Below are 72,089 nucleotides of genomic sequence, written 5' to 3' on the forward strand. Positions count from 1 at the left end.
CACGGCAAGCGGGTCTGTACACAGCTCTTCTCTGCCCTTCACCAACATGAAGAGCTTGAGCCAATCAGAGGAGGCCATGAAGATGATCAGGAGGTGGAGCATCTCCCATATGAGGACAGGCTGAGAGAGTTGGTTTTGTTTAGCTTAGAGAAGAGAAGGCTCCAAGGAGATCTTAGAACACCTTCCAGTGTTTAATGGGGTTTACAGGAAAGATGGGGAAGGACTTTTTCTCAGGAAGTGTAATGACAGGACAAGAGGTAATGTCTTCAAACTGAGAGTAGGTTTATATTAGGAAGTTCTCCCCTGTGAGGGTGGTGAGGCCCTGGCACAGGTTGCCCAGAGAAGCTGTGGATGCCCCATCCCTGGAAGTGTCCAAGGTGAGGTTGGATGGGGCTTGGAGCAACCTGGGATAGTTGAAGGTGTCCCTGCCCATGGCAGGGGGGTTGGAATGAGATGAACTTTAAGATCCCTTTAACCCAAACCATTCTATGATTCTATGAATGTGATTATTTTCACTGAAGTATCTATGGAACAGGAAATTACCCAAAAAGAGAAAAATAAAATCAGATTATCTAGTCGCTGATTCCAATATTTATATTTTGATTGTGAATAGGAAGGCAGCACACATGTGCCAAGAGACATTATGTAATCAGGTAGTGCAGGAAACTCAGCTCTCAAATAAATACTTCTCTTGAGTATCTCCATACTCCAAAGAAGTGTCAGATCAGGAAAACTGTTCAGAGAATTCATTCTCTGTTTTAGTCAATATAGTGCCCTATATAAAAAAATTACCTGCTTTTGTTTCTTCATTTTTAACTGTTTCCAGTCTTTGCCCAATTTCATTTTTTTTTCTCCTCCCACCAGCTCACATTGCTGGAGGCAAAGGTTGCTGAGAGAGTCCTGTAGGAAATGATACCACAACACTCCAGCAGCAGTGTAATTTAATGGGATACTTCACACAAAGAAGGATTAATTTGCATAAAACACAACTAATTTCACTCTCTCACACTCATGAGCACTAAGAGGCTTTTATTTTAAACAGCCTGCCCATCATTCAGGTATTAAGGGTTTCCAGGGAGTCTGTCCAGGGTTTTTTGCAGTGAGTGGAGGACAACGAAATCAACTTTTGAGACTCTCGCCACATTTCATGGCTTCTTAAGTGTGTGCTATCAGTTTGGCATGTGTCTTGTTATGCCAGCAAGGAGCTGACGGTGATTAATTTCTTCATCGTGACCCACCTCTGTGAATCATTGGGATTTAGGCACTGTCTCTGCTCCAGAGCTGCTTGTCAGAAGAAATTGCGGGAAGTTGTGTGCTGGGATCTAGACGACCTGCTGCCGTAGGTGTTAGCAGCAAACGCCATTTGGCACCTCTTCTTCTTCTGGTGTTTTGTTCCTGTACCTTCACATTCAGCCTTGATTCATATCAGTATAAACATATCTTTTTCTACAATTTGTCACAGCTGTAGAACTTTCCTGGGCCTCTGTTTTCTAGTACATCATAGGCATGTTGGTATATGCTGACAAGAAGAGGTGATAGCTACCTCTTATAATGCATAATTTTTCACCTCCCAAATCTCACAAGCTCTTGGTATTGCCCCAGGTATTTCAGCAATATATTACAGTAAACTTTCCTCCTTCCTGGCTCAGGATTACAAAGGTATATTACAGTTTACTTCCTTCCACATAATGATTTTTCCTATAAATGTTAATCTGGTCCAATCTTCATATTTTCTCTATTCTATTGGATTCTGATGAGGGTTATGATGTGTCTTGTTACTTTCCCATCCTCCTTTATTCAATTTATATAATTCCTGTTTATCCAAGACAAACCAAAAAAAGTTTAGAAAGAAAAGGAAAAAGGTAGGACAGACAAAAAGAAATCTTTTGAATAATGGAAAAAACAAGTACTGAGTTCACTTTAAAGTATTATTCTAAGTACTCTATTTGCATATTCCAGTGTGTCCCTTCCCCCCATTTTGGTGCCTGATAGACCTAATTAACTTCCCCATCCCAAACACCTTGGGGCTTATTGAGAAGCCTTCTGAAGTCAAGGACCCCAAACCTCCATTTGACTGTTATTATTTTCCATTCCCTTTAACATTCAATTAGCCATTTCTGTATTTCTTGTTAAAGAATATTTTAGTCATTACTTACATACCCTTAAATGTCTATATATACACTCAGTTTATATATATTCATAATGTATATTTATACACTGTATACACATATATAAATATAAATGTATGTAAAGTGAATCTATGTGTAATATCACACATATTTGTACTCTCTGTATTTATATATAGAAAGAGAAATCTGCATATCGTGAAATATGTACATATTTTTATCTATGAACACTCCTGGGTCCAAAGGAAATGGGCAGCCAAACAGCTCTTAGATCATGCGGGCTCCTGGTATGTATTTTCTTGGATAAAAGCTATCCTTAAATGACTAATATTGAAAAAAAGGGGGAAATTTAGAAGGGACTATTGTGACTTTAAGCACAACCCTTGACAGTAAAGCAGATGTTTCTGCCAGAGATCTCAAAGGTGTGAATACAAATTGCAAAAGTTCAATTAGAGGGCACTAAAAAAGTGCAACCATGACACTGAGATAGAGGAATTTTAAGGTTTACATGAATTTTTACAGAATAACAACCACTCATGATGGACAGCAAGGACATCTGTAAATTGCGTATAAGAGCATAAAAACATTAACTTGTTGATCAGGCTCCTCTCTTCAAATATCTGCTGAATTGGTCTCTTTTATGTCTTTTACTGCTACAAATGCAAGCAGTTCTTCCAGATTATGAAAAGAAAATATACCTGGAGGAAGGAGTGAATGAACGCATGGAATGCCTGTGGAATGCAGGGACACATTGGGGGCCAGAGCATAATTCATCCCACCTTGGCCTATGCACAGTGATTTCATGCAGATGGAAACCAGGATCTGTGTGTGGATGGGGACACAGAACAACATAAGCTCCTACAAATGCCAAAGAGTCTCTCTCTGTCCATGGGGAGTTTTAGTTATTATCACAATTTCCAGAATCTTTTCCAGGAAGTGAGGTGGGACCTGTCATCTGGCCCATAGTAGGTATCACAGATCTCTGTACACGTCTTTCTACACAGCTTCAATAGAGCTCAGGAAATGCTGGGCATGAGATCGAAATTGTCTACAGGATTTAGCATCTTCCTTTTTTTCCGTGTGATTTTTGTTTTTTTTTTAGCAGGGTTAGTAGAAAAAAAATAGAGGAATGAGGCCAATGGAAAAGAACAATGCAGGAAATTTATAAGGAGGGTAATGCGTCCAATTATAATTTGAATCCTAAGCAGTGTGCGGTTAAATGTAACTGCAGTCTGGCACTACTTTTAATTCATTTTGTTGGGCCTATCGAGGAAAGCAGGCTAAAGCACACAATCTATTTTTTCACTTGGCATTTCTGTATCCATCAAACCATTTCACGTAGCCTGAGAGTAATTTCACATCATGACCATTTCCCTTTAAGTTAGGCCAACTCAAGTGTGGAGAATTAAAATTAATTATTCAACAACAACAAAGGCTGAAATGTGATCAGATTTGGCTGGTTTGTTGGTTTGTTTGTTTTTCTCCTCTCCAGGCACTTCAATTCCCCAGGCTCTGTCCTCCTCTTGTGTATGACATTTTGAAAGGCAGTGACAGATTGTAAATGCAGCCCAAGGTTGCTGAGCCATTCAGCAGAGTCAAGGGAGGCCTGATGAATTCCTTTTATGTGTCCTGCATAAGTGTGTATTATACACTCGTTAACAATGTGGTGGTCTGAAGTTTGTTGCAGTTTTGGTACTATAAATCATCGTTCCTCTGTTGATTTGGAAAATCTCTGTGCCTCCTGTGAGCTGCTAAAATGCCACTGTGCATAATTGAGTATCCTTGAGGTGGGGCAAAGCCTGACTGTATGTTTCACCTTCAGCAATGTGGGATGTGAATAAGGGTGTCCAGGGCTGCTTGAGATGCTGCGGGGTGTCCAGGACAGCCACGTGTGGCAGTGAGATGTGCCCTGGGCTTGTAATACATCAGCGCCAATGGTGTGGCCACTGCAGGTTATTTCATCCTGTGACAGATCTTTTATTATCCCTGGCACTCTGGCATTTCCTTAAAACAGTTGCTTTAAAGCACCAGAAATTGGAGTAGGAAAACTTCAGATAACCTCTGCAGAGATGCTGAGGAGTGCAGGCTTTGTGCAAGGTTTTTTTCTGAATTTGGGTCCTTCAGTTCTGGCAGAAAGGTGAGATCCAGTCTCTTCCTAGGGGGTTTATACAGAGTCAGTGTGCACAGAAACCTCTAGACCTGAAGTTTAACACCTGCTTCCTTTCAAAAAGCTTGTCCTTGTCCTTTTAGTGTGTTTTCATTGAAGAAGAAAAAAAGGGACCTGGTTAAATCTGTTCTCCGTATGTTTGTTTAGAACAAGGAGAGTTTTAGGAAGAAAACTGGCTACTCGGCACTTTACCAGAAGTTGTGCTTCAATGTTTAAATTTCTTCCTCAGACTGGAGAAATGAGGGCTTCAGGGAGAACATACAGCACCTTCCAGGGCCTAAAGAGGACTTACTGGAAGGCTGGAGAGGGGACTTCTCACAAAAATATGGAGAGACAGGACAAGGGGAAAGGATTTAAACAGATAGAGGGCAGGTTTAGATCAGATATTAGGAAGAAATTCTTCACTGTGAGGGTGGTGAGGCTTGGGAATCGTTGTCCCATCCCTGGAATTGTCCAAGGCCAGGTTGAATGGGGCTTGGAGCAGCCTAGTGGAAGGTGTCCCTGCCCATGGCAGGGGCTTGGAACTGGATGATCTTTTAAGGAGCCAAATCATTCTACAATTCTGTGATTTTCAGAGGACTTAGAAGGTGAACTGGCTGTTCCAGAGGTCAAAGCACACCCTGAAATAAGACATGGACATGTCCCTGAAGAGCACATAGATGTGGGAGTGTTGGTCCCTTGAGTCACCAAGGGCACCAGGGTGGGACAGGAAACACACCTGCACCAGTGAGTTAAACATTGCCAGGACACATTTTTAGTCCATTTGCCAAGTTTACAGGGGTACGGGAATCCAGTTTGGTCTATAATAACTCTGTATTCGGCACATTGCTGAAGTTTGGGGAAAATGAGGCACAAACCCAACAGGCCTGGACAGATGACAAAACCGTTGTTGTCAGAGTAGTTTTTTTAAATTGGTATTTGCAAGGAGACACATCTGGAATAATTGGTGAGCTTTTCTGGAGTGGTCTGTGGTTTAAATGCCAGCTAAGGAAGAATGCAATAACACTGCAAATATCTGTAAATAGTTAAGTCAGGGAAGAAACAAGTCAAGGGATCATAATGAATAACCATTAGGACTAAAGCAGAGGACAATGTAGGCTCTGTATCAGGAGGTTTCTGTGGGAAGTGTTGGACTTCTTCTGATGGGAATATTTAATGATTGGACAGCTTATGCTGTGGAGACTGAAGAGCAGTACTGGAAGAAACACTTCGTTACTAGTTATGCCTGACATGACATGCTAGTGGGGAAGATTATTATTCCAAGTAGGTTTTTCTTTTCTTTTTTTGTTTTCTTCTTTTTAACTTACCTCTTGTGCATGTTCATTATTTGCTAAAAGGCAGAATGGCTTTGGAATCATTCAGGCTATCTGAAAGCTTCCCACAGAGATTAAACATCTCCCGGGTGGAGTTTGCCTTGTCCACACCGCCAGAACGTCAATCTTCCTTCACCTGGAACCACAGTAGAGTATTTTAACTGGATGTCTTTATCAGATCTGTGCTGACAGCCTGTCAAAGCGTTCCTGGGGAATGACTCATTTGCAAATAGCTTTCCTACCTTTCCCTTCTCCCTTCAGTCCCTGTCTCCTTAAATCGAATGCTATAAATAGTGCTTGAAGAAGCAGAGTTTGAGAAGCAGTGCCTTTCATATAAATCAAGGGTAGGATGTTGCCAGGGCTGGAATTTCCTGCAGAAAAAGGTGGATCCAAGATGATTTTTGTACAGTTCTGAGTATGGCTGTCATAGTCCATCAAATCAGTGACCTGTCCTGGCTGCTGCCGCACTTATGGTGCTGGCTGGTTATCTCACTGATCATTTTCCATGTCATTCCTAGGAGGAAATTTTCTTTCCAATACTGAATATTTATCATTAAGCCATTTAGAAGCTGTAGTACATGAAGATTGATCTTATGAATTTTTATCTTACATAGTGTGGAAATCACACTGTTAATCAGTACTAGGAAACTTATTTCTTGCTGGCTGTTAATAATGGCCTGATATGATTTCTGAGATCATGACAGGTTGAAGATTAAATTCCCATGCCAAGGAAAAGTCTCCTAAACTTTCTTTGCATTTTGATGCTTCTGGTTTCAAGTTTAAAGCCTGTGAAGAATTGGTTTCTATTGAAATTTCCCCTCTGCATCAGAGATCAAGAACAGGCCAGTTTGCATTAAACACGTTTCCAGATGATGTGAATTCTGTATCAGTGGAGGAGGGATGTTCAGCAAGGGGCTTCCCCTATTCCCCTCTGACTTCTTTTGTGTTCCTCCCTAATCTTTGGCTCATCTCCTTGCACCACCTTGGAGGAACCCTAACACACAGGTATTTCAAAACTGAGACAAATCATCCCCCAACATGCAGCTCTCTCAGATCTTTCGTGCTACTAATGGTGCAAGATTGGACTAATCTTTTCTCTCTCACACATCCATGCTCTGCAAATTGAGTTCAAATGATTTGGAGGAGCATAAACTAGTCTGGCACTGCTCTCATGAATATCTGATCAGCCTAAAACACTTTGAACCCTTTGCAGAAGCAGAGACTTGCTTTTAGTGTTTCTGAATTTGCTATATGGAAGTTATCAGAAAGAACAATGCAAAGAACCAAGAAATAACCAGTATCTGTTATCTCCATACAGCAGCAAGAATTTTGCCAGTGACGGAGCTCCCTGTATATACAGGCTATGAGAGCAGCTAATTGAGGTGGCCAGAGATGAATTAAAAATATATTAACTTATCCCTATTCTGGCTTTTTTGCTTTATAACCAGTTTTACTTGGCAAAGGTTAGCTTTAGCCTTAGGAGGTGAGTTTTCCTCTGTAGTCCGCGGAGGTGGAAAGGGCAATTTGGAACAAAAGGCTGACTGAGGTGCTGATAAATCAGCCTGAAGCTGTTTAAAAAGAAAGAGGGGATGAAAGCTGATAAACACAGAACCAACACATGGTTTGGCTTTATGACTGGATTTCTTGTAAAAATGTCATGCCTCTAGTGAGAATTTAAGCCTTTACAGGGCAGAGATTTTTTTTTTTCTGTTCTGTCTCTGTGCTCAGCATCTACTGCCAGAACTGTGTCCCAGAAAATAGTAGAAGTGACATTAAAAGGCTGCAGGACCACAGCAAGCTGTGCTCATTCCACTGCCCAAAAATATTATGTTGAAGTTATGTCTGCTTGTGTTCTGTGATCAGACAACTGACCACTACAAGAGGATATGCTGTTAGCAAGGATGATTTCATGTTCTCAATTACCTGGCTGTAACTCTGGTGCCTAAATATAGATGTCATTGCCCTTGGAGATGCTGTGTAGCAACCCAGCAGGGTTCTATGCCAGAGAAGCTGTGGCTACCTCAGCCCTGGAAATGTTCAAAGCCAGGTTGGACAGCACTTGGAGCAACCTGGGATAGTGGAAGGTGTCTTTGCCCATGGCATGGAGGACTGGAATGAGATGGCTTTTAAAATCCCTTCCAACCAAAACCATTCTGATTCTATGAACAAGTGAGAAAACACTTTTAGTCATATGAGTGAATTTTCTAAAGTTCAATGAAGGCATTCCTTACCTCCCTGCCTTACAAACATCTTGCTTGAAAATACAATTTCTGGTTGTGTCTTCTGTCGGGAAACCAGCCCATCACATAAGCAGAAGCAGCCACTATTATTTTTCTTCATCTTTGCTGGAAGAATGATGATCTAATTTCATGTTGAACAAAATTTAAGTTCCATTGATGCCTTAGATTTTAACTTTCATATTTTTGAAATCCTGTACTGCCTATGCGTAACTCTGAAGTTTCTTGTAGCCCGTTGACTTCTGCTCTCTCATGCTAGGTAGACATAATAAAGCCTCTCCAGGCCTGCTCTGCAAGGGCACTCAGACCCAAAATGTGTAAAGCAAAGCCTCTAAAAGGGGGGCAAGCTTGGGGAAACGGCATCATTAACTGAAGGTTTAATTGGAGAATGAACCCTGATATGCAAATGAACCGGACTTAGAAAAGTGTGAAGAACTCGTGACCTGTTGTCCATCTTGGGGTCCATTTTTGGCAGCAGCCTCTGGGCTCCCCAGGGTGTACCTTTGAAGGCCTTTCAAAGAAATGCCTACTTTATTCCCTTTCTCCTGTCTAATCTCTATTTCTAATAGGCCTCTCAAGGCATCATCGTCCATGTTTGGGGGCAAGGGTATTTTCAGATTCAAGTGTGTAGACTTGGTGAGAAATCTCAAAAATCCAGCTTGAGAAAGGAGAGGATCTGGCCCTTGCACAGGGACAATTTAGCTGAGGGAACATTGCTGCTGCCACCGGTAAATAAAGACCAGCATGTAGGCATGACCTTCACTGAACAAAAAAGCACCATGAATAAAATCTAGAAAGGTAAAGAGTGAGGGAGGTGAGAACACTTGTTTGCTTACTAAGCAGGGAAAGCAGATTGAAAATGAATGGTAAATTTTAGAAACTGCTGAAGCCAAATCTGGAGGCACAAATAGCTCTAAAAACTTAGTGCGGGCTCCTTTGAGCAAACATAGTCACAAATGAAAGAGGGAGGTGAAAGTGTTCAAAAGAGGCTGTATTTCACTAAGTGCTTATTCAACCACAAATTAAGATAAATGTGAACGGGATATTGTTGAAAGGATATCATTGCGTAACAAGTGGTGGAAGGAAGGGATTTTTAATCTGAATTTTTAGAAGTCTGATGAGTCACAAGAATGATGTTATATGCAGGCATTTACATTGTAGGTAGAGAATGTAAACAGTCCCATAAATGACTTGGAGATAATTTCAAGAAATTCTTCTCTGTGATGGTGGTGAGGCCCTGGCACAGTTTGCCCAGAGAAGGGATGCCCCACCCCTGGAAGTGTTCAAGGCTGGATTGGATAGGGCTTGGAGCAACCTGGGATAGTGGAAGGTGTGTCTGCCCATGGCAGGGATTTGGAACTCAGTGATCTGCAAGGTCTATGTCAACCCAAAATGTTCTATGGTTCTGTGATTATTTGTTTGATTTAACAAGGAGTTAATTTTTTTAGAGGGTTTTGCAGGCTGGAGTGCAGCTCATTCATTTCTATGGTGTCCACATTCTTTTTGTTATACAGAGGACAATTCACCAGCCAGAGTAACTGAACTGTTCCTGGTAGGATTCAGCCCACGTGACTTTGCACATCATTGGAGAATGTGTTTGACTTCATCTGTCACCAACAGAGATAAGAGAGTGTGGCACTTGCAGGTAGCATGGACATCAGGGACAGCAGAGGTGGCTGTTTCCTCTCCCCTGCCAAGACTTTCCTCTGTATTCCTCTTATTCCCCTGACAGATGTATAATTCTGCTGACACTTCCTGTACGGAAATCCTTTTCTTTTTGCTTTTTGCTGACAGCATCATGTCAAGGCAAATCAGAACAGATCATGCTTTGTGGCAGAAAGATAAAAAGAGAAAAGGCTTTAATTAATGTTAAGATATTTCAGGGAAAAGAAAAAGTGTGAGACTCAATATGAAAGCTCAATATGTCAGTCATGGTGTGGTTTATGCCTTGGTTCCATAATCCTTCTCTGATTCGGGATTTTGAGTCAGTTAGGAGGTCATAGATTTCTCTGATGAGGATGATTTTTAATTGTCACTCTGGATCAGATTGAGGATCTAGTAAGAGTATTGTTTGTCTCCAGTTAACCTGACTGCAAAGGAGGTGTACAAATCCATGTTGGATGTTGATACAAGATTCCTGTGCTCAGGCACAGAGTTTTCTCTCAGTAGCTAGAGTCTAGTTTAAGACTTGAAGCCTGAAGGCTTTTATTTAGGCTAAAGTTCTTTTTCAGAATTTTGGTTTTCATCTCAAAACGTTGGCTATTTTCCTTGTCCGTGAAAAATGAATTTCAATGGGGTTTGCATCTCAGTAGTTCTTATTTTAGTGGTGCCTTGTGACAGTCTGTTCCACTGTGGCAAGTGGTTCATTGTCTGAGAAAGCTTTTATTTCCTCTTACATTTTATCTTCCCTTTGCCTACATCAGATTTCCTTTTACTTAATTTTGTTATGCAGAGGTCAGCAGAAGAACTCCCTGTCACCTCCATATCCCAGTTGGTTTTGACTAGGAATACTTCAGTGCTAAAATGTGGAGGAACAGAGAACTCAACCCCTTCTATAGCCAACCCTGAACACTCTTTCAAGCTGAACTACATCTTGTGCTTCTTGAAAATCATCCTGCTTTCTGCTAATTGTGTCTAGTTCCCTCCAGCTGGGATGGAAGCTCAATAATTTTGTTTTCTACAGTTTCTCCACCATCTGGTGCATTTGTACCATGCATTTACTGGTCTGACTGAAAAAACTTTGGGAAATTTTTTCAACACTGCACTTACCTTGAATAAGCTCAATTTAAGCCATTTTTTAATATGTTTACAGGTACATGCAGCTCCCTCTCCTTGTCAACCTGAATGTTTTGCACATCAAAGCAAGAGGCTGTGCTGTTTTGAACTATTAGCACATCTTTAAGGACATGTATCTTCAAAAAGCTACATAGTCATACACTTACAGCTACTCCTGAAGTTCTCAGAGATTCACTTCACATTTTCACCCCAGAAAGATTCTGGAATCAAAACTAACTATAAAACTCAATGTCATTTGATTCAAAACTCACAGAATCACTGATCTCTGCAGTTGTGAGAGATTCATTTTAGATGGCAAAGCCCAAAAAGAAAAGATTTTGGGATCACATTTCCTCTGTGTGGTCTGTGCTGTCTGCTCACCCAGGTAACTTCTGTGTCTGTATCACAGTTGATGGAATGACTGAGGTCTGAAAGATATTAATCCCCTGTTATTTTTATTAATATAGGTGGAAGAATAGAGATGTTACTGAGCTTTTAGACGGAGCAGAGAGATTCCATGACTGTCCCTCCTAAAGCTGAGTCTATCAGAAGAGCCCAGCCCTCACAACTCGTAATCAGACCTGCATAAGCAATGCTCTGCTGGTTCCTCTGTGCACACAACACACCATGAAACTTCTGATTTAGAGAGTTGCTCACAAGCAGCCCAAACCCTACATAGGTAAAAATTTCAGACATGAGATGGTAAACAAGAATCAACCCCCAGAAATCCACTGTGGGGATTACCATTCATTTAAAGTCTCATGTTAAGCCAAACCTGTGATAGGAGCTGAATTCTGATGATCCATGTGGGTTTCTTCCAACTCAGGATATTCTAGGATTCTCTGATTTTGTGGGGAGGATGGGAAAAACTGATAGCTGGATGTTGAATTCTGGGAATCTGTGTTACTGACTTGCTCTAATTTAACATGGAAATGCAATGCTACATTACTGTACTTTATGGCTGAGGCAGCCCAAAAATAGGATGTGTTGAGGAGAACAGTGAAGCTGACAAACATGGAAGACATTTCTGAAAGAAGGAAAAAAAAATAATGTAATACTACCAGGGCTATCCAGGGGCTCTTCAAATTCATCTGACAAATAATCCTACATAAGGACAGGATGTTATTGCCACACTGTGTAACATAAAGTCTCTTGCTAAGATTTGCACAATTCACTGCCTGATCCTGGCAAAATGCTCTCCTATGTGCCAGAAAATCAACACGTATTCAGCAGTGACTACCAACAATATCTGATTTGGAATTTTTATATATTTTTTCTTTCCCCAGCAGCACAATTAGAGGTTCATTATATTCTTTCCACTCCTCTAATGAAGCAAAGAGTTTGATCTAGTTACAAAAGGGCAGTCACATAAGCAGATAAGTTAGGCAAAGTCCAATTCAGACTAAATTTCCGATTTATTAATTTGACTTCAGAGCTCCCCCATGAGACATTTTTATGCCAAGAGTTCATCTCTTGGTATGACAGATGCTAGTCCATGCTGTTTTTTATATCCTTAGGATTTTGGTCTGTAAACTCGTGTTTTCAGTGGAAGTTAAACATTTGAAGAGAATGCTGTGGGGAATAGGTTTTGGCTATTCTTCCACATCTGCCCTATGGAGGAGGGGAAATATTTGCAAGGTTAACTTCAGTAAAGATTGGGAAGCATTCAGATGGTGTAGGGATGGGAAATAGATAAATAAACTGTATAGAGAGATGCACAAATTTCATTTAACAGCTGAGCCAATGAATCAGCGTTGTTAGAATGCATTTGATTTTCTGTGTGCACAGCAATTAAAGGAAATAGCTTGCAGGTGAATATAGAGGGGATAGATTCAGGTCTCTGCACAACAATGATGGCTGATATAATGAAGATCTAATGAGAACAAAATTGAGATTCAGAGTTACAGATGGTGTTCCTTTCCATCACTATCTGGGACATTATTTTCTTCAAGGATCTGCGGTATCATTTTTCTGTGGTGCTTTAGAGCAGACCCAGCTGTCAGCAGGACTAGATATATTAAATGGCTGGGGAGTGTGTTAGGTGATTATAACATCCAATTTTAGCTGCCTAAAAGCTAAGAGCCTTTTCTGAGTCAGCTGTCCCTATAGATTTGGTGGAAATAAAGACACCTCGAGAAGACAACTAATTTCATCTACTCTTAGCACCCAACTCAAAGTTTTGGATTCTGAATACCCTGCAGAATTTCTGCTTAACTTTGGGGACTTTAAATTATCAAGACATCTTTAAATTATCAAGACTTTTTTTCTGTTTCATTTCTGAAAATGAGCGTGTGGATAATTTCTACTCCACATCTAAAAACAGGACAGGACAAGAGGAAATGGCCTCAAGTTGCACCAGAGGAGATTTAGGTTGGATACAATGAAAAATTTCTTCCCAGAAAGAGTTGTCAAGCACTGGAACAGGCTGCCCAGGGAAGCAGTGGAGTCACCATCCCTGGAAGCGTGCAAAAACTGTGTATATGGGGGACTTGAGGACACAGGTCAAGGGGGTACGTGGTGGGGTGCTGGGTTGACAGTTGGACTTGATGATGATCTCAGAGGTATTTTCCAATCTTAAAAATTCTATGTATTGTTCATGAAGATGAAGAAGGTGGGGATTCTTTTTGCTATCCTCTTTGTGGTCATTTATCTCAGAACATACCCAAGCAAAGCTCAGTGACCACAAAGTTTGAATAATTATTTTCTAACTCAGGGCAATGGTTGGAGTATTTCCATGAGATCTCAGAGATAGGTTAAAAATTTATATTTTTATAAAAATGTTGTTATCCTGTTATTATTTCCAGAAATCACACACCTTCTTCCACTCTGATCAACAACAGAACTAAGCAAATACAAACTCTGCATGGCTGTTTGTGTGTTTGCTACAAAGATAAATTCTTCCTTGGCCAAGCACCTCTTCATCACAACAGGTCTCCTTCTAGTCTGGTGTTGAGAAAGAACCAGCTTTCACTTTTATGAGCAGCTGCTGCTGTCTGAAAATCTGTGGAGATGCTGAACTCAACAGCTGTTTTGTGGCAGTTGTCTTCACCTTCTTGTGGCTGCTGCTCCCTGCTTTTCCTTGGGTCTTTTGGGCTCTGACAGGCTGCTAAAGAGTTCAGAGATGCAAAGAGCAGGGTCTTCAGCATCTCTGTGTTCTTCAATTACCAGCTGGAGCTTCACTTTGGCTCCTTCTGGCCAATGGGAGGCTTTTGGTCTCAACCATGTGCTGTGCACCATCTGAATGGTGTCTCTGTATTGGCTCTTGTTGGCTCAGCTGGTGGGGAGACCATGTTTGGATCAGGCTGAAAAGATGCTGTTGTTTCCTTTCTGGGATTGCAGAAAGTTTCTGACATTTTTTAATTCCTTACAGTGATGTCTCAGTGGATGCCAAAGGAAGCACTGCCACATCTGCAGCCTTTTCTGCCTCTCTCCTCATCTGTGTAGGTTCTCACTGTGGTGTTTTGGGTTCCTCCCAGAGCTCTGCCTCCCCCTCCTCCCCTTTAGAGCTGTGAAAACGTTTTTGCAGCTCAAGCCATAGCAGCAGATGGTTCTTTCCTTTCATCATTATTGTTGCAGTGTGGTCTCTTTCCCAGATTCTGGAACTGTCAATTTCACACATTTTGTCCTCAGCATCTGTTAGGATGCAAAAGCAGTGGCAAGTCTGAAAACTGTTTATGTCTTACCCATGCAGAGCTCACTGCCAAGCTCAGTGCAAACCCTGGTAGAGGACTTCTCCTGAATTTTCATGTGTGCTCCAAAAATATCTCCAAAACCTGTGAGGTTCAACCTTTTAATCATCAGTGTTTGGGAAAATGATGCAGACTCCAATTGCATTTTCTTTTTTACATGATCATCTCATAGCACAGGGATACCAATACTTATTTTTTCCTGTTTTTCATTTCTTTCTGCTCTGCCTCCAGCCTGACCTTGTGCACAGCCACTAATGATTCAAGGTCTCCGTGATGGAGGATGGACTTAGCCTGGGGCCTCAAACCCTTCAGATAGACACCTGCAGCACAGACATAGCCACAGCCACGTCGAGATTTACCTGCTCTGGCTGGACTGATTCATGGCCACAGACATTTCAGGGTGTTCTGCTCCCCTGTGGACTCATCCACAGGTCACTGCCCCTTCAACTCAAGTTTGTGCTGGAGTTCCAGAATGTCCAGTAAAGCAGCACAGAGACAGCAGTGGCTCCCTGACCATCTGCCAGGGCAGGCACATCCCTGATGGTGTTATCAGAGCATTCCCAGCACAGTCAGATGAGGAGCAGAGCAGCATCACAGTGAGCAGTGGAAGAAAAGAGCAGCCACTAACAAACACTGGACTCGAATAGACAGTCAGGCAAACGAGTCCCATGACAAGCACATGAGCTGTCAATTAACAGCTAAACAGCAATAACAGCTCGATCCAGCATATGCCAATCAGGTCTGTTGCTATCTGGAGCCCTCCAAGTCCCATTCTGGGTGCCAAAAAGGGCTGCTGTAGATTAACCCCAGGCAGCAACGCAGCCCCACACAGCTACTCGCTCATTCCCTGCTGGAGGGATGGGGAAAAGAATTGGATAAATAAAAGTGAGAAAACTCATGGGTTGACACAAAGGCAGTCTAATAGGTAAAGCAAAAGCAAATGCAAGCAAAGAAAAACAAGGAATTAATTCACTGCTTCCTGTGGGCGGGCAGGTGCTCAGCCATCCCCAGCAAAGCTGGGCTCCATCACATGTAATAGCGACTTTGTAAGACAAATGCTGTCATTCCAAACATGACTCCCTTCCTTCCTCTCTCCCAGATTTATAGCCAAGCATGGTGCAGTGTGGTCTGGAATAACCCTTGGGTCAGTCAGGGTCACCTGTCCTGGCTGTGTCCCCTCCCAACTCCTTGTGCACCCCCAGTCCACTCACTGGTGGGGTGAGGAGCAGAAAAGGCCTTGACTCTGTAAGCTCTGCTCAATAACAAAAACACCTCTGTCTTATCAGCACTGTCCTCGTTAAAAATCCATAACACAGCTCTGTACTATCTACTGTGAAAAAAATTAACCCTACCCCAGCCCAAACCAGCACAGCTGCTCAGGGTCTGAGCTTCCCACAGCAGAACTGTCCTTCCTGAGGAGCTGGGCACCGGACAGGCAGGAGACAAACTCAGCTGCACTCCACTAATTGCAGGATGATTAATGGTCTGTGAACATGAACTATGCAGCGATTTAACAACCGGTTAAAAGCTTGTATAGCTCAGGGGACCCACCTCAAGAGTTTAAGATGCTGCCATAACATTTCTTTCCCAGGGAGGGATTTTTACTCTCCCTTGTCCCATTCAGTGATCCTTTATTTCTGGTTCTGGGCTCCAACCCATCACGTGAAGGGGGTTGGCATCACCGGTATCTTCCCCCCGGAAAGGCTTTCCCCTCTGCAGTTCCTTAGTACCAATTATAGCTGCATCAAGGCTGATTTAGCTTTCAGCCTCGCTGTTCTGCTTCTTTTGGGGCAATGAGCATTGCAATCTGTGAGCAAATAGCTGCCGTATGGAGAAGTATCATTTATTTAGAATAAAGACCCTTCAGATAAAGCAGATGCTTAAGAGCCTCAGTGAAGTGAACTGTTAAGCAGAGCTACCTTCCTTGGCAGGTTTATCAATCCCTGGTGATGAGAAAACCCACCTCCCTCAGACTGACCCACATTGTTGCTTTTCTCCTTTAACAACCTCCTCTTTAAAATAGATTTTCAGCTCTATATGTGACTTTTTTATTCCTTTGCTTGCTGCTAATTTCGGGTGCTCAGGAGGGGTAACTACCAGGAATTCAACTTCTCATATAATTTTAAAAATTATTTTTCATAGTGTGCTGTTTCCTTCCTGGTGCTGAAGGGATCATGGTCTTATTTCAGTACTTTCTGTTTAAAAATACATCCAAACTTTAGATTTAGAAAACACCCAGGCCAAAATCACTCAGATTTTTCTAGAATACATATGTGCTTTTTAAGGGGGGCAGAACTAAACCCAACCCTGCTAAAACTGAATATTTTTTACCTGTCTTAAATACCAACTTGTTCCTTATTTCCCTGTGTAAAGAGAGAGGGTTTGCTTTTTGTCTGATGTTTTCTGTAGCCGGAGAGTCTGGTAATAATGCTATCCTGAAAAAAACAAATTTACTCCTGATTTGCACCAAGGTATCAGAGACCAGAATTAACCTCCAAGTCTCCAGTGCTGGGGGAAAAAAAGCTGAAAAATGAGCTTTGCATGTAAAAATAAGTGTTTAAGGGTTTAACCCACAAGCTCAGCAAAAAGCAGGGCGTGGAAATGTTGAATGAGGTGAGCTCCCTGCAGACCATTTCCAACACTGGGAGACCCTCTGGAGGAGGAACAAGCTGTCATACAATTATTTACTCTGCTATTTATGAAACAAACCACACACATTTTCCTGCCATAGCAACTGGTGAAGCCCTTGGTGTTTGCAATGTGTACCCAAATTCTATGAATCATCATTAAAATAATCATCTTTGTGACCAGTGGACTCTAGCAAGTGACTCATTAAGAGAACCACTGGAAAATAATTAGCACACCAGCTTGTTTATATGACTACATCTCCACAGAGGTCTCGTTCTTGTTGAGGTTTGGTTTAACTCCAGGGGAATTTTGCTTTCAGTGTAAATACACTTGTTTCAATCAAGGCAATTACCTGAGCAGTACAGCAGTACAGTTTTGTGTACAATGTTTCCATTAAAACATCCTATTTATCATGGGAGTAAATGAAACAGTTAGAGTTGGGATTAGAGCAGCTCTTGGCAGTGGTCCAGACCAGTTTTTTTTTTTTTTTTAAATGTCTATGTTGTTTTCAGCTTGAGCATCTAAAACTGTATCTCTGTAGAAACCTCATCACCAAATGCTTCAGATGTAGAACTTGCTGCCTCAGGTGCTCAGCGGGTTCTTTGAGGACATAGCCATCTGTGACTTACTATGGAATTCTTTTGGAAAGGAGCCCCTGACTGTTCCTGTGTCTTGGTGCAGCTGACATACATGGGAATGGATCAAAGTGCTGCTTGTTTGTGTGTACAATTGCCAATTTGGCAAATGTTGGGGTTTTTTTGCCACATCTACTGGTAACATCTGAGCCTGGTGTTTTCCAGCATTTGCTTAAGAAATATTTGTTGTTTCTAGCAGAGATTTATTTTGAGGAATTGGAAAAATCTTTGTATCTTCTGTGCAATGTAAAATCAAAGCCAGGAGCAGGCTTCAATTGTTGAAATATAAGTGTTTAGTGCTGTTTGGGCCATTGAAAGGTACTCTCCAGAGAAGTCTGACTTGCTCTTTGTCCAATGTTTTGACTTCCAGCCCCAAATCAATGTGGTGTCCCCTGTCCATGTGCAACTGGGGCAGCTCCACATCTCCACTAACTCCACTAACTATAACTCCACTAACTATAAAGAGAGTTCAGATGGCAAATGTAGGACTCAGTTACTCCCGTGGGCATCTAGTGCCAGTTGAGTTGCCTTTATTATCCCCTTTTTGGCCACTGGATGCTCCAGGAGGGCTTCTGTCTCTTGCGTGGCCTGTGAGATGTCTGCCAGCACAAAACTGGTGTTTTGACTACTTTATTACAACTCAAATAGAATCACACTCACAGAACGGTTTGGATTAAAAGGCACTTTCAAGATCATCTCATTCCAACTCCCTGCCATGGGCAGGGACACCTTCCACTATCCCAGGTTGCTCCAAGCACTGTCCAACCTGGCCTTGAACACTTCCAGGGGTGGGCAGTCCACAGCTTCTCTGGGCAGCCTGTGCCAGGGCCTCACCATGCTTATAGCAAAATTTTTTTTCTAATATCTAATTGAAATCTACCCTCTGTCAGCTTAAGGTCATTCCCCCTTGTCCTATCAGCACTTACCCTTAGAAAAAGTCTCTCTCCAGCTCTCTTGTAGGCACTGGAAGGGGCTCTAAGCTCTCCCTGGAGCCTTCTCCAGGCTGAACAACCCAAGCTCTCCCAGCCTCTGTCCATATCAGAGGTGCTCCAGCCCCCAAAGAGTCTTCATAACCTCCTCTGGACTTGTTCCCACAGGGCAATGTCCTTCTTGTGTTGGGAGCCCCAGAGCTGGACACAGAGCTCCAGCTGGACATGATGACTCCAGATTCCTGCATTTAGGCAGTGGATCACAACCATACAGGTACCTTCCTTTAGACACCTGAAGTTAGGTGCCTCCTTCCCTCCTGTGGGGTTTCTCCCTGGCTCTCTCTGTTACTGGACTGAGTGTTCCATTTGTCATTTCATGTAATTTTCATGATACAGTGCTGAGTTCCTCAAGGATGAATACTTTCTATGTGTTGAGGAGCAGTTCCTGTTGTGCAGCCTGAGCAGCTCACCTTCAAAGCATTTCTGGGGAGAGAATTCAGATGCTGTGATCTGCACACAAAATTCCTTTCATTTAAGATAAAAAAATATGCCTGTTATCTGCACTGAATTTATGCAGGCTCAAAACCATCTAGTTGCACTCATTCTATTTGATACTGGTCAAAGAAGTGACATGAATGCCTGGAAAATACAAATTTTTATATCAGCTGTACTTCTAGAATACTGGGGAGCTGCAGAATGTCACTTATAAGATGCTAATTATTAAACTAATGAGCTAGATGGTCTCATCCTTTTGAAACCCTCGTGGGATGCCCACTTTTGAAGGGATTTACAGACTAGGAAATGTCCAACTGTTCTACTTAGAGACCTGTTCCAGGAACTGACCGCATTTGTTGGTAATGGCTGGAACTGAGTGTGTTGATGAAATAATGAATCAGTTAAGTACTTAATACAGACATGATGTAAGATAATAACTCAAGGAAGAGCAAATGATGAACAAATGATCAATTTTTCTCAGATTTAAGCTGTCATTAATTAAAACCCATTAATTTGGATCTCAAATTGCTCCATTCAGGCATCTCTGCACAGTGGTACTTCTCTAATCTACCAAATTGCCTTGAAAGAATTTTCTGACTGATAAATCTGGTGTTCAATCAAGCCACCCAAGTGGTTGAAGGAGTTCTCTCTTGGTGAAAGATCTGGAGTATCTGTGGACAAAATATGTATTCTAGAGATTTAAAAAATACTCTACAAAAAAGGAGTTGATATTAACAAGAGACCAGGTCCATCCCGTGCACCAGTAGTGGGCTGAGGTTCTCCTAGTGCTGAGATTTCTTATGGTGACCACTGGAAGAATGTGAAGGGGAGAGCAGATGAAAATTGTTTGGACAATTATTTCCTTTTTTGTTATGTACAATAAAAAAAACGTTGTTACCATGATCCTCCGAGTCTATCAGTGTTTTTTTGTTCTTACCCAATCTAATGATGTCTTAAGTCCTGGGAAAGTTGACCAAATTGTGTTTCCAGACAAAATTTGAAATGGTTTAGTTTTTGTCATTTTCCATTTATTGTCACTTCTGTAAATTACCTTACTGCTAAACTTATCCTTTTGGGCCATCCTAAAAGTGCATTTACTGGCAGATAATATTTTCAACCAGAAGCATTCCCTCATTCTGATTACAGCATTAAAGCTCAAGGAGAAGAGTCATCTCACAAATGAACAATAAATAGTGGTATCAGTCACTACAGAAATCAAACTTTGTGTTTTGTGAAATACAGACCTATTACAGTGATGCAGGAGATAACCTGAGACATAGTAATGTGAGTGATATCAGGACTAGAACAGGCTGAAAGACTGTCTAAAAACATAAACTTTCAGGAGCTGATGTCTTTCCCAAATCGTGTCCTGAAGGAGACACTGGATTTTATGTCTCAGAATATGTCCAAACGGAACAATTCTGTGCAGCAGAGATAAAAACATAGTTTCTCAATACAGGAAGCTTATCCCTGAGGAGCCCAAAACTAACACAAGTATTGGTAACTGGTTGTTTCTAAGCTGCACCTTATTGTGGAGGATGCAAATAAATATTTGTAGTGGCACTTTTATTTGGAAGAGGTGATAAAATTTACTATTTACTGCAGTTGAAAAATGCTGTTAACCAGCAGCCTGAGACTGAAAAAACCAATCTTCAATTATGGGTTTAAATTTCAAATGGTCAGCAGATATTGGAATGATGATGCACAAGAAGTCAGTGGCCAAATATTATGTTTCTGTTTGTAAGCAAGAGACAAATCAAACTAGTGAGCTTGGTATGTCAAAATTGAAACTCAGTAGTAGATTACTCTATCCAATAGTGAAAGATTGTGTTGACCTTAAAGAGTGAAAGATTGTGTTGACCTTAAAATTAGTAATTTCTTTTGGTTAACCCAACATCAGTTCCAAGACAAGCATTTTTAGTCACAAATAATCCCACATAACCATAACTTGAACTAAATGTAATTCGTTCTGGGGTCAGGGGATCCAGTTACTTTACAGGCAGCCAGGTTCTGTTCCTGGAAAATTATACTTAGAAAAAAAAAGAAAATAAGTTAGAGCGTCAATTCACCTTTTTATTCTGTTTTTTATACTTGTCATTTCTGCTGTTTAAAGCATAAGCTGAGTGAAACCCACAACTTATTTCAAGCAGCAAAGCACCAACATTTTGTTTCATAATGTTTATGTTCTGATTTATGCTGGTGCCATAATGTTACACTCAGTTGCATATCCAATTCCACTCTTTATGTTGCTTCTACGATTTACAATGTTGGCATCTGAAGATGTAAATATTGGACTCCTGCTCATCTATCCTGTGGTAGATTCTGCTCATGATAAAGCAGCCTCTATATGGAAACATTTTTGGAGGTTTTCATCAAAGCCGATGAATGAAATGTTACGAGATTACCAGCTGGAAGTTGTTGATGGAGAACTAAACAGCTATAACGAAGAAAATATTGCTTTTGGGACAGCAGAATCATTTATTAGATCACTGTCCTCATTAGTATTTTGTCCTGTTACTTGAAGAAGCCAAAATCATAGAATCACAGAATAGTTTGGGTTGGATGGGACATTAAGGATCATCTACTTTCAAACATGAACATCAAAACCATGAACACCTATACTCAAATGTATACCTGCTATAATTTAGCTTTGAAGAAATTGTGAGTTTCTGTCTAAGTTCTTTGTCTGTGATCTCATTTTGGTCAACAAAAAGTGAAATGTACTTCCACAGCCAGACCCATCCATGTGCATTAGGCACATGAGGGAAGGATTCATTTCCCAGATTAAATAACTGCAGTTTAGTTTCCACGTGCAAGTGATAACAAACAAAGTGTCTGAATTCTCAGTATAAACAATGGGCATAGTGTTAATGCAGTTAATGAAATAGGAAAAGCCGTTCTACTGACCAGGAAATTGGTGAGTTATTCAGTTCCCTAAACATGGACATCTGGTGCCATTCAGGTGACCTATGGTGACACATGGGCTGGCAAACACGACACAGAGGAGATCACACACTTCTGAAGGCTGTGTGGGATGTCCTGTGTTGCCTAGAACACCAGTAAGTTCCCATGGCTGGGGAAATAAATGTGTGACAGATCTCTCTAGTGAGAAATCAGAGGTTTGTAACCCAATGCACATGAAAACATCTCCGTTTAGGCCTTTTCCCCGAGGGGATTCTCATCCCAGTTTACGATTGCATGAAGTGTGCTCTGAAGATGCTCCATTCCTTGCATCAGCTAAGACATAGATGACTATCTTAAATTACATGCCTAATTTTTAGATAGCTGAAATTAGGTGAAATAAATTTCTCCTTCCCTTTAGGGCTTAAGGGAAAACTTTACTTTCAATGTTGGAAAGACTGTAGAGCTATTACATTTTACAAGCCAGGCACTAGCAAGGAAATGTGATGTACCCTTAATAGCAGTTTATATTTGTGTGTTTAAAAGCCTGAAAAGCCTGGTTGTAGTTTCACAACTTTTTGTGTGACCGGTGCACAAACAGGCAGAGGAATGAAATAATATTATGTGATTTTCATGCTGAGGGAAGGAGACAGCAGTTCAGTATGTCTTGAAATAAAGTGGTTTTGTGAAACGTGACTTGGATAGCAATTGTGACATTCATAATACACAAAGTGATAGAAAGGTTAGAGCTGATCCTGCTGAAATTTCAACTCCAGCTCCATCCCTGTGCTGAAGACCTTCTCTGTATTCATAGAAACACAGAATAATTTGGGTTGGATGGGATCTTAAAGATCATCCAGTTCTAACCCCCTGCCATGGGCAGGGACACCTTCCACTAGACCAGGTGGCTTCAAGCTCCATCCAGCCTGGCCTTGAAACACTTCCAGGGATGGGGAATCCACAACCTCTCTGGGCAACCTGTGCCAGCACCTCCCCACCCTCACAGTAAAGATATTTTTCATAATCTCTGATTTTATCATGCTGAAGACTCAGATCCTTTCTAGATCTGCTGGTTACAACCCATCTATGCCCTGCAATAGCTTTATTTTGACTTGGTGATTATGTCTTTAATTCAAAATTCACTTCAGTCTTTCCATCAAACACCTAGGAGCATGGAATAAGTGCAGGGTACTCAGTCCCATCATACATGCTACTTTGGTGCTCTTTCCATGGCTTCTGGTGGTTTTTTCCAAGTTAAAAATCTTCCAAGAATTACCTTAGTAAGTGAAAATGATGGTGGCAGAGACCCTCAAGGTTCTTCAGGCATTTTCATTAAGGGTGGGAATATCCATTTGCATAACTGAAGGCATCAAGCTCCATTTGACTTTGGGAGCAATGGAGTTGTCTGTGATTGGGCCGCAGAGATTTACATTAAATTTCTTATGGTTCCTCGTCTGGCTCAGTATCCAACTGCAGCCCCCTGTAAATGTGCTTGTTTGTTCTTTTTATTGCAGCCATCTCCTGCAGACACGAAAATGGCTGTTATCAAACACCCCATTGTATTCTTGCTGGCCAGATGGCTAAAGGGGCATTACTGCTCTCTCCCCATAAACTGTATGCTTTGCTGCAGGCATTAACAAGGCAATATATTTTTTAGGAACCATTAAATACTTGAGATTTAAGTAGTAGCAGGTACTGCAGTTGAGGGCTTAAAGATGCTTTTAAAGTCCTCTGCTTTGTCCTTAAAACTCAGCTCAAATGAGGCTCAAATTTGCCTCAGGAGACAAATTAAAATAAAAATAACTCTCCAAACGCAAGGTTTGGTGGTACTCCTGAGATTAGCTCCTGTTAGGCATGGAATCATGGAAGTTGTGGAATGCCTTTGAGGTTTCCTTGTGAGATACAGAACAGGAGTTCCATGGGCACAGTAATGATGGCTCCTTTGAAATTGTTATCCTGCTTCCTCTACCCCTGTGTCTGTTCCTGACGCCTCAGAAGGCAACACTCAGAGCCCAGAAAATCCAATTATTGAAACAAAGCAAACAAACCAGTGACCCTGTCATATTTCTTGTGAGAGAGGCCAGGCTGCCAAATCTTAAGTGAACATTTACTCCATCACACACTCTGTGCTGGGTAATAACAGAAGAGGACCCTGTGCTTGTAAAACTAAACTGTTCTGTAGTTAGAAAGCCATTTATAGCTACACCTTCCAGCCCTTTTCACTCGTACTATCAGCTCCAAAGTCTTTCTCCCTTTCCCTCCTCCCCTATTTGCATTTGTCCTTCCAAATGGTGCTGTGTTTCTCCAGAAGTTTTTTCTGTGAGTTGTAAGGTCACCACCTTCCAGTGTCTACCTGCAAAGAGGCTACCTGATTTAATATGTGGAAGAGACTAGATTTCCAAGTAAAATGCTGCAAAATATGAAGATTTCATAGAATAATAAAATCATTAATGTCGGAAAAGGCAACCAAGATCATTTAGTCCAACCTTTGACTGAACACCACCGTGCCCACTAGTCCACGTCACAAAGTCCCACGTCTCCTCATATTTTGAACACTTCCAGGAATGGTGACTCCACTGCTTCCCTGAGGAGCCTGTTCTAATGCTTAACCACTCTTTAAGAGAAGGGGTTTTTTTCCTAATAGCCATCTTCTGGTTGGTTAAGTCTGTGTTTCCCACTCACAGCATCTCTCTGAGGAAAATAACATTATCCCCATAGGACCAGCGAGACACTGGAGCAATTAAATCATTATCTCTATGACATCTAGTGTTTTCTAGTACCTGTGAATGAGCCTTGGGTTTGTTTCCAAAACCTGTAGGGACTGTTCCAAACCCATCGGGCCTCAGTGCTATTGGGAAACTTCTTCTTTCCTTCCATCCATGTGGTCAGTGCTGCTTGTACTGACTTATTTTTAGGTTCCTCGAAGGCAGCTTTATATCTTTTCCCAAATGTGTCACCCTTGGAAAGAGCTACCTTGCTCTTCATCTCTAATCCCTTTTGATTCACAATTGGATGATGGCAGTTAGGCTACTGATGAGTGAATTTGGACAAGTCAGGAATACTCCTTCTTCACCTCCATGGATATTAGGAAAAAATTCTTCCCTGTGAGGGTGGGGAGGCACTGGAAGAGGTTGCCAGAGAAGCCCCATCCCTGGAAGTGTTCGAGGCTAGGTTGGACGGGGCTTTGAGCAGCCTGGTTTAGTGGGAGGTGTCCCTGCTCATGGCAGGAGGTTGGAATGAGATGATCTTGACGGTCCTTTCCAACCCAAATCACTGCATGATTCTATGATCCTGCTGCACCCACCTTTTGTGGGTTGTATGTTAACCAGCTTGGGGAAGGGCTTGCACATTTCCTTGGTTTGGGTTTCTACAGCTGGTGAGTCTGCAGGAATAGGGACCATGATTAGTGATGGGGTTTTGACAAGGGAAGGGAATAAAAATATCAGTCACAATGAATTTCTAATGCTGTGACTCCATCATATCCCCCCTGCTCAGCTACCCTTTGCAGACCATTGGTACTCTTACATTCTCTTACACATTCTCTTACATACTCTTACATTCTCTTACATACTCTTACTGCCTGAATGGAGATGACATCTGGTATTTTCCAACTGGAGAAGAATAAAGTGAGTCCAGGGCTCAGTTCATTAACAGACTTCTTGAGCATTCCTTGCACACCTCATCTCTGCAGGCTCTGTTGGGATGTTTGCACTGCCTTGCATTGGAGTAATGAGGGGAAAGAGCAAAGATTTCGGGGAACATTAATCAGAAAGCCAGAAACTGCTTTTACCCGCTTTGAGTGCCTGTTGCCTCCTTTGTGCTACTGACATGTCCAGTCCATAATCTGCTGTCCCCTGATTATGGTTTTCCTACCTTCCTCACCTAATTTTCAACAGTTTCAGTGCTGTTTCTTTGCTCATATGAAGGTGCTATCAGCAAGCAACCAAAAAACCCCTGAACTGTTCTTCACATCCTCCTTAAGATCCTCTTTTTCACTTAGATCTACAGAAAATATCCAGCAGTCAGACAGCTTATTAGGGTCATCTCTTACTATGTTTGTGACTTCATTTTTACTCTTCTTGTATTTGGAGTAGGCACTAAGGCAGTTTTTTCTTCTTCTGCCACCTGGACAGCACACCAAGCAGAGAGAAGTTTCCATATTTACTTTTTGATATAATAAATCAATCGCAGGAATTATATTACATAGAGATATCAATACCTGCTGTGCCTACCCTGGCCCATCTCACATTTTGTGAGTGTCCATTTAGACAGGAAATATTTGCAAAGCAAACTTGAAAGCTTCACAGTCATCATAAGCACTGCCACAGAATGTGTCTTGACCAAATGCACAACGAAATAAGTAAATTTACAAACTTCAAGGTCATTTCTGGTTTCTGAGAAGTCTGCCAGAAACTATTAGTCCATGTTTGCATCAAATCACTTTGAGTCACAAAGAAATTTGAAAAAATCAAAAGCTGCTAAATGCAGTTGGCACATATGAAGAAGTTAAATCCTTTTAATAAGTTACCCAAGGAATAGTTTGCTTGGCCTTTTACCACAATTGTAACAATAGGAACAGGAAAATTTGCAGGCAAATTTAATCAATTTTTCTAAGCAATACTCATTCTCATTCAAGATTATGCAAATTCAAAATTATTTTTCTTTTCTAAACCAAACTAGTATGTGAATTTTGATAGCTTCTATTGTCTTTGCTTCTCAGCATGCCATTGATTTCACCTTCTTTCATTGATATGAATATTTTCTGTTCACTCAGGCAACTCAATCTAAATTTGGATTTTGGTCTTGGACTTACTTTGAGCCTGACAACAGCAAGAAGGTCAAGTCAGGGCATTAGAGAAGAGTGATAATAATTGTCTGTAATGTTAAGAGTTCATTTTTATCCAGAGGATCTGTTTTCACACTGCTTAATGATTTCTCAATTCCATTATTTATTTCATCTAGTGTTTGTTGTTACAGTGGTGATATTGCTTTGGGCTGATGATGTTTTAATATCATTTTTTCTTTCAAACTGTTGCTAATTTCCAGACTTTTGCATCTCTTTAGTCCAAACCTTAATGAGTCAATATATTCATACTCCTATAAATTTGTCTGTCTGCTCTCAGAAATGTTTCAGTCTGCAAAGCTGGCATTGACTGAAGGTGGCTTCGAGCCTCATGCACAAGAAAACATTTTTGTGAATTCCAATGCTGTGAGCCTTCATCCCTCATGGGAATACCTTGTTCATCCTCTTTCTTGGAGACAGTTACTCTGAGTGGTTCAGCTTCACCCCTTTGTTTTTCCTGACCAACAGAAATGGTGACTCCGAGGCTTCGGCTGCACTGCTGATGTAATTCTGGGCTTTGCCTGTCCTAGGTTATCTTTAGAGAAAAAGTAGTTTTCATAATGCAAAAAAATACCTGTATTTTGTTATCTCACTCCACTGGAAGTTTTTCTAGGGCAGAGTGGAAAAGGAACAGAGAAAAAGAGGGCTCAAGGAAATTATCTAACTTGGCCATGGACCTGAGCATCCACCTCTAGTCCTGATCTCCCTGAGCCAGCTCAGTCCTTGCTAACTGTGAGGAGCTGCACTGAATGAGAGACATAAACCTTCTCCACCTCTGATATCTCCCACAGAAATACTTTAGACCTCAAAAAACTCACTTCATCAGTGTTGGCAATAGTGCAGCTATATTTCAATCTAAGTCTTTCCCCTGAAGAACCTGGGCTTAGCCAGACTCCACTGTGAACATTTCAGCCAGATATCATTTTTGTATCAATCTCCATCCAACAATTTGCATCAAAAGTAATTGTGATGTGAGAAGAAGAGAGTAATTTCAAGCACGGCTGAAAAACTGATGTTTTCTGATTGTTTTTTGCAGAATGAGTTTGTTTTTCAAAGGTGGCAGGTCTAGGAGGATGTAATAAACGGTTTCAACACAGGAAAATGCTGTGAACTCACAAAATACAGTTAATCCTTGAAAACAGGTATTCCCTATTAAAACAGAGGATTTTTTTTTTCCAACTAAATGAATTTACCTTGCCTTTTTCTGTGCTATAGTGACAACAGAGTGCAGACAGAAAGCAATGCTAGAAAAGGTGTTCATAATTAATTTCAAACATTTGTCTCCCTATTAAGAAACCTTGCTGGAACTGACACTTTCCTTAATTCTCAGATATTTTTGAAATAAATGAAGCTGTTCCGCATGAAAAATCACAGAATCATAGAATGGCTTGGGTTGGAAGGGACCTTAAAGATCATCCAGTTCCACGCTGCTGCCATGGGCAAGGACAACTTCCACTAGAGCTAAAGGTCAAAGACTTGCCTTAAACACCTTTGACTATGACAACCAGATCTCCTTGGGTTATAAAAGCTCCACACAGAGGTCTCCTGAAATGTCCACACTGTAGACAGCACTGGATGCTGTGCTGGTGCAACCAAAGTAAGCCTTGGTGTGGGATTTGCAATTGAAACAACCTGACTGAGGACACTCCACATCCCACTCTATGATACTCCTCTCTTTGCCACAGCTGAATCAGTTTAAAATCAGCCTGACTGCCAGAGGTGTGAGATCCACGTCCAAAGCACCCCTTGAAGGATGACTCTGTAGAAGAATAGGCCAATATTTTTTCTCTCAGTTCCCAGAGAAATTTTTAAATGGCTGCTGGAGCAATTTCTGAAACCTAATATTCCATAAATACTTTTAGTGACAGGGGCTCATGATTTACCATTCAGTTTAACAGGAGAAAGTTGCAAATAGGTTCAGGTCAAATCAAATAGGTTAGAAATATTTTGTTTCAATTTAATGAATAAAAACCTAAGCAAAATGTTTATACTAGAGAGTGGAGATTTTTCTTATAAAAAAAGAATAATCAAATGAGAAATTATGAATTGCACTTTTTCATTATTTCAGTTTTTAAACAAGTATTTCTTGTGCTCTAAGTCCCACACTGAGGCGGGAAAAACCATAAAAAATGTTCAGTACTGCAGAAATCTCTTTTTTTTATCCCTTCTAGTTATAAATCGTACTATCCACAGATCGTTTCATAGTATATAAACGTTTTTCTCACTCTTGGACTACTTGCCTGTCTTCAGTGGGTTATTTACTTACAGTCAAGTTGAATAACTCAGTCTGTAAAAAAAAAAGCTAGAAAATAATGGATAAAACCTTAATTTTTTTTCCCACGTGTGGTTGCCAACAGCTTTGTCAAAAGATAACATTTTTTGTTGTGAGGTGCCTGGAATGACGCATGAGGTGGCCATTAGTGGTAATTATGACCTGGCATCTGTTTAGTGAGCTGTTATTTTTCTAATCTTCCACGGAAGCTCCTTCAGTCAAGGTCAAATTCCTTCAGTGTTTTCATCTTCAAGGAGCATGGACAATGGGCCTCCTCTCCCCCCTGACAACTGATATTGTCACTTTTCTGTGCAACCTCCTGCAATGTGTGCGTGAGGTGGAAGGAAACAACCACAAAGAAAAGAACTTTAACGTTCAGAGAAGAACAACATGTCAAAATTCCTTAAACCATGATAAATGTACCAAAATCATCCAGCTCTTTCCAAACAGGGGTGACTGATGGTGATTTATGACTGTGGAGATTTTTCTTAAGCTGGTAGTTTTTGCAGAAGAAAGAAAGGTCACTGTGAGATAAGGTGTGCATAGTTTATCTTGTTCTCTGCAGTCTGCTGTTCCCTTTGAAGGAGGCTGTACCAGATTAGAGTCCTGCTCTGGGGGAGCACCATTAATAATCTTCATTATTGTCCTAACCAAAAGAAAAGGGACACATACACACACACAAATCTTAACAAGCTCGGTGTTTGTGAACCTTTTGACATTACCACATAAATAAAGCCAGTAATTCATACATGTGAAAAGCAAACCCCAACAGGAGAAAGAATAGCTGATCCCTAAACTGAGCAAGAAAATAAACAAATCCAAGAAGCTGAATGGAAAAAAAAATCAGCAGTTTGCATTGTGTCAACGAAACTGGGCAAGTTTTTATGGGTAACAGCAGTGAAAGCCCAAAAAAAAAGAAGAAAAAAAGATGACAGAAACTATTGCATGAGTAGGAAAATGGGAAAAATTGCTATCCAGCAATTACTGTCTGTAGTGGTTTGGTCCAAAATACTCATTACTTACTTATTTACCTTCTGTTAGGTAAGAATTAGGAGAAAGCAAAGCAGGCACAAAACCTAAAAGAATATAAAGAAGTTTATTAACAGACCTAAAAGAAAGGAAAAGAAAATCAGACCAAACCTTCAGAACACTTCTCTTCCCCCCACCTTTCTCCCTTCTCCCACTGACAATGTAAAAAGACAACCCTTGAGATTTTCAATCAGTTTACCATCTCTATAATAACCTTGTTCAGTTCACTTAGGGAGAGGAGTCTCTCCTGCTCATGCTATGGAGACATCTCCACAAGAAGTTCTCTCATGGCTTCAGTATCACAACGAGACACCCGCCCGGGTTGGTTCTCCGCTTGCATGTGAGAGTCCCTTCCCCCGACTTACAGCTTTCCCCACAACTGCTTTCGAGGGTCCAATCCTGAGCTACTGGGGCACCATTTTAAGGTTGAGCCATTCAGAAACAAAGGTTCTCTTCACCCATCTCTGGGAGCATTTTCATCTCTAGGAATAGAGGCCCTCCCCCTTCCCTGGGATAAAAAGGGTCCTCATCATCTTCATCTCTAGGACTATCTCTGGGAGCATCTCTAGGAACAGAGGTCTTATTATTTGGAACAAGAGTCCTCATCACTTCCATCTCTCCCTGTTCAAACTTCTCATCAAATCACAGCTGCTTCAGCATTTGCTTATTTCAGCACAGGTGCTTTTGCTCACAAGTACAGTTTGAACGCTCCACCCCCCATGCTTTCACGAAATTACAACGGGTACTCTGATATATCATCGTCCATCACCACCATAGCTTTACAACAGAATTTCAGCTTTTAAGCATCTCCTCTTTCTCCTCCCCCAGTGTTTCAGCTCTTCCTTCTTTACTGACTTTGGAGAACTAAAAGGGTTAATCTCACCCGGACCTTGCAGCTGGAATTCGCTTATCGCTGTTGGTCACATGATCTTTTCCAGGCAGTGGGCAGCTTCAGCTGAATCTTGCACTGGGCAGGGGGGAGGACAGGGGGGTGTAGAGCCGAGCTGTGCTGTCTGCACGTAACAGGGCTGTGGGGGTGCCGTGGGTGGAACAGGGCCCATCAGCTCCAGGATGGCTTTGGCCCGGGCCGAGCAGGGCCCAGCACGGCCCCACTGGGCCCTGTACGGGCCCACCCCCCCCAGTTACCTGTTCCAAGGCCGGAAGCAAGAGAGAGCTTTCCCAGGGTTTGTCCATTCTTAAATGCGAACCACAGAGGCGTGTCGAAATTTTTAAGTGGCTTAAAAAATTGTCAGTGTTCAAACTAGCCAGTTGATAGGCTCTGTTATGTCATAGAGGGAGCCGTAAGCACCTCTTTGCAAAAGAATCACTTCTGTAGCTATGCTAACCCCTGACACTGTCTCTTTCCTATAGGAAATAGCACAGCAAGCTTTGCTTTTCCACTGCTCACCTTAGAGAATTCTTATCTGCACCAAGCAGTGGGGAAAAACCTTGGGTGAGGTCTGTGACAGACTTTGTTCCACAAAGAACACCAGTAGAACACACCACAGAAAGCCTTACCATCCTCAGATGGTGCAGATGTTAAATACAAAGACAATCAAACACCATGGGTCTGTCCAGCCCCTTGTTCTGCCTTTGATAGGTCAGTAGCAAGAATAGTTAAATGACCAGAAAAGTGGTTTTCCAGAGAAAGCTCACATTCCAGTAATTTCCAAATTCCTAAGCAAGAGGTAATCTCATATGGAGACCTCAATGAGAATTTAGTGCAATTTCCTTTGCTGCCATCCTACTGACAAATGGAAGGAGAGTCCTGGCTCAAAGAGAGGTAGAAGGAGAGCATGGCCAAGGAGAGATTTAACAGATGTCTTTAGGAAGGCTGGGAGGGGTGGGTGGTAGCGATCTACAAACCTCTGGCTAAGACCTGAGTACATAAATCTTGTTAACTTTAAAGGTAAGTGAATGGCCAGAGCTTTGAGGTTATTCAGAAAAAAAATCAGTGTGAACTTGAAGTCACACAAACAAGCAAATAACTACCAAGAAATTATAAATACTTTCTAGATTCAGAATTAAATAAACTAGAAACACTTAGTACATTATCTGTTGGCCCAAGCTTTGTTACTGCCTTTTAGCTCACATACAAACCTAATGATGATATTGCACAGAATGAACCCAAAGCTTACTTAAGGATTTTGGGTATAAATTAAGTTTCTTTGCCTGCGGATGTGTGTCTTGTGGAAGATTGGCTTTGGCTTTAAGCAAGATTTAAACTATGACTGAAGATTTTCTTGTGCTTGGGGCACTTGTAAAAGGCTCTCTCCCATGTGGATTTTCCCGTCTATGCCAAGATATATGCTCATTTATCTTCCTGCAGTGGCAGTGCCTGTAAGATCTGTCTTCTGCCTTCATGAAATGTAATTATCTAGGAGGCTTCAGGCTTTTCTATCATTTTGTTTAATGAGGTCAGAAGTTATTGGCAGTGCTCATACAGAAACACATGGGGGGAGTGAGACCACCTAGGCCTCATTTCCATGGGAAACCAGGGTAATAATACAACAGTTAACCAGAAAACAGATAGAGGGATCCTCTACTCTGAGAAAAGCCAGGAGGTTGGTTAGAAGAGGTTGGTTTAAAAGGCTGTTTTCAAAGAGAAAGAGAGAACTGGGGGGCACAGGTCAAGGCAAAGTATTTCCTACTCTTCAGTCGGTGCAAAGCAGGGGATGATACACAAAATAAAGAGTGAAAACGGGGGTGAGGGACAGGGTACGCAAAGCTTGTGGGGTCAGTGAAAGATCCATCGAGCATCCATCTGCTCCAGGAGACAGATCTGCTGTGGGGACACCTTTTCTGCAACATAATGTGTGAGAGATGAGCTGGGCTGTCCCCGCATCCCAGCATGGTGGCTTTGGATCAGCAGGTGGATGAGCAGAGAGCACAGATAGGGACCCATCCCATTTTCCATCCTTAAGTAGTAGAACTGACTGATGTTTCCACATATTTTCCCATGAAAGTTGGTATGATGCTTTATTATTCTCTTTTCAAATCTGTGGAGACAATAAGAAAGGGGAAGGAAAGGGAAGGGGAGGGGGAAGGGGAAGGGGAGGGGGAAGGGGAAGGGGAAGGGGAAGGGGAAGGGGAAGGGGAAGGGGAAGGGGAGGGGGAAGGGGAAGGGGAAGGGGAAGGGGAAGGGGAAGGGGAAGGGGAAGGGGAAGGGGAAGGGGAAGGGGAAGGGGAAGGGGAAGGGGAGGGGGAAGGGGAGGGAAGGGGAGGGAAGGGGAGGGGAGGGAAGGGGAGGGGAGGGGAGGGAAGGGGAGGGGAGGGGAGGGGAGGGGAGGGGAGGGGAGGGAAGGGAAGGGAAGGGAAGGGAAGGGAAGGGAAGGGAAGGGAAGGGAAGGGAAGGGAAGGGAAGGGAAGGGAAGGGAAGGGAAGGGAAGGGAAGGGAAGGGAAGGGAAGGGAAGGGAAGGGAAGGGAAGGGAAGGGAAGGGAAGGGAAGGGAAGGGAAGGGAAGGGAAGGGAAGGGAAGGGAAGGGAAGGGAAGGGAAGGGAAGGGAAGGGAAGGGAAGGGAAGGGAAGGGAAGGGAAGGGAAGGGAAGGGAAGGGAAGGAAGGAAGGAAGGAAGGAAGGAAGGAAGGAAGGAAGGAAGGAAGGAAGGAAGCATGGAAACCTCCAGTTCCAATACACTGGAGGATCTAATGTAACGAAACAACTTTCCCTTTTCTCCGCTAGGAACAATTCTCACCAAATCAAATTTACGGAAGCATAAACAATGCCATGGACATCTCTCCAAACTCACTCAGCTTTTGTACACTTTGTTCATGGGAATTCTGGCCACACAAGTATAAATAAACTTATAAATTGGGATCAGAACTCCTAAGTCTCATGAGGAGAGGGCAATGCATATAGGATCAGAGAATGTTTGGGGTGGAAGAGACCTTAAAGATCCTCTAGTTCCAACCCTCTGCCATGGGCAGGGACACCTTCCACTAGACTAGGTTGCTTCAAGTCCCATCCAAGCTGGCCTTGAACATGTCCAGAATGGGACATCCACAGCTACTTTGGACAACTAGTGCCAGAGCCTCACCACCATCACAGGGAAGAATTTCTTCCTAATATCCAATCTAAACCTACTCTCATTTTAAAGCCATTTCCCCCACAGTATCCAGACACAATTGAGACTACAAAAAGAATTTCCTCACCTCCACAAATTCATGCTCTTAATCAGCTTGGTGTAGGGATAGGATCAATAAAAGCACTGTCCATGCCTAGAAGTGTTTTTAATAGAAAAGAATGAGATAAAGTCAGTATTATTTCAAGACTGTGATTTTCAGAGCAGTCTGCAGATGCTATGAATGCAGAGGAATCAGTCAGTCTGCATTTAAATAGCAATTATAGATACTAATGTCCACTTAGCTGCATTAGGAAAATAAATGTAATGGCTTTTGCTGCCAGGAGGATGCTTCACATGATGGATCACTTTGCTGATGTGACTAAATACCTTTCTGATATTGATTGACAAAGAGAAGGAGAAAAACATAAGAAAACTCTTCTGGCTGCTATAAAACATCCAGAGAGGGAGTTCTGGGATGTGGCAACATAGAACAGAATTTGTACCTTCAGAACTGACACAAAGAGCACTTCTGAAACGGCCAAGTGTTGTCAGCAAGAGCTGACAGGCAAACAAAAGGTGTTGTTTCTTTAACTTGCAGGTGTCTGCAGGTCCACCTGTCCTTCTGGGACAGACAGGTGATTCTTGGCATGCTGAGGCCAAGGACAGACCTGCTTTAATATTTGGGTCTTGGGATATTTGGGATATAATATTTGGGAGCAGCAGCTGCTCCTCACCTGGACACTTTTGCTAGGAAATGCTCCAGTCTATATTCACAGAGGAGGAGGTTCCAGCCTGGATACTTTTGCTCACACACCACACCTGCATCCCAGGTAAATCTGCTCTCGGATCTGTTTGCTGATCTGTTGGCAGGTGGGATGCGGGAGTGGGATAAATTTGGTTACATTGGTTTCTGCAATATAGTGGATTTTATAGTGGATGTGTTTCATCTCACTCTCAAATAGATGGGGATATATTTTTGTTCTAAGATCCTCAGCCTTACTAACTTCATCTTAATTACTTCCAAGGAAGCCCAGGGTGATTTACTGAGAAGTTTACCCTAAAGTTATCTAAAGCTGGATAAGGTGACTCCTGCCATAGACTTCAAATGCATTTAGTGTTTCAGCACAGGTTTATCATCCTTGGTCACTCACTGGCCATGGACTGACAGTGCAAAATTGATTTGCAGGAGAACCAGAGTGGGAGTTCCTAGGGCACTGCTGTTGGGTTTTTTGTTTTGTTTTGTGGGGGTTTATTAACTACATGACACTGTTTCTGGTCCTGATTATGTCACTGCTTGACAACATGCTCTCATGCTGGTTTCTTTACATCTTTATACCTCAGACTGCCCTCTCCACCATCTTTACACTATTTGCACTGTAAATCTGTCAAGCTAAGAATATTTTGTCTTCACTTGTCTTCTGATACTTTATTAACAAGCTTATTTTATATATCCTTATTGCATCCTTCTAGTGACTGGCTCTGCAGGTGATTTTTTTTTGGTGACTAGTTGTGATGCCCTTAGAGCAAATTGTGCCCTGGGTGGTGGAATCAAGGAAGCCCTGATTTGATTATCTGCTTGGAGAATGGGGGTGGGAGCTCCTGTTTTTGCATTCTCAGATGTTTAACATGAAGTTACAACTTCTGAAGCTTTAGGAACATTTATAATCTCTCTTCTTGTGGAGGTTCCATGTGTCTGAGAGGTGATGAGCTCATCTTGCAGATCCTGGTTTCCATTAAATTCTGACAACTTGATATCTTTGACACCTCTCCCTCTGTATCAAATTGCATGGATTCTGTCCAAAAAGGGGAAAGATCAGCAGAGAGAGACACACACACAGAGCACGTCAACATAAACTTTGCTTCTTAAAGAAACCATGCAAAAACTGTCAGTCCTTTTCAGAGACACTTTTGGCCAGTGCCCACCCCAGTAATTTTCTCTTTTTTACTTTTTCTGGTTTAAACCAGCAAATCCTTATGAAATTACACTGAAGAGGTCTAGAAAACTCTGCTACCCTGGGCAAAAGAAGTTGCTATAATTTATAATCCTCTCAGGATCATAATTCCAGTCTTTCAGATGCACAGAAGAAGGTGCCTTGCCTCTCAGGTGGAGAATACATTAACTGTTATCATCCCTCTGGCTTTAGAACAGGCAGACTTCAATTAAATCCAGTGCAGGATATAGAAATTAGCATTTCCTTTTTAGCTTGTTTTAGCTTCTATCAGGCAAAGCTCTTGGATGCTGTGAGAATATTTGCCAAGATGTCTCTTGGGGACCAATTTGCAAATCAATGGGGATGCTGGTGGCATACACCTGTATGCTTCTATTATCCAGCCCCTACAGCACAGGTCTGCTTGGCAGAATGTAATTTGAGTGCCACAGGTCTGCTATGAATCAACAGGATAAAATGAATTGTTATGCACTAATTCTTCAGGTGCCAATTATCTGACCCTAGTGCTCTGAAAAAATAGAGAAAAAAGAAGACTGAGACAGAGACATGGAAGGAGATGTAGGGGGGAATAAATGAATATGCACAGAAGTGTGGTTTTATAAAAGGCCAGAGTATGAAATTAGGCAGTTGTAGTGGTAGGATTTGGAAGGTGGGAGCTCTGTTACCATTAAGAGGATGATGATAATGTATCTTTCATCCACATAATGATTCAGTCAGCTGCCCATCTTCTGAGATCCTGATTTCAAGATTCAATTTATATTTTATCCTATAGAAGATCTAGGGAAAAGGCTGGCTAAAAATTACATGGAAGTCAAATCTTGAATTCTCCTATTCTCTGTGAGTAGTAAGGAAGCTTTGCTTCCCCACCTGCCCTAGTCTCCCTAAATTTTTCTATTACCTGTGAAAACCCATATTCAGAAGGAATAAACATGACTAAAGTTTTACTGAGATAGCTGAACAGTGGAAATGTCACACAAGATTATTGATATTGTCCTTTTTCACCCAGGTTCACTATCCTGTGTCACTGAACACCTTTTAAAAATGTTGTTGGATTTCAACCAAATTTGAATCAGGTATAGACATTCAGAGGTAATTAAATTCCTACATGATTCCTAAGAGCCCATTAGAGATGCCTAAACTGATGTTTTCCCTGGAAGTCTGGCAGAACTCAGTGGTGCATCATGTCCAGCCAGGACAAATGGTCAGCACATATGTTAAGAAGACAGAATTCCTTATTTTCACTTCTCTCCTCACAGGTTGCTCATGCTGATGGTGGTGGTGCTGCACAGTGGCCTCACCCTGGAGCAGTCAGGAGGGTGCAGTTAATGTGGGTAATTAAGGATATTTTTTTCTCACAAAAAAAAAAACCCTACATGGAATCCATCTGACTTTCTGTTCACCACAACAATTATTGTTCATAGTGTTGTTTTTATGGATGTGCTTTAATTTGGGACCCAACTATTCTGGGCAGTGTTTCAACACAAAACTCAGACAGACTCCAAACTCCTCCCCTCAGTGGCTCTGTCCATATCCTTCAAAGCTGATGGGCACCCTCTTAACATTCTTCCAAGATTGTGTTTCTTATCCCTTTTGCAAAGATAATGGTTGAGTGACCATGGTTTGCTTAGGAGGATTAAAGAAAATTTTATATATGCACCTGAAACTCTCTCTCCTGACATATCTGATTGTCACCACTCAGAGACCAGCCATCCACAAAGATAGTTTTGGAGTGACTGAGAAATATTTTAGCTTTATAAAGAAGAGCTGATTTTTGTTGCTTACTTTATATTTCTTTTGATCATAAAATGTCTGTGGCCAGAGCTTGTTAAAAATATTCAGAAGTCTGCATTCACAGACACCAAGCCTAGTATTCATATTTTTAAGTCTCTGAATTATCTTTCCATGAAGTGTAGATACAGAGACTAAGGTTTTTTTTGTTTCCATTCAAACACTGGAACCACTGTGGTTCTAGGGAGATTTTAATTCCTTTTATGTTCTCGGATAAATAATCCACTCTAAATCAATGTGTTTGCTCTAAACCAGAAACCAGTGAGAGAGAGTCTCTTTCTGTGAGACAGCCTCAGCTGTGCAGGGTGGCAGCCAAATGCCATTAGACATGCTCTGCGTACCCTCTCCCATTAAACAGAAGTCAACAGAATGGGAATTATCTCCTCAGCTAATGGTTAAAACCTACTGTTGGGTGAAGATACCAGTGACTCAAGAGCTCTTGGACACTTTTTTCCCCCAGCCCTTCCAGAGGAATGTAGTGATACCTCAGTCACAAGGCTATGGAAGCAGAGGATATGGATGTACAGACAGGACAGCAATTAACAGCCTAAATCCAGGGTTCTGTTATAACTTGAGGCCCTTTGGAGGATCTGCTCTAATCTTAAACTCTCTATATTACATAAACTCAGCTATTTAAGACAGGCCTGACAGATATGCCACAGGACATGAGAGATGTGTTTTTCTGGAGTGGCAGGTGGAAAGAGGAATGAATCCCTTACTGCATCTACAATGACACCACGCATCTGTGTAAGGCCACTGAATTCCACCCATTGGATCTGGGCAGGTCACTCTGGATCTGGATTCAAAACCAAACTCCTCCAATGTGTGGCAGCTGTTTAAGGTCAACTTTGCTGAAGATTTTCACCAGTCTGTTGTTTGAAGACCTCAGCAGGTGAAATGTGTCTCCCTGCAGGGATGCCAGGAAAGTCTCACCTGACCCTGGCATAAATTTTTAACTCCCTAAGCTCCTTAAAGATGATTTTTATTAAAAGGTTACAAAGATTTCTATTTTCTTTGAAGACTCATCCCTAATGGATGATATAATAACAATATGATGGACAGGCCTGATCTTATGCAACACAGACCATTCCAAGATAATGGCAGATGACAACAGAAATTAAAGACCACTGATAGAAGCCCATCTTGTGCTTAGAAAAGCAGACTGAGACTAAAAAATTTGCCAACAAAAATTGTGTAAAATGCAACTGAAATCTCAATGTGTCAGGAATTCAGATACCAGTGTGATAAGCACAGTGTAAAAATGGAACCAGAGAACAACAAAGTGTAGTTTTGCATGAATCACTGAAGTCTCCTATTAGACTTGCAAGCAAAACACAAATTAAAATGCATTGTGAAAGTATCATTTGTAATAAAAAGTACCAGATGAATTTGGCTGTTAGTTGTTGTAGACGCACGACGTTGTACCATTTTCCCTTATTTTTTGAAAATAAAGAACTTTTGACTCTTCTGGCATTTTATTTTTGTATCCTGCCAGATGTGTTATTTATTCATTCATTTTTACCCCGCACCATCAACACCAACACATGACCATGACCTTCTCAGATGAGAGCTGTATATATATTTTTTTCTGCTGTAGAAGGATTTTTCTTGTTTTCCTTCCATGAAGTTTGTAGTTATAGCTTAGTCCTTTCATGCTAGTGCTGGCACTTCTAATATGTGTCCCCTGAATTTATGTGGATCTAAATGAACAACTGCACTGAAGCATCTCATAAGCTTCTATATTTTCATTTTAGATTTACTACTGGTAATTACATGCTGTGCATGTAACAGAGGATCTAAAATCAATTGTGCGCTTTATATTTTACTGGGTACTTATTAATTTCAATATCTATCTCAATTTAATCAACATTTCCTGCATAAATAAATGTAGCTTTTTTTCCAGGATACAGCAATAATTAGTGACATTTATGAATATTTTTTAAATGACTAGTGATGCCATGAAGTGAAAAAGTATGGAAATATGGGATGATTGATGAGGCACTCATTGCTTTGAGAACTGACCTGTCCCCTAAATTTCTTACTTCCACTATTTTTGCACTATGAGTCCCAGAACAACATGTTCTTGAACTGCAGAAATGGTGTTATTAGTGTGGGTAGTCCCCCCCTTTACATTCCTTTTGCCATGTCTGAAGAGTTTTGCTTGATGCTACAATGGAACTGCTGAAAGTCCTGATAAATCAGGAGGAGGATGTGTTTCACCGCATTACCCGGTGCTTTCTGTGGCAGTGTAAGGGACATCTGGGGATGTCCCACACTGCTGACCACCGTCCTGCACAGGACACCCCAACAATCCCACCATGTGCCTGAGAGCATTGTCCAAACACTCCTTGAGCTCTGCCAGGCTTAGTGCTGAGACTACTTCCCTGGGAAACTGTTCCAGTGCCCATCCACTCTCTGGGTGAAAAAGCTTTTCCTAATATCCAACCTAAACCTCCTCGACAGAACTTCAGGCCATTCCCTAGGGTTCTGTCACTGGTCACTGCAGAGAAGAGATCAGTGTCTGCCCCTCCTCTTCCCGTCACAAGGAAGTTGTAACTACACCAAGGTCTCCCCTCAGTCTCCTCCAGGCAGAACAAAACAAGTTATTTCAGCTGCTCCTTGTATGGCTTCCTCTCTAAACCCATCTCTGAGTCTGCTCAAAGTTTAACACAGTGCCAATATCAGCTTCCAGCAGTAGATGGGAGAGACATTCTTCATTTCATTGTTGAGATATGTGCCTGTTTGCTGTCTTGGGGGGATGGATGGATCTATTTGAGCATAGGTTTGGATTTGTGAATAATTGACATTGAGGACATAAACATGTGATTCTTGAAGCCCCAATTAAAAGAGAAGCGTGTAGTAGGAATTGTAAATCATTAATATTAATTAATTAATTAAAATTAATAACTCCAAGCACCCCTGAGGGAAGTTTGCATTTCTTCCTGGGCACATTTTTTTTCACAGCTTCATAGAATCACAGAATGGTTTGGGTTCAAAGGAACCTTCAAGATCATCCTGTTCCACCCCCTCCCATGGGCAGAGACACCTTCTACTAGACCAGGTTCCTCAGATCCCCATCTAACCTGGCCTTAAACATTTCCAGGGATGTGGAGTCCACAGCCTCTCTTGGCAATCTCTTCCAGTGCCTCACCATGCTTATAGTAAAGATTTTTTTCCTAATATCTAATCTAAATCTCTCATCTGTTAGTTTAAAACCATTCCCCCTTATTCTATCACTATCTGTCCATATAAAAAATTGTTCATATTTTTCCTAGGAACTCTTCAGCTATGACCAAGGGTTGCTATTACTCTTCTTGCCAAGGTCTTCCCCCATGTCTCTCCTGTTTTTCACAGACCACCACACCAAGGAAGCACAGGCAATGTCCAGGCATGTGGCACCTGAGAGTTGTCTCATGGGAAACCATGGTGGGCTTGTCACACTGGATGACCAATTGTCTCTTCTCTTCCAGTGGGCACATGTAGGACCAGGGGACTTGGTTCATCTGCTTTAACATGGATACAGAGTGAAAATGGGTGTCATCTCCCTTCCTAATCACTGGTGAGGAAAAGACTCTCCAAGGTACTATTCACGTGGTCCATTTTAGACATCCACTTCTGATAAAAAGCTGAGTGATGCTGTTGACACCTGAAGGACAAGATGCCATCCAGAGGGACCTGGACAAGCTCAAGAAAGGGGCCAATGGGAATCTCATGAGGTTTAAGAGGACCAAGTGCTGGTGCTGTACTTGGGTTGGGCAACCCCTGCTGTCAATCCAGGCTGGGGGATGAACAGATCAAGAACAGCTCTGCCAAGAAGGAATTGGGGGTGCTGGTGGATGAGAGGCTGGACAACTCAACAACTGTAAACTTGCAGTCCAGAAAGCCAAACCTCTCCTGTGCTGGATCCAAAGTGGGGTGGGCAGCAGGTGATGGGGGGATTCTGCCCCTCTGCTCTGCTCTGGTGAGACCCCAACTCTAGAACTGCACCCAGTTCTGGAGTCCCAGCACAGGAAGGACATGGAGCTGTTGGAGTGAGTCCAGAGGAGGCACCAAGTTGATCAGAGGGATGGATTCCATGAAAAAGCATTTCACACTGTGCTACTCGCTGGGAATTAGCTCCCTGATTCTTGTCTGCAAAGAGAGTCAGTGCAGATAAGTCAGGTGTAGATATCTATATTTATCAGATATATCCTGGTCTAAATGATGGAAGCAAGGACACCCCTAAATCCGTGACAGAGTCAGAAACTGAAAGAATTTGTTTCAATCTCTAGATCTGGAAAATTACAAAAGTAACTAATTTATGTTTTATTCCCATGCCAGTAATTAAGAGATACACCAAATATGTGAATAATACATGCATTTCTAGTTAAGCTGTCACAGGTGACCTTAACTCTACCCTCTCTGCTCTCACACAAGCTCAGTGATATGAGCTTTAACTACTCTTTTCCAAGATTATAGCTGCTCAGACCTTCACCTGCTGTCACCAGGAGCAAGGGATAGAACCTGTGAATTTTGTGGTGGATGAAAATTCAAGACCTCGGATTCTGCAGAGGTAATTCTCAGCCAGTTATAACTTAGGGCTCTTATTTCTTGTTTATTTATTTTCATTTTTTGAACCTTTGAACTCAGTTGCTCTAATGGCTGTGGAACACTTGCCACATGCATTCTGAGGTCTGGTCTCCCAAAAGAAAATTCAGAAATGGCTGGCAATCCAAGCAAGTTCAGATGAGGAATTATTAAGTTACATCTCAATTAGTCATTCATTAACAAGCTGTCCTTGCCTCTCACTTAGCAGAATTAACTGAAGTCATTAGTTTCTTTCAGCTGTGACCATATTTCCCAACATATGTGGATGATACGCAATTGATTTGAAAGAGAACCCAGCAATATGGAAGTCAAGAGAAGGACAGTATTTCCTGCAAAATGGGGCAGCATCACACACCAGACACGTCACATTTCCACTGTTAGCAGAGAGGAGACTGAGAGAAACGTGAAACCTGTGGGTGTCAACCCTTGTCTGAAAATTCCCCCTTCCCCTGTCCTGTTTGACCTCTCTTCCCAGCCAAAGTTTGGGAAATCTTCACTCAGGAGGCTGAGAGGTGGAGAGCAGCAGCATTTCAAACACAGGAAGGATGAAGCCAGTGCCTCTTTCAGCTGCTGCCACTGATTTGTGGGGGTACCCCTGCATGGGGCAGAGGGGTGGCAGGACGTGTGTGAACCTCAAGGCCAGGTACAGGTAGCAGGTTACTGCCACATCTGCTTCCCGGAATGGGGAAAAACCACAGGGAATGCTGCATCCTGAAAATCGTCACTGCCTGGGCCACATGGAATGCACATGAGGGAATCTCAGGCACTTCAGCAATTTGTCTGTGCAAAGTTCAGGAACCCAACTTGGAGCTCAATATGGGCAATGAAGGGCAGGTGTTTGAGGCATTATGGTCCCCTAGACAAAGCTTCAGATGTTTTTTTTGGAGAGGAGGATTAAGCTCTCAAATCTGTATGATGCTTTAGACAACTCTTTAAAAGTGCTCCAACATCACATTCTCTGTCTGTCTGTCTGTTGGCCTCCCAGGCCTTAATTTCAGATGAAACAGCTCAATATTATGGTCAAAGAAACCATAATCAAGAATGTTTCACTCCAAACCAAGATGTTAAAACCTGATCATTCATAGGTAGTGTCCAGACGGTACCAGTGAGCTTCTTGGAGTACGACAAATACCACTGTGACACCAGGAGCTGAGATCTCATTTATTTCAATTTACTGCCTGGCTCCCAAAGATCAGACACTGCTTGACTCTCCTCACTTTGTCAGAAAGCTTCTCTACTTGACGCTGTCCAGTGGGACAGCCATAGGTTATCCAAAAGGCACTCTCTTGAGGCTTTCATTGTAATCTTCATTTAGACAGAGAGACAGAGGATTGTCTGTGACCCACTTTGCTGACTGAAGAGAGCTGGAGATACCCTTCACTGTGGAGGAAAGTGCAAAGGGAATTGGAGACATACAGAATGGTTTCAAATTGAAACAGAGCAGGGTTAGATTCGATATTAGGAGGAAGTTCTTTCCTGTGAGAGTGGTGAGGCCCTGGCACAGGTTGCTCAGACAAGCTGTGGCTCCCCATCCCTGGAAGTGTTCAAGGCTGAATAGGGCTTGGAGCATCCTGGTCTAGAAAAGGTGTCCCTGCCCATGACAGGGGAGTGGAACAAGATGATCCTGAAGGTGCCTTCCAACCCAAACCATTCTGTGATTCTGTGATATAGATCTACACACAAATATGTTTATCTTGATATATAGCTCTACCCATGTATTGTTCTGCTGCAGGCCTGAAAAGTGAATGACACTGGTTTAAAGTTGTCACTGTTGTGACTCAGAGCTGTCACTGATCAAGAAATAGTTTTCCACTCAGAGAGAGTAGAGCGATTTTTTAGTGGAAAAACAGAGCACCAAAATGAGGCCTTTCCCTGTGTATGAGTTTTGTGTGTCTGTAAAGCAGATTGCTACTTCTACCCTCCTGCTTGATCTGGAAGCCAACAGTATTGCCAGGCATTGGACTCAGTGATCCTTGTGTGCCCCTTCCAACTCTGAATATTCTATTCTCTGATTAAATGATTTCTTTTGGAGGACTGACAAATGGAACATCACAAAAACGGAAGCAAAGATACACAGCCAAGGGTCAGAGACCAGAACACAAGATATTTGCTGCTCTCTGGAAGCACAACACAGAGAAAAACATCCCAAGTCATTGAGGGAGGGACTTTGTCATGGCTTGAGAGGTTGAACTGGGAGGTTTCTCCATTTCAAGCTTCTGGAGCTGTGCAAGAAGATGTCACAATTGGCAATGGACATAACATTTGCAAAAAGAGTGTAGAAATCACAGTGGAACTTTCCCTGGTACCATTTCTGTTGGTGGGCCACCCTACTTGACCCTTTAGGACTTGCCACCAGTTTTCACCTTTCTATTTCCCTCCAGGGGCACAACCCCAAACCTTGGCTGTCACCAGATCCAGTTTTGTTTATGCTGCTGAGGAACTTTGATCTGTGTCTGCTGCCTACTGTGAGCAGCTCAGTTTGGGGAGAAAGCAAGCACAGCTGTGGTGCCAGCAGCCAAATGTCAGTCAAGGAACATGGCAGGTGCTGGTGAAAGATCCCAAGAGCTGGACAGTGGAGGCAAGGCTGTGGAGGGAAGCAGTGGCTCTGAGCAGGTCAGCACTGCGGGACTAACAAATCTTTGGGAATATGCTTACTCACAGGCTTGTAGTTTTACACTGTCTTTTGGTTGCTCTCATCAGTCTCACTTCCAAGAGATTAATGGATTTTTTCCCACAAGCTTTCAGTGAAGGTTGTGATGTGTGCTACTACCCTTATTCAGCAGGTGCAACAAGAGAGGCATTTCATCGAGGAGAGATTTAACTGAGGTCACAAAATTCATTGAAGCCAAGCCCTGAGATAGAAGCTGACCTTTTCACATCTCATTGAAATGGCTCCTTACAGCTGACCCTGTAAAATCATATCTCAAGGTTGTAAGATTATATATTTAAGCCTTGTACTGAAATGTCCCTTTAAAAAGAGAATTGTCACCAATAGCTAAAGCATCTTTCACATCAAGACATGCAGGGCTGAAGACATGGAGGAAATGCAAACATCAGGTGCCCAGATTTTTTACAAATATACATACTACTTTAATAAACACTCTGAAAAATATGTTCTCATTATGACCCTAGGACACTAATTTTAAAGTTCAAGAATACAAAATATTTATTTTTTGGCCAAACTGAAGAAATATTATGGACAAAAAACCCTCCCTTTTTCAAGGCAGAGACTGGTACAGTTAGAAGCAGGAAAAAATGGCCTGATGGCAGACACAGTGGGCAAGGAGAACATTTTCATTTGGAAATATTCCTGTTTCTGTCATGCTTCCTACTGTTTCAGTGATTTGCAGAAAAATTAGGAGGGGTACTTACCTATTGGCACCCCAGTTCCATTCTTAAAGACTAAAAAACAAAGAGCTCTGTTTAAAATATGTATTGTGAAAAATAGATATTCACTTCTGTCTTATTTTTAATCCATCTAATTCAGAAACTGTCTGAAATCTCAGAGGAAAAAAGCAGTCTTATGTGAATCCTATCCTAAAAATAAAAACAAAAAGAAAAAAAAAGTGGGGAATAGTGCACTTATTTCACTAGAAAAACATTATTTTTAAAAAAAATTGGTGCTTTTTTTTTTTTGGTACCAACTTGAAGATGAGAAATGGATAAATTTTTCCTCTTTCTTCTGTTGGGTGGTATGGGAAACTCAACTCAGCAAGACTGAGCATTGTGGTACTGTATTTCCCACTGACTCATTTACTAAGTGCCTTTCATATTGTTCTCCCCGCTCTCCCTGCTGTCCCTTGCTCCAGCCCTGGCCACTTCCTCGGGCTCTCCCTATTGGTTCCTGTGCCCAACTCCGCCCAGGTACCGCCCCTGAGATCCAACAAAACCCCCCTGCAGCCGGATCACGAGGTCTCTCTGCCTCTGGAGGTCCCTGGGACGGGGTGTAACTATTAAAAGATCCTCTTAAACCCTTATGGAGAGACCCTTCTTGCCTCCTTCGCTATCACTGGTTGTAAGGCTGATAGCTGCCGGAGCAAAGCCATGGAGCCATCCGAAATGGACTGCGGGAGGGCGATAATGGCCGCACTGCCCTAAGCAGCTCCTCTGAGCTCTCAAGGAAAGCTGCAGCTTGCTAATCTAAACCTAGCATTACAGCAGGGCATAGTTCTCAGCTTTGTTTATATTTTGCCTTATCCCTTAGCACTTCCAGGTGCCTTTTCCCCTTCTACAGATTTAAAAAAAGCCCACCACCCTTCTCTCCTGGATGTATTTTATCTGTAAGCTCCTCTGGGCAGGGATTTTTCTTACTTCTGTTGTTCTGTAAGTAGGAAATGGATGGACTGGGTTCCCCAAGCAGACATTTATAACCAAGAGATTTTACCTTAATCCATTATATAATTATTTGATGATATAATTCAAATGTAACTCAATGGGAAGAAAAGTTGTAGTGGGTGAACCAGGTTGTAGGTAAAATTTGTGGATATATTTACCAGTCTGTCCCAATATGGCAGTACCAGATTTCTCCCAGTCCAAGATGCCAGGCATGAAATGGGCATTAAATTTGAAGATGAAAAGCAGACAAAGCAAAACAGCCACAAGTGTGGAACGAATATGAAGCAGCCTGGTTACACTCTGGACTGAAACAAGATTTCATCTGCTTTTCAATGAATTATAGAGTTAAGCCATTCCAGTAGCAGTCGGGAGTGACAAAGAGAGAGCATCTCATATTTGTCCAGAAATACTGCATTTTATGGCCACATTTTCCTAATGCAAAATGAATGTTTTTCCATAGTGCTGATGGGACCCAGCCACCCTCCAGAGGTGCTGGGGGTACACAAAAGGTTCTGAACACAACCCTTCCCTGCTGACACACCGTTTGCCTCTTGCTGCTCAGTGACTTATGCAGGGACTTGCACTCATCAGTCCTGGTTCGTTTCACATCCATCTCTGGATGGGAGAGGGAGGGATTCCTCTGACATGTTGGTTTTGAATTGCTTCCACAGCCTGGGCTGACACCCAGTTTCTGAGGTGATTTATACAGTAGCTCAGTGGAAGCTGGTTTATAATGCAATGTGGTCTAAAATGATTTTGCTTGCATCTTAAAGTGAGCATCCATCCATCCATCCATCCACTCAGAGTCACTCTGCTGGCCCCTGAAAGTGCTCCTGGCAGGTGGCTTTGCTATGAGGCTTCTCTATCCTGTTCACACACATTTTTAAAACTATTGAGATAGAATTAGTTAAAATGCCAAGTTTTCAGCTGAAAAAGCTCATCACGAAGGGCCTCAGCCTCTAAATCCTTCTGGAATTGCATGTCATCTGCTGGGAAAATCACTGGAATTATACTCTTGGAAGTGTTTTAGGGTATCAAGGTGCCTCATCTTTGTACTAGTTTCTCAGATGTGCTCACATGGAGAGCCAGGTACACAGAGTGATAGTGAGCAGGGACCTGGCTCTCAGAAGTATTAAAACTTCTGTAAAGCCCCAAGAATGTTAAATATTTGAGTCTATATTACGTCTGAATGCATTTTTACAGACTTTTTTTCTCTCTTTCTTCTTTCAAAGAAAGATAAAAATGAAATCAATACATCTGAGCATGAGGATTGTAAGGTTACTTAAAAATCAACCAATTTAGAGTGTGGTTGTTCTGCAAAGATTACTGCCTGATGGCGTTCTTGTTTGCCATTGCTTTCAACTAATTTGTGAGCATTTTCAAGCTGAGTGATTTCTAGGAAGGAATTTTCATGACAGAACATTGTCCTTGAACTGAATGACTTAAAGTTTAAAAAAAAAAAAAGTGAGGAAAGGAGATGGATAAAAAAATAAATACTCTCACTGTAGGAGTGTCCTGTTGGAGCAAGTCCTGAGGAGACCATGAAGATGATTAGAGGGATGGAACACCTCTCCTATGAAGAAAGACTCAGAGAGTTGGTATTGTTCAGCCTGGAAAAGAGAAGGCTCTGTAGAGACCTTAGAGAACCTTCCAGTTCCTAAAGGGGGTCCAGGAGAGCTGGAGAGAGACTTTGGACAAGGGATGGAGTGACATGACAAGGGAAAATGGCTTTAAACTGACAGAGGACAGGTTTGGAATAAATATTAGGAAGAAATTCTTCCCTGTGAGGGTGGTGAGGTCCTGTCACAGGTTGCCCAGAGAAGCTGTGGGTGCCTCATCTCTGGAAGTGTCCAAGGCGAGGTTGGACAGGGCTTGGAGCATCCTGGTCCAGTGGAAGGTGTCGCTGTCCATGGCAGGGGATTGGAAGTGGATGATTTTGAAGGTCCCTTCCAACCCAAACCATTCTGTGATTCTGTGATTTCCATAGGACATCTGCCCTGCAAATGCTCATCTCAGCTGGGATGGGATGCAATGGAATCTCTCTTTCTATCACCAAGATCTATGCATGGCTCCAAGCACAAATGTCACAAACTCCTGTAATCCTCATTGGATTTCTCATGCCCACAGAAGACTCTCCTGATTCTTTGGGTTCAAAATGCTACTTCAGACTTAGCACTGAGCACACTGCAACTCCACACTTTAACTTACTCCTTCAGTTAAAAATGTGATGGTGAAAAGGAGAGAGGGAGCCTGGATAGTGTGAGATGAGTAGGAAAAAAATGTTCAGTATCTCAGTTTACCAAGAATTGTGGATGGGAGAAAATATGGATTAAAGCAAATTTTTTTCCATGGCACTTGTGAAATGTTGAAGCCCTGTGTTGAGGTAGGAACTAATTTGCTGTGACAGGCTCTAGTTAGGGCAGAATTACATCCTCTGACTGTGTGGAGAAGAAAGTCACTTTTTATGCTCATGCATCAAGGGTTTCAGACTTCTGTGAGTAAGCGCAGGAGCTTTACCTCTCTCAGAGAGCTCATTTTGCACACAGAGCTCCCCGGCTGGTGCACTGTACCTCCCTCCATTTTTACCTCAATGGGAAAAGTCAGGGAAATATCCTTGTTCAGTTTTGTAGAGACTTTCACCAGATTGTAAGAAAACCCTTCTCAGACCCTTTCTGAGCATTGTGGCTGTTCAGAGGATTGATGATTCTTCCTGAGAGATACTGCTCAGTTTGTTTTGAAGATGAGGGGCATTTTATCTTTTATTTTTTACAGTATTAGGAAGAACAAGTTGCCCATTCACTCCTACAGAAAGTAGTTTAATCAGCTGTTATTGGCTGGGTAGGTAAAGCTAACCAGGGTGTCTGGATGTCTTTCCACAAATAAACAGATCCAGTGGAGGATGTGGCACAGTCACATTTTTCTCACTTCAGTGTTTCTGAATATAAGGTCACTAACCCCTTGAATTGATCTGTATTCTCCAAGGTGGGTAACCCCAGGGAGCTGTTTTTACTTCCCACAGACTGAACACAGAACTGGAAATAGAAAAGACAGAAAAAAGGGAAAAAGCATCTCCCCACCAACACAGTGAGACAGTCAGGAAAAGTCAGGAACTCAAGTTCATGTGGCTAAAGCTCAGACTCAGGACCATGTGTGGGAACACACAAAATACTCAACTGCCTTGAGAAAACACTGCCAGAATTGCAGTGAAAATTAAATCTCTCCCTTTTTCTCCCTTGTGGGTGTCTGAAAGGGCTATTTCTGCAGCAGATGTCTTTTCAGGCTCCATAACTCATCCTGTCCCTGGTCCCTGTGTGGACACAGCTGGGAGGAAGCTGAGCTCAGTCCAGTTCCAGGGTAGAAAGGGCAGTTGTCATGGGGGATGATGCCTGCAATTATCCCTACCTCCATAGCTCTGCTTGTTCATGAAGAACTTGCTTGAAAATAATTTGTAATTATTCTTCTCCTGGCTGCTTGTGCTGTAATTATTAATCAATCTTCATTTTTATGTGATCTGTACTTGCTTCCTGGTTAATATTTTAAATTGATATTGTGCTGTTTTTGTAATTATTAATAACGATATTGTTATTTGAGCATGATGATTGTGATTAGAGGTAAATGCAATTTCCCAATGGAATATTATTAAGCTAAAAATACCACCTTCATCAATTTCTTTAATTTATGGTGGCATCTTTGCAATTAATTTAGAAAGCAATACTTCAGATTAAAATACAGGATTTATGTTCCAGCATTTTGCCAAGCGCAAACCTCCCATTAATTATATTTATAAAATCTGGAGGAATGGTTAAATGCACTGTTTTCAGATCAGTTTATTGGTCATACTTTGGCTCACTGTTGCTAACTGATGTGCCTAATCATGTTTCTTCTTGAACAAAGTTTCTAAAGGAAGTGTCAGAAAAGAGAGCAGAAAACTTCGGTCCACACAGCTCAGGCTCCACCTTTCAATTTTTTTACCACACTCTGGACCATCTGCGTAGTACTCTGCATCATGCAGTGACATCTCGTGTCTAGAACACGTACTGCAAACAAACCTCTGACAAATGTCTGCCCAGGACATGAGGCAAAGACCAGAATAATCACAGAATGGTTTGGGTTGGAAGGGATTCCCTCAACATCATCTCATTCCACCCCCTGCCATGGGCAAGGACACCTTCCACTATCCCAGGTTGCTCCAAGATGTTGTAGTGAAGGTCGAAGAACCAGAGAGCTCTGCTGAGACCGCTCGCTGGTGGGTTAGCGAAGTATAAATAACTCACCAGCCTCAAGATACAAGGAAAACGACCTCTCCCATCTGCCTGTGCTGCTGCATGCTTGGCCTGGCCCCTTGCTCCAGCCTTCCCTTCTCCCCATAGGTGGATGTTCTATCACCCCACCTTTGTACCGTTAGGCTCCAGTACAAAATGCTGGATCCCGCATTGTTTGGCCTCTCTCGTCTCTGCTCTCCCTTCGTGGCAAGACTGAAATAAACCTCGTCTGTGGAAATGCCATGCGGGAGAGCCCTCCTCTCTGTGCCTCTGGTCATGCTGAGCTGTCTGGCTTGTGTGTGAGATCTGCGCCTGAACAGCTGCGTGGGGGAAGGAGGAGCTTGCTAGCGTGCTGTAGGGCTCCACCTAAGTGATCCCTTGCCCGGGATGCTTCAGGGAAAGCGCAGTGAACTCCCCTTCACAAACTTAAGCACTGCATTACCAAGCCCCATCCAAACAGGCTTTGGACACTTCCAGGTATGGAGCAGCCACAGCTCTTCTGGCAACCTGTGCCAGGGCCTCAGCACTCTCACAGGAAAGAATTTCTTTCCACTGCCTAATTTAGCCCACTCTAACTTAAATGCCATTCCCCCTTATCCTTGCAGTTTGCAACAAACTTGCCATAAAAAAGGAGAAAAGCTCAGAGCTCAATGCTCTAAATTAATGTTGCCTCCTAATACTTTAAGATTTTGTGAAAAATATCTCCTAACCATGGCAGACACTGTTTCAGGCTCTGTGATTTACTCTGCTCTGAGTCTCGGACACGAAATGTGTTTCATATTTTTTGGGTCGAAGTACCTGAAGCTTTGGACAGCCCACACTTGGATGAGTATTTAAAAGTTGTTTTGAAGATCCTTTCTGTGTTGCTTGGGAAAATGTGGCTTAAAAGGCAGAAGAGATGCCATATCATAGAATCATGGAATCATAGAATAATTAAAATTGAAAAAGACCTCCAAGATCATCAAGTCCAACCTTTGACTGAACACCACCATGCCTACTAAACCATATTGTGAAATGCCACATCTACTCATTTTTTGAATACTTCTAGGATTGGTAACTCCACCACTTCCCTGTGCAGCCTGTTCCAATGTTTACACACTCTTGCAGTGAAGAAAATGTTCCTAATATCCAACATGAACCTCTCTTGAAATATCTACACTTGTGAATATAATTTAAATATTTTGAAACCAGCAAAGACATCTGGCTGTTCTTTATATTGTGGAGTAGTTCTGCTGCAGTATGAAACAAAGATGAGGACCCACTTGGTGCCTCTTGCAGAGACAGCTACATGAGCATGGTGAGCAGTTTTAGACCTGCTCAGAGCAGTTTGGAATCAAAATGGTGAGGCTTAATTGGTAGGCAAAGAGAAATCAACAGCAGACCATGGTGCATAGAATAAATTATGTGCCACAGATAGGACAGATTTATTTTATCATTTGTGTGTAAGGATTAAAGTGATGTTTACTAGCAATCAGATGTAGAAAGTTCTTATATATTCCAGATTTGTAATGTCTTTCATAACTCCCAGGCTCTGAATTTTTATCCTGGCCTGCTCCAGAGATCTGTTTCACTTGAAGATAATCCTTGTTCTCTTCTCCTTCTACTTCCATATTTCTGTTTAATTTTTTATAACAATTGACTGTGAGCAAGTTTAATATTTCTCCCTGCCACCAGCAGAATATATTAAGTTTTCATTAAATGTGTCAATTAGCCCATTCTTTGTTTCATCAATATGCATTTGTTACCAGGGGTGTTCACTAAGCCAGGCCGAAACACAGCAAGGACACCAAATATCTGGAGAGTCTTTCAGCCTTGCAGCTGCTTGGGTTTTTTTTTTCAATTCCCCTGTAGGAAGTTTAGACAACATATTAGAGAAATTGGTTAATTAAAACATAATTCCCAGATCCATGGTGATAGATACTCAGCCTTGCTGTGCTACTTCTGCTCGTTGGGTTAATAAATCACTGAAACAATATAATTGTTTTCCTCAGCATGTGCAGGGCTGAAATAATTTCTGTGGTAGATTTGTTGAGAATTAATGCAGCAGAATGCAACTTGCTTCCTTCAAATCCCAGGAACTTCCATTTCCGGGCACTGAACAGGAATAAAGGAAATTAGGCGTCCCATTTGCTCTTGTGAAAGGAGGCAATACCTTGGTCAGGGGGTTATGTGATGCAACTACTGACACAATTGCTTTTTGTCAGGAGAGGGTGGTCTGGCTTTATTCACCTACTCTTCATTCAGAAACTTGCTGGAAGGATCCTCAGAATGTGTAAGTAGCTTTTTACATGACACTTTTGATGTTTAAATCACTCATGCACAATTTATCACCTCCAAAACCCCCCACCACAAATGAATAAATACAATGACCACCCACTCATAGAGATGAGAGAAATGAAGGCATAGAAGGCAAAACAAGGACCCTAAAGTTGTTCACCAATTAAGCAGGAGAAAGGAAAGGAAGTTATTTTTCTTGCTAAAAAGTAAATTCTCAAAAGAACCCCCACCTTTCATGGTGACCATAATTATTAGTGAATGGTTTGACTTCAGCAAACATTACAGCATTCAAAATGTGTAAGGAGGAAAATGGATAATACTTGTAATTTTCACAGCTTCTGAAAGTACCTTTATTTTTACTTTTTAGCAAAAAAAAAGATGTTTTCACTTTAGAATTGATTATTTTCTCTTAGAAAGAAATGAAAATAGTTAAAAATAGTCTGAACACAAAATGCCATATTCTAGTTTTGATCAAAAGGAACATCTTGTTCCTTCTGGCACAAGAATATGTCATTTCATTTAGATTTTGTTAAGAAGCAAAACAAAACCTTTCTTATCCCTAAACATCAGCTTGAAAACAACATTTCGTTATTTTTCTTCTTGTAACAACTCTTGTTCCATCAAAGGGATTGCTGAATGACAGGTTCAATGTTTGCTGCTAACAGTTGAAACAACAGACAATTCTCTTTCTATGTAATCTTCAGCTTGCATCATAGAATCAGGGAATTATTAAGGATGGAAAAACCTCTAAGAGCAGAGTCAAACCATTGACCCAGCACTCCCAAGTCCACTGCTAAACCATGTCCGCAAGTGCCACTTGGGGCAAGTGAACACTTCCAGGGATGGTGGTTCCACCCCTTCCCTGGGGAGCTTGTTCCAATGTCAGACCACACTTTCAGGGAAAAAAATTTTCCTGATATCAAGTGAAGAAAACTTTTCTAATATCCAGTTGAAACCCTCCATTGGTGCAACTCTTGTCCTATTACTCGTTGCTTGAGAGAAAAGACCAATTACCTGGATAAAACCTCCTGTCAGGGAGTTGTAGAGAGCAATAAGATTCCCTTTGAGACTCCTTTTCTCCAGGCTGAACCCTCCCAGCTCCCTCAGCTGCTCCTCATCAGTCTTGTGCTCCAGACTCTTTCCTGACTTTCCCCATTCTGAAATGCACAAGTGCATATATTATTTCTATCCTGTCCAGGCTAGCAGTTAATAGAGCTGGATAACTCCAAGTCCTTCCTCTTTGCTTGCTGACCTGTTAATTGCAAGCCATGTTTTTGTGTGCTGCCCTCACCAACCCCACTCCTGCCCTGGTCCACAGCAAGGTCTGTAATTCACAGATAAAGGTGTTTGGCTGAAAGTTAATATCCATGAAGGAGGCAGCGGGCAGATATTCATCTTGGCACTGACCAAGCGTGCAGCTGGGCCTGGCTGTTCCAGCAGCTACACAACACTTTATTTTTATAGAAGCAACATGAATTACCCATCTTCCCCCTTCCTCCTGGTTCACAGTGCAGTAACAAGGCTTGTAATGTACAGTAAGGGCTTGTAATATTTGCATGACCAGATGCCTTAATAGCCTTGGGTGCACCTGCCTGGATTTCATGTTCATCCTCTTTTCTCTGTGTGCCTCTGGGGTATTGACCTAAAAAAAAAAAATCTTTCTCCTTCTTCTTTTCAACCTTTCCTCCTTCACATCCTTGGTTCTGCAAGAAAGTGACTCCATGGGGGGATCTCTCCTGTAGAAGATTAGTGAAGTATTCCCAGCATGTATTTATTGCCCATGACTAGAAGTTTTCACAGATTAATCATGTGAAGAGCTATGTGTTGTTTTTTTTTTTTTTTTCTTTAAATCTGCCTTTTAATTTCTAAATTGGATGCTTCCTGTTGCTTTTCTTTTTCTGAAAATAAAAGTGAACATCTGATCCTTTCTCCCCACTCCCATATCATCTCTGATTTGAGGGGCCTGCAAGATGACTGATTAAGAAAATAGGATTGGGTCCGTGTTATTGCATTCACGAGTACACCCTGTCAAGAGTGTGTCACACCACTAAACATCCTTTTAACCATTGACATAAATAATGTAAAACCACAGGAACTGCAGCCAGCTAAAGGAACAGCACAAGAAACTCTGTAAATACATTAATTACTGAGCTATTTTGCTGATGTTATTTTTGACAGTATGTTTTTGTCTGGGAATTACCACACTTGGTGTCAGGGAGATGTACAGAATCTCTGCCAACATGATTAATCTACCATGATTTTGGTGGCAGGAGGTTTTTTGATGTGTTTCCAGATTCTTCCTTTTCCATTCTCCAGAATGATAGATATGGAACTAACCCCATAGACTGATGGATGCTGTAACCATGGAGTGAGTGTTGTTCATTTTGACAGACTTATTCTCAGGCACCATTTCTCTAAACTCACATTTCAAACGCATCAATTAAAACCTGCTCTGCTCAGGGAGCCCATGGTGAGTTCAGACACACCAGACAGGCATAAGGAGATGCAAGATGAGGAAAATGGTCGACAGATGAGCAGTGGCTTTGTGTGGTCAGCAGTTATAACAACCTTTCAGCAGCCAGGCACAGCAGAGCTCATTCACAAAAGCAAAATGGTGTAAAAAACCCTCACGACTGTGCTACAGATTACTGGGGGCCAGGAGACTTTTGAGCATTGGCCCAGTCCTCCCACATAAAAGATGGACTCTAGTTGTCATTTTTTCCTTTCTTGCCTTTGGGCATCACTTTTCTCTTCCTTGTAAGCTTTTCATATTTGTCAGAAGTGTTAATGAAAACAGTTTCAGTACCACTTTGATTTTATATATCACTTGCCTGCAGTTTTCACTGGGAGATTAAATAAGGTCCATGGGATAAGGCAATGTTTGTTACAGGCAGAGTGGTGGGGGAATTCCCAATGTGAAGCTTCATCTTGAGTGTGCAAAAGTCTGGGGGAGGCATTGCATTACTCCCTGCTACACAGAGTTTCAAAAGAACAGCAAAAGTATTTCCAAAATTAAGGGAAATTCAGAAAATAGTTTTGTTTGGATTAGGTAACATTTTCCAAAACAATGAGAAACTTCATGTCCATGTTGTACAAACGAGCCTTTTTAGTATTTCCCTCAGAAACAGCTCTTTTTTTCATGGAAAAATGTACTGGGAAAGAAAACAAAAGAAAAGGAAAAGGAAAAGGAAAGGGAAAGGGAAAGGGAAGGGAAAGGGAAAGGGAAAGGGAAAGGGAAAGGGAAAGGGAAAGGGAAAGGGAAAGGGAAAGGGAAAGGGAAAGGGAAAGGGAAAGGGAAAGAGAAAAGGAAGGAAGGAAGGAAGGAAGGAAGGAAGGAAGGAAGGAAGGAAGGAAGGAAGGAAGGAAGGAAGGGAGGCAGGAAGGAAGGCAGGAAGGAAGGAAGGAAGGGAGGGAGGGAGGGAGGGAGGGAAAGGTTAGATGGCAAGGTGAACTTTTTGAAAGAGAATTGAATGACCTGAAAATTTGGCTGTGAATGAATCATAGAAAGACAAATCAGGTTGTTAAGCTGGTTGCCCATTGTCCCTTATTTTCCATGAGGCTCAATGAACAACTGCCCTCTCTCTTCTCCTGCCACCATATCTGCATTATTCTATGCTCCTGGCCAAGGACCATGACATTGTCCCCCTTCCATTATGGCATTATGAGGTCCCAGAGCAGGACAGAGAACTCAGTCTACTACAAAACAAAGTCTGTGCATGACTTTGAGTGACAAACTTCTGCCTTTCTCCCCATTGTAATTCAATGAGCCACCAAAGAATCTGATATCCACTGTCAGCATATGATCGGACATTTGACATCCCACCCACTGGAACTTCAGGAAGATGAGAGGCATTTCCAGCTCTTCATTCTTCTCTGAATGTGGTTCTAAAATCATAAATATATGGCAAAGTCAGGGAAAATACACCATTAAGTGGCTGGGTTTGGTTCTGGAAGTCTGGGGGAAGGGTCATAACTTAATCCTGGAACAGGATGCATATTTGAAGGTTCCCCAGATCCATTAGCAGGAAACACTTATGGTGTTAATAAACTCCTGTTTTCTCCTTGTCAATAATGGCTTTAGTGAAACCAACAGCACGGGGCGTGGAGCTCCATCTGTAATGTATAATAAGGGAGTGTTGTACATTGGACAAACATTATGATTTATTTTCAAAAGGAGAGAGATGCCACAGATTCTTGTGCTCTCAGGGACTCTAATTTATTGCCTAATTAAACACTTGCTGGCAAATTGTCCATCCTGTCATTTTTAATTCCTGGTCTAATATGCCAGACAACAGAACACTTAAGGAGGCTGCCTTCTACAAGTGAGGCTTAAATGAAGAAAGATGTTAATGTGTGTTTCCTAATCAAAGTCAATAGGCTATCAGGAGGAGTTATTCTTTAGCAGGTCTGTTCTTCTGACACCATGCAATGTGTATGAATCTGCCAAGGCCTGGTGACATTTTATCCCCTGGCTGTCAAGGCAGAAGGCAAGGCCAGCAACTCAAAACTGAGAGAAACCCCTGTGGAGATATGTGGGCAACAGGGACAAATAGAACATATTTCTATTTAGCCTAAAACTAGATTTTCTTCCTTCAACAAGGGTTTGGAGTGAATGCCAAGGCATCTTGAGGCAAGGGAGACCTTAGGACATTTTATCTTAGACTATGGAGTACTCTCACTGCCTTGTGTATTTTTTCCCTTTCCTCATTCCTCTGAGATTGGGAAGCTGGGCCCTGTTGCTGGTAAAATGAAGCCGAACCTTGAGCTTTACAGAGTCACAGCTCTTCTCTAGGTCTGTCCTAGAAGTCTTGCAGAGGACTGCAAAAGAATAAAATTTGAGAGAGAAATAGATTTGAGAAATTCAGCCTCTCTTGACTGGAACTATAGCTTTGTCCCTGTAGTACTGACATGCTGCTTTTAAGTCCCTTCAAAGTCTTAATTTCTCCAGGATAAACCATCCCAGTTGTCTCACCCTCTCCTCAGCAGCATGTGATGATCTTCTTATCCTTTAGGTGCCTGGAAATAAATGATATGCATCTTTGTTCTGTAATTTTCCCAGGAAATAACGCTGATCATGTAATTCCCTGCATCCTCCTTCTTGCCTGCTTTGAAGGTGGACATATGAGTTGATAGCCTCTGGTCCTGGCTTTCCCTTCACTGCACATGCTTTTGCCCAGTGTCTCTATGGGTACTTGGGTTGGATTTGCATGCCATGGTTTTGGTTGAAGGGTGGCTACTGTGGTGTCTTCTGTGAGAGCCTTGCAGAAGCTTCTCTTTTTTCTGATGTGGGCTGTGGAGAAAGGAGCCATGCCAGGTTTGCTGGCAGAACTTATGAATTTGGGGTGGACCCATGTTCCTGAAGGACTAACCCCATGGGAGGGACCCACATTGGAGCAGTTTGTGAAGAACTGAAGCCCATGGGGAAGGCTCGTGTTTGAGAAGTTCATGGAGGACTGTCTCACATGGGAAGGATTCCACACTGGAGCAGGGGAAGAGTGTGAGAAATTCTGCTTCTGAGGAGGAAGCAATGGCAGAGACAATGGGATGAACTGACCATAAACCCCCTTTCCCTTCCTCTATGCCACTGAGGTGAGGAAAGGTAGAGAAATCAGGAGTGAAGCTGAGCCTGGGATGAACAGAGGGATAGGGGGAAGGGATTTTTAAGGTTGGGTTATACTCTGCTGTGACTGATAATAAATCAAACTAATTTCTCTCAGTGGAGTCTGTTTTGCCCATGCTGACAACTGCAGAGTGATCTCTCCCTGTCCTTAACCTGATCCAAGAGCCTTTGTTAAATTTTCTCTCCCCTGTCCACCGGAGGAGGGGAGAGAGAGAGGTTTTGGTGAGCACCTGGTATCCAGCCAGGTCCACCCAGCACGATACTGCATCCAGGAAGTCAGCAAATGTGTGTTGAATTTCTGTGCCTCTTGATGTTGGCTATCCATTGTGAAAACCTCACAAAGTCTGGCAAGGTCATGGCTATGGCCTCGCTTCTCTGTGGATCCAGCAAATCACAGTAGCAGGAAAAAAAAAAAAATTGCAATGCCTATGAAACTGTCAGCAAGTTCAAGGACAGGAGAGTTGCAGGTCACTAGGCAGATGTTAGGTTTTTGTGAGGCATTCATCTCCTCTGTCTCTTTTTCTTATTCATTCCTCCCTCCCTATTTAGCATTTACTATTTTATTCCTCAAATTAGTGACATGATGCTTCCTGTCTCTGCTTGACAAGTCAGCATGAAAGCTGAGAATATGTAGATGTGGTGTATGCTGTTATTATCACCTTTAGATAAACCTCGTAATATCCCATGTCAGAATTTATATCCCTTTATAACCAGTATCTTTTCATAGTACCTCTTAGCAATTGCTGTCTGTACATTTTTTTGCCAAAAAGGTAAGCAAAGACATATATAAATATATATTTGTGTTTGTCTGTGAACTGTATATGTGTACATAAATTCAAGTTATTTATCAGGTTTTTCTTTCCTGTAAGTCCATTTGTCTAATGACAATTCATTATATAATAAATTTCCCCTACTTTTTATATTATTCTTGGTGACTTTCCCAATAAAAAATTATTTCCTTTTTTATCTTTTTTTTTTTAAAGCAGTATCAGGAAAAGTCAATGCCACCATTACCTTCCTCACTAATGGCATAGAAGGGATTTTTGAAATAATTCTTTCTTTTGCTGAAAACTCTGGACATCCCTTCAGGTTGGCAGTCTTGGTGGTCTCTTTCTGGAGTAGAACTCTGCAGTTTGTCCTGACCCATCCTGCTACCCCACATCTCCCTCCACCCTTGCAATGTTTGGATACAAACCCTTGTGTTTGGACCCCTGTTTTATTTATGGGTATAAGATTTCAGATGATGATGTTCTGTTCTATTCTAAACAGTCCCTACACAGCCGTGGCACAGCAGAGCCTTGACTTGAGGTGGAATTGCTGTAACAGAGACTTTAGTTTCCAACTGGGTCTTTGTTCTTCACTTTGTCTTCTCTGTCTCAGTCACAGCTCCTCTGTTTACAGTAAGGAGCTTATGAAACAAGACTTTACTTGTCCACGTTGGGGACAACAAGGTGCTATTGAATGAAAAATAGATTTTCACAGGGAATTTGTTTTACCTTATTTTGGGTCAAGTAGAAAAAAACCCAAACAAAAACTCTTCTCCCTCAGCCCCGAGGACCTCATCCAGCAAGCTGTCGAGAGAGACCAACTCAAAGAACTTGCAGAGGAATTAACTGGGGAATTGTAAAGGTGAAAGTAAAAGAAGAGGTGCCATGGGGTTGGAGATAACCAGAGGAAGGACACTGTGTGACTTTGCAGGAACCTTTCCCTTTGGCCCAACTTGCCATTCACTGTAATTTCAGTAGCTGAGTGCTGTTTATGGGTGAAAGTAACGTTTGATTGAGCCATTGCCTGTGCATCCCAACCAGCCCCATGAAAAATGTTTCAGAAGACACCCATGAAGTTCAGATGTTTCCTCCTGACTTCTTTGGCATGACTGTTGCTCAGAACTGTGCTGAGCAGACACAGTGTTCCAGCCCTACAGTGGATGGATGGATGGATGGATGGATGGATGGATGGATGGATGGATGGATGGATGGATGGATGGATGGATGGAATTTTGCCAGTTCTGAGTTGTGCACCAACTTGACATCTTGCTGAAATTCCAAGCTGCCTTTAAAGCTGTTTCTTTTCCCACAGATGGTTGTCTCCATGTTTCCACTTGCTGTGACCACCCTGTATCACAGGGAAAGAATATTTGAGCAACCCCATCTGTGTCTGAAGGGTGCTGCAATATGCCATGCACACAGTCATGAAAATGTGAATGGAATGGCATTTATGTTCCCCAAATTCAGGTGCTTCCAATGTGTACATTACATCATTCTAAATTGCCAGGGCTCCTGTTCCAGTCAATGGAGAGCCAGTTAAAATACTGAGTGGAGTTGGGTTCAACTCAGTTTACCAAAAATTGTGTCAGTGTTAGGATGAGGGGTGATGTCACTCACTCTGTTGAATCTGTTGATTTGCTGTCTGACTTCCTCAGGTGGAGCAGCCAACAGTGCAGACCACTGCATTTAATCAGTCACATCTTTCATTATGAATACACCCTGAGGTTTGATTTAGAAGGAAATGAAGACATGAATTCACCTGGAAAAGCCAGATGAATTTTCCTGATACCTGGCTAAACCCTCACAGGAAGGCTTTTCTTCCCTATATTGCCAGGTTGTGCTGGAAGGCCAAGAATGTCTGCTCCTGCTATGAAGTCCCTGGAGGAGAAAAATACCCATTCAGTGCACTGAGAAAAACCATCTTTCTTCAATTTAGCCAACTCTTCATGGTCTAACTGTCTTTTTTCTTCATCCCCCAGACACAGCAGCTGGTAAAAGAATGCCTAAATTGCCACCAGACTCTGAAGTTTGTATTTGTCTGTAGTACAGAGACAGGGAATGCTGCAGGCACCAGTTTCACTCACTTATAAATGATCACTATAGAGAACTACATATTTTCCCTTGGTATTTTTACCTAAATAATGGTCTTGAGGATAGGGACAGCAGATAATATTCTGCTCTCTTCCTCTCATTGCTGAAATGATGCTCCATAGACTTATAAGAAATAGTATAATATGAATTTTAGAAAACAGTGCATGAAAGAACGATGAAAATAGGTGCATTAGTAGTTGTGAGGTACTCAGGAAAGAAAAGTAGCCATAGAAAGCCCTGAAGAAAGGAGGAGGAGGCTAAATTAGAATTGTGGTGCAATCTTTGTTTACTTCAGGAATCCAACTGCCTAACAGTGAGAAAATTGGAGCTACTAGTTTAACTTACTTTTGTTTAGCTGTCCAGAGGAAATTCTTTTGTGCTAATAGATTGTTTTCATTCAGTAGCTACATTTTTCCACATAAGTTTTAACTATTAAAAAATGATGTCATGAATTAAATAATCAGAAGTATTAATGAGGTCTAGAGACAGACATGCAAAAGCAGAAGGGAAAGATACAAAAGCAAGAAGGAAAGACCCAAGAGACAACAATGTGACACTGGAGAAGTAAAGCAAGTGTATGGAAATCTGCAGAAAGTGTAGGGAAAAAATTGAAGCATTTGGTTTAAAACTGGGAGTAAGTAGCTAGCAATCACATTTTTTGAAAAACTGTCTGTAGTAGATAGTTTTCTAGGGAAATGCTACTTCTTTGAGCCATCCCAGAGACTCTCTCCCTCCTTTCAGTGCACACTGAAGTCCATTATCATCAACATCTCCCTCTACTCCCAATGGAGCCTTTCTTTTAGGATTCCTTCCCACTCTATTTGTCCCCAACAGTTTGAATCACTTGGCCTTTAAAATTTGGTTCCATCCAGACGTTGGGGTGAATTTTTATAGATGCAAGAATGGGACTTTCACACACTTCATGTCTTTTCAGTGACATTCTGGGACAGAACCTCTCCAGGAGCTTGGCCAGACACACTTGCAGGGGTAATTAGCTGATAGCCAGGCTTGATAGCTCAGGTGCTCATAAACTCTGTGCTGACACAGTTTTGCCTCTTCAAGGCTGGAGTTAATTGGCCAGACCTTTGTCCGTGTCCTTTGGATCCTCAGGGCTCAGACATCTTTGCAAATTCCTTTGCAATGAGAATGACTGCATGGTAAAGGTCTAGTCTATCCCTTTTTATTTTGGTAGGAAACATCAAAGTGTGAGAAGTACCAGACTGGACTTAAGGCAGTGTCAGTTTGTGCTGTGGCTTATCTCTCATGTTAGTGAGAACTGGACATTTCAGAGGAAAGTTTAAGAATCTGAGCTACAGATTTCCTCTTAGTTTCTGCACCAGGAGCTGGCCTCATGTAGACTCTTGATTCGTGGGCATTAATGATGATGGTTTTCACCCATTAATTGAAGGACTCCTGAAGTACCTCCCAGAGTGCTGCTAAGACAATAGAAAAACTTGTATTTATTGTTTGTAAATCAATGTAGAGTAATTTATGATCTCAACTGACACTGCAAGAGGAGTAAAAGGACCTTCTGGCACTCTTCCTCCTGACTGCCAAGTGCCACTTTATGATTCTCCACACAATAACTCTGGATTTCTCAGATTTAGCAAATTCTCAGTGAGATCTCTTTTTACACCATGGGCTTTTGCAGGCCACTCTTGAGAAGTGCTGGAAGAAGATCCTGACTCAAGAAAAAAGTCTCTTTGCCAGTCTCTTATGGAAGGAAAGTAGGTTTTGAGGCAAAGTCCTGCCATGCTTGTGTATTCATACAACATCCTAGCTTCTCTTGAAAGCCACATTTGGGAAAGCATCAGCTTGGCTCCCAGAAGCACCGATGAGGTGCAAGCAGCCTTTTAAACCTCTCCTGACAAGTGAAGGAGGGCAGATTTCTCAGGTCCAAACCCCATTTCTCTGAAATCACTGACATGACAGATCTGTGATGCTTGAAATGATGGCTAAACCCCATTATGCCATGAAAATGTCACTCATTAAGGCCTACCAACTTCAATTTTGTGCTTTGTTCTCAGAGGCACGATGTCACATCTCTGCTGTGAAGAGCAAACAGTGCCATTACCTCCTGGCTGACAATGAGAAAATGAATAGAGGCTGAAATATGAGGTGCCATTATAGGAAATTGGTTGGTTATTAGACTGTATTTGCTACTGCAGTTACAGAGCTCAGTTCTGTACAAAACCAAAACCCACAAAGCCCAGAAATACAGCTCGTGGCTCAATTTTCAGATGCATGCTGGCAGCCCTAGGTACCCCTGTCATTGTCAGCCGAGTCCCTGTGGACCTCCAGCCTTGGACTTCCTTGGCAATAACTTGGCTCATCCGCAGGCAATGTGGGTTGACTTTGATGTATGTGACTCTGGTTCAATTCTTAACTTTGTAAAATAAACATTTTTTTTCTTTCTTTTGCAAAGCTGTAAAGAAGCTCCCTCTTTTGATCAGAAGTTTTTTGGGACAAAGAGTATTTCTCACTGTGTACTTAGTGCCATAGGCATTGATCTCAGATGGCGACTTGCTTTAATACAGTAATTAATGAAACAGTAACGATATTTCCTTTGTGCTAAGATCTGTGAGCAGGTTTCCATGGCAACAGCCCATGCACAAGCTTCTTGCCTGTAGCAAATTTGAAGTTATTTGAATCATTCACATTCTTTTAAAGAAAGAGGGCTGCTGTGACTCAAATTAACTCAGATTTACTGCAAGATGAAAGTACATACAGGGCCAGCTACCTCAGGTCAGCTGATGCACAGAAACCTTTTACCCTGCATTAACTCACTGGTGTGTTTGAACCTTCCATGCTACAATAGGAGCTTTTATCTCAGAATCATAAAACATTTTTGGTTGGAAGACACTTTCAAGGTCATTTAGTCCAGCACCCAAATATAGGAAATAGATGTATTTTCCATAAATTTGTTTTTCTCTCTTCAGCTATTTTCTGCCAAGAGAATCCATACCCATTTTATAGTAGAACAGCATTTGCATCAGATCTTCATCTTTAGAGTCCAGAGAGGGAAGGAGAACATATTCTGGCTTGAATTCTTCCACAGCCTTTATTTCCCATGACCATGCTCAAGTGATAATCATGAATGATGGGCATTAGGGATGTGTCTGGTCATGATGGATCCAGCTCATAGTGGCTTTGGGGGGAGACAGATAACAACACAATAGTCAAGGATTAATCTGAGCAATGCACCCTCACCCCCCCAAACATTGTGCTGGTCAAGGTCTGGCTCAAACCAAGTTTAGAGAAACTAAATTCTGTAGTCAGTATGCAAATATCAGTGTCAGTCAGTTATTTTCCCTATAAATAGTGGCCAACTCAGAGCTTTTTGGGCTCTCCTGCAGATCAGCAGAGTGCACATCATGACTTTCCCTTGAGTAGGGATCCTCTCAAGGTTACTCCTCGAGACTGGAGAATCCTTATTGTGTGAGATACTCAGTAAGTGAGTTTGAAATAAAAGCACTGAAACTTTGAAATCTTAGCTAAGTGATATGAAGGACTGATTATGCACAAGTAATCCTTCAGACATAAACCACTGCTGTTTAGAACATGAGGGAGCCCTCTCTGACCCTCTTGACTCAATGGGAGGGTGTCCCTGACAGTTTTGTCTGACCTTGTCCTCTGTGCAGTAAAAAATCAAGAGTACTTTGCCACCCAATCTTGTTAGACCACGGTCCCATTTACTATCAAACTCTGTTAAATCTCTGGTTTATAAAAATAAATATATTGCTAGTCTGTTACAAGTGAAGCAATGCATCACAACATCCACGACAAGGACACAAGACTCCAAGCAGCACGATCCTTTTTGGTTGCTGATCCCCATATTTCTCTTCTGCCAAGAGAAATGTTCCTTACATGCAGATGGCGAGGCAGTTCCAAAGGAGAAAGTTTGAAATGGAAAGAAGTATTCTAGACCAAAGCTTTTTATAATTTATTTGCTGTATCAATGAGTACTTGAATAGTCAAAGAGAGTCAAAGAAGCAAAAGCCTTCTGAAACAAAGGAAAAGTATTAATTATCATACAGATCTTTTAGTTTTGTTCTTTCTAACGCAGGAGGAAGTGTCTCAGCAGATCAAGAGACAGACAATATCAATAATCTCTTGCCTTCCCTTCTAGTGGGAAGTTGTGGTGAACTAATCTTCAAAAGTCTTTGCCACCAATTTTTAAGGAAAAAGGCTCCAACAAATATTTTATTCCAGTGATATATTTTTTGTATTCATCTGGTGTCATAGACTATGTCTTGGGGTGACCTTATGATGTGTATCCCAAATTGCTGCCCTATGCCCAGAAATTAATTCTTGTGCCTTTCTATGCCTCTAAACTGAGCCTGAGAGGGGGAATGAAAAACTGAGCAAAACTTTTTCAAAGCAGTTTGCAGCTTGTTCAAGGTCACACAGAGATAGCGCCTTTTTTTTCCAGCTGTGGCAGGGGAGGGAGGAGGCACCCGGCTTGCTGCTTTCCAGTCAGCTTTTGGCCAGTGGTTCAGCTTCTTTTTCTCTGGAGAGAGACTGAGAGCTGAATTTTTTTTCCTTCCCTGGAATTTTGGATTTTCTCCCTTTTCTGCTGGACTGCTTAAATATCAGAGCACATCGGGAGGACTTTCCACTGAGCACAGAGGACCTGGCCCTGGGCCAAGCCCCAGCTCTGAGGAGACCAAAGGGAGGACTCTGACACCTTCCCTGTTTTTTTCTCCACAGTGAGATTTTATTATTTAGCATTATTTTTCTTTTCCTGTGTGTTTGTTAAATAAATAATTTTTATCTCTTTCACTTTCCTTTGAGGAAAATTTATTTTTCCCGAACCTGGTGGGGGAGGGGTGGTTGTGCCTTCTCTCAGAGGATGTATTTCTAAATTTGACCAAACCAGAACAGCCTAGAACAGTCACTTGGCTTTATTTATAAGGCCTCTATGGCCTGAGTCTTTGGGCAAATCCTTACTGCAAGGATGTGAAACATATTGAAGTGGAACATCAACAAAATTTGTAATTGGGACCTGGTCTGAGATAGAATACTAGACTTGGATATTCTGATATTATCTGTTGGTATCTAAAATAATAACACAGGTTTAACACCTTGGTAACTTGATGGAAGAAGGTTCTTGGGCTCTTCTAAAGGTAAGGACATCTTCAGCTATGTATTGAATTTAAAGACAGATTTAGTAGAGATCAGAGAGGGACTTTTGAGAGTATCAGTCAATTTCCCCTCTGTGAACTGTGGATGTCATTCTTACACCACTGTTCTCCAAACGTTTGAGTTCAGATCACTCCTAGGGACAAGGCACTGGGATAGAAAGACAGTGAAGCTAGACTATTGAACTTCTTCACCTATGCAGTCTGGAAGTGTGACCTACTAAATCTAGACCTGGAGAAGATCCACATGGCAGAACCTCTAAAAAACCCCAGAAAGGTGAGTTACTAAAAAGCTCCAGCATTCTTTGTTTTTCAGGTCTAAAAATACTTTTATATAAAAGACTTCAAATTGTTTTTTGTGCTAAACACACAAATGGAAATCTCACTGCACTGCACACATTATATCACTAAAATAAATATTGTTGTCTTTAATATTTAAAGAGATTTTTGAAACAGCCACAGAGGATGAAAAATACAAGCCAGCGAAAGCGTTCCGTGTGTTGGCATCCTACAGAGGCATATTTCAATTCTCCTGCTTTAATTTCTTTAGCTCTCAAGGAATTCCAAGGTCTCTGAAATGGCATGCTGGGCAGGGAAACAGAGCTGTTGTCCCCAGGGTTCCTCTGGCTCTTTATTATTCACCATCACAGGAATTTTTCTTCACTGTAGGCTGAGGACCTGCATCATGTACTCCTCAAAGCTGTTGGAGTAGCAAATGCACGATGCCCAGTGTATCCCAAACACCATCAGGCACAGATACTTAAGGTAGGACAGGGGACATGGGCTTTCCTTAATTCTGTCTGTGCTACCAGAGCTGAGTTCAGCATCTGTTGAAGCTAGTAGGAACTTTGCTGTTGCCTTTTTTTGGGATGAGTAGAATCAGTATGAGCAGAAACTTGTCCCTCACAGACTGATTCCAGATGAGGTTCCTTGCCTTAACCCTGTCCCAGAGCTGTGTGTCTGACCCTGCCAGACCTGTGCCTGTCTTACAGTAAGGACACAGTCAGGGTGCCATAAAAAGCAAACCTGTGTTCCAAACACCCATCCCTCCAGGTGGATTCCCTGGGACACTCAAATTTTCTTAGTGTTGAATTTTACTGGTGCATGATGAGTTTAGAAAGTTGTGAAGGAAGCACATGGGCCAATTCTCAAGCAGTGCATGTCAGCCCAAATCCAGAGTGATGCTGAGTGCATTTGGTCACAGTTACTGGGACTGGAATTGTGAGCAAAAAAGCAGTCACTTGTTCTCTGTTGTATGCCTTTAATTCCTTTAACTACAGTAGTTCTTTGCCTGCAGTAAAGGGAGGGAGAAATTACCTAATTGATTGATTCTAAAGAGGGACTTATTGCAAGGGCATGTAGTGATAGGATGGGGGGAATGGCTTTAAGCTGGAAGAGGGTAGATTTAGATTGGATATTATTAAGAAATTCTTTAAGAAGGTGCTGAGGCCTTGGCACAGGTTGCCCAGAGAAGCTGTGGCTGCCCTGTCCCTGGAAGTGTCCAAGCTGGATGGATCTTGGAGCAACCTGGTCTAGTGGAAGCTGTCCATCTCAGGGGCTTGGAACAACATGATCCTGAAGATCCCTTCCAGCCCAAATAATTCTATGATTTTGAATAGGTGAACTATAACAGCTTCTACCATCAGAAAAAAAATCTCTTATTTTGGAGACTCATAAAGTTAGGAATACCCACATGGACAAGTTCATGGACACATACACATCTCTACACTTGCTTGGCCATTTTTGAATTCTGCATTTCTGGATTAATATTTTGAGATCTGACTTTTCTGCTGCAGGTATCCCAATGTAACTCTGGCGCCGTACTGTGACCAATCAGATCCTTTCTGTGCACAACATGCACAATCAAACATAACTCAGGTGTCATATCCAGTAGACTTAGGGCTACAATTCAAAGTCCATTTAAAGCAGAATTCAGATGCCTTTCCTTCATCAGTTTGTTCCCCAATTTTTGCATTTAATTGTAGCAGTGATTATGTATATTCCCTACATCTGGCATCACAGTCCTTCCTAAGGGTCATTTTGTATTTCCCTCTCCTATTCAACTGGAAAATTTCCACTGTGTAGAGCAGAGGAAGGATTGTCAGCAAAGACTCATTTGGGAACTGTTCTCCTTTATTTTCAATGGACTTACACTTTCAAAAAGTCTTATCTTACAGCCAGAGAAAAGAGGGTTGAAAGGCTCCTGGCAAGATTATCTACTCCATCACCCTGCCCTAGGGCAGGGTAGACTCTTTATGGACTGGTTAGCCACTCTTTTGTGTAAATCATTCATAGAGTTCCATCACATGGAGCCAAGAGGGCCAAACACACACTCCATAATTCATTCCACTGAGACTTTCACTGGGAAACTCCTCTTCCTTCTCAACCCTTTCTAGGCCCCCCAGGCTACAGGAGCATTTAGAAACCACACATACCTAGAACCTTTCTCTGACCACAGCTGGACAATGGCTGGTACCCTCACCACTGACCTGTCTTGCTGCCCAAACCAGGATTGATGCAGCCAAGCTGCCTGTTGGGAACAGTCCCTGTCTTCTGTCAGTGCTTCAGAGTTGTGTGGGAATTGCACAGGATAATGAGCTACTCCAGGCTGCAGCAGCACCAGGGGCTGGTTTAGCAGAATAGATAATTAACTCTGAGCATTTAACAGTGTCTCTGACACTGTTTATTGCTAGTGTAGGTCCAGCTTTGGAATTTTCCTTCATTACATGCTGAGCAGCGTTGTCCTGGTCCTCACATCATCATGCTTGAAGCAGTGCTGAGCTCACCCTTATTAAGTCAGTGTGTGGCTTGGAAATACTCAGATTTGGTGGCTTCTCAGCTAATTTACGTTGAAAAATGTTAGTTTTCTTTATAGTTCTAGTCACATCCAGATGATCTGATTTTTGCTGTGGAAAAAAGGAGGGGTGTTCTCTGTAAAGCACTGCTTGAAAGGAAATTCTGTGGTTAAAAAAGCCTCTGTTTATTGAGATTGTTATGGCCACCCTGTACAATGATACAACACAAAGTCTGATCTGATTACCCTGCAAAGGAATATTTTCTACTGATGGTGTGACAGGAGACCTGGGCTTTTTGGGGTTGGGGATGTCCAGACTGTATTCCTTGTACTGCTGCAGCAGCAGCAAAGCCCTGGCATGCAGCGTGCTCACTGAAGCATTTCTCAGTGCTTGCTGCATTGCTATTTATGCTTTATTATGTATACAGCAGGCATGGCCCTCTCTCCTTGCCATTCTTCAATCCTGCTGCCACAAAATAATGCCAGAGAGGGGCTCAACTGGTTATTAAAAATCTACTTTCCAGGTTTTTTTTTTCCAGATTTCACCTTTCGTGTTAAGGGGGGCCTCTCTGCTCTTGGTGAAATGCAATTAAACCTCCTCAGTCATCTCCTTACTGGCCTCTTGGTGGTACTCTTAACTCAGCATATTCACCAGCTGCTCTGGCTGCCTTTAAAGGCATCGATCTCCACCCTGCTCCAAGAGAACTAACATTTATAAGTAGATACTAAATATATACAAACTTTATGGACACAAAGCAAGATTTTTTAAAGGATTTGCCAGAGATACAGAAGCTTGACTCACTGATCCACGCTGACCTACTTCAGGGCTTCACCTGCTACGTGAAGCCCAGTGCTGAGATCTGTCAGATATCCCTGGAGCACAGATGTTTGGATCCAGTGCTCACACTGGGAAATGAAGGCAGAATGAAAAGGGAGGTTGTCATTTGCACTCTTAGCAGTTTGTTTAGTGCCAGGCAAAAGAAAAGGGTCCCACTGCTGTCAGGAACGTGCTACAGTGAATACTGAGGCAGGTTTAATTCAGTGTCTGTGTTCCAATGGAGACCCAAATGGCCAAGGAACAGCCCCCCGAGGGAAATGATGTGTGGAATCTGAGGAATCCAAGGTGCATGGAACTGGTTAAGGCTTTCCTGCAAAGAGTGTCAAAACAGGGTTAAAACCTATCTTCATGTTTAGAAAATCCCCAAGAAACATATGGATTAGGGTGAAACTAAGGATACTTTCAGCTGGTGGTTAGAGTCTAAATCTAAGCCTGGGATCCTACGTTACAATCACAGAATCATTAAGAGGGGAAAAGACCTCTGAGATCATCGAGTCCAACTGTTAACCCAGCACTGCCAAGCCACCACTAAACCATGTCCCTGACTGCCACATTTAAACATCTTCTAAATACTTCCAGGGATGGTGACTCCACCTCTGCTCTGTGCAGCCTGTTACAATACTTGACAACCATTTAGATGCAGAGATTTTTCCTAATAGCCAACCTAAACCTTCCTTGGATTAATACAACTGCCCCAAGCTCAGCTCTTGATCACCAAGAAATTTTTAGCAGAAAAAATGACCTCAAAAGTTAGTTCATTTGATTGGAGTAAATAGAATTATGCATTGCAAGTTAAGTTAGTTACACTGACTTAATGTTCCTACTGTGGGCCAGACATGATCTGCAAATAATTTGTTTTGGTTTTTTGCTAAATATTTGTCAATGGCTTTAGAGCCAACTCATACCATGGATCTGCTCACAGTTCTCTTTGCTGACTGCCTTGGGTGCTCAAACTGTACACAGATTCTGCTCTGCACTGAGTTGAATGAAGGCTTTTCTGAAATGGAAAATAATTACTAAGGAGATAACACATAAAAAATACATACACATATATTTGCTAAATACATACCATGTACTGAAGATATTTATTGCAGCTGCATTTAGGCAAAGGGAAGAAGAATGAAAAGAAAGACAAGGTGGAGGCAAGAGAGAAAGGAATAAAGTCAAATATTACTATAATGAGTTAAAGTCTTTGCAATTACAGAATTAGAAGCAAACAACACTACAAATATACTGCAGTTATGTCCAACACCTTCTCTATTCCCACTCTCCCCGTCAGGCAGAGGTTTAAATGAAGATAAGTGGTTTTTAGATCCTTTGTCATTATCTGAGACCACTAAAATAGAAAATGTCCAACACCTGCTGCAAGCATATTAACAATCAGATGAAAAATTAATGCCTACAAATCCTCAGAGTTAACTTTTCCCTTCAGCCATTAGCAATTAATAAGAAAAAAGAATGCTGCAGGAGGGAAAACGAACCAAAGCATCTGCCCTTAGGGATCAAAATTGCCGGCAGGGTGATCATTAGGACAGGC

This window comes from Aphelocoma coerulescens, chromosome 2 (assembly GCF_041296385.1).
Source record: "Aphelocoma coerulescens isolate FSJ_1873_10779 chromosome 2, UR_Acoe_1.0, whole genome shotgun sequence".
Lineage (NCBI taxonomy): Eukaryota > Metazoa > Chordata > Aves > Passeriformes > Corvidae > Aphelocoma > Aphelocoma coerulescens.